This window comes from Chiloscyllium plagiosum, chromosome 31 (assembly GCF_004010195.1).
Source record: "Chiloscyllium plagiosum isolate BGI_BamShark_2017 chromosome 31, ASM401019v2, whole genome shotgun sequence".
Taxonomy (NCBI): Eukaryota; Metazoa; Chordata; class Chondrichthyes; order Orectolobiformes; family Hemiscylliidae; genus Chiloscyllium; species Chiloscyllium plagiosum.
Genome location: NC_057740.1, coordinates 43,129,685 through 43,182,684, shown reverse-complemented (window position 1 = coordinate 43,182,684; position 53,000 = coordinate 43,129,685). Strand labels below are relative to the sequence as shown.

Genomic DNA, 53,000 nt, shown 5'->3' with positions numbered 1-53,000 from the left:
GGGGTCAGGATGAGAGGTGTTTCATGTCATCCCATTGAGGGCATGGGGCCTTTGTGATAACTGGCGCGGTCACCGGAACGTCAGGACCGTGACGGAGGGAGGGCCGGTGTCAGGCCTCCGTTGGGCGGGCAGTGGTTAACGTGGGGCGGGGTCATATAGGTAGCGTCGCCCTGGCTGAGAGTTTTGAAGCGGAAGGTTCATGGCGTGAGAATGGCGCCTGTCATTTTGGGAGAGTGTCCGGGCCAAGCGATTGTGGGGCGGGGTCCGAGTGGTAGGGGGCGGGGCCCGAGTGGTAGGGGGCGGGGTCAGGGTTGACCCAGCCGTTGCTGGGAGACGGAGATCCCTGTCCCCTCCCCCACTCCGATACAGCATCTGCATCTCCCCTTCCCTTTCTTCCCCTCCCCCTTCCCCAGTTGGACTGCATTTGCTGGGCAGAGGAGTGGCAGGTGGTGTTTAATTGAGATAAATGTGAGGTCCTGCATTTTGAAAGGCAAATCAGGGCAGGACCTATACACTTTAATGGTTCGGATGTGGGGAGCTGCTAAACAGAGAGACCTTCAAGTGTGGGTTCATAGTTCCTTCAGATTGGAGTCACAGGTAGTCAGGGTCGTGAAGAAGGCATTTGATATGCTTACTTTTATTGGTCAGTGAATTGAATGAAGCAGTTCGGAGATCATGTTGCGGTATCCAGGACATTGGTTGGGCCACTTGTGGGATGCCGTGCTCTGGTTCTGTTCCCTGGGATGCACACCTAGACGAACATCAACTGCGCCTGGAAGATAATCAGTTTGGTAAAAGATGCTCTTTGGTTTGCCTGAAATTTGCTGGTCTTCCAATTGAAGGAGTTAACCCTAATTGAGTGTTGCAGACTGGCACATTCCAAGGTCCAGGACCATGTGCTGAGGGAGGCACTGAAGCTTGGGGCAGCTGCTGCCAAGGTGCGATGAGGAAAAACCACCATTTAAGGTCCCTCACCAAAGAATAAGGGGGGGGGGGGGCATTCAGTAATTGGGCCCCGCTATCACCTCAGCTATAGGTCAAGAGGTTGCCTGTAAACAGAGTATGGTGAACATCGAAGACTTAATTTGTCATGTGTAAGTTAAAAGAGAATAGATCTGAGTGGCTTCATTAACTGTCCATGTACCAGAGATTTACTTATTCTATGTATAAGGTATATTTTTGAAAGAAAAAAAGGTCAGGCCACTTTTAGAGTAGTGCATTCAATTCCCTCACTTCTCCCCACCCTTTTCTTTTACCCTTTCTGTTCTATTGCCCTCCTTCCCTTTCACCCCTTTCTCTTCCTTTCCCCTTCCACCATTCTGTCTTTGTTCCCCATCCCCTGCCCCCTTCTCCCCCCCAATCAACCTCTTCCCATTTCCTCCTGCTCTCTGTCTCCCTAGGTGTATCTAGATTTCCAAAAGGCTTTCGACAAGGTGCCACATATGAGGTTGCTGCATAAGCTAAGGATGCATGGTGTTAGAGGTAGAGCATTAGAGTGGATAGAGGATTGGTTGACTGACAGGAAGCAAAGAGTGGGGATAAATGAGTGCTATTCTGGCTAACAATCAATGATGAGTGGTGTGCCTCGGAGATCTGTGTTGGGATCACAATTATTTACAATTTATAAAGATGATTTCAGTCGGGGACTATGTATACGGTGTCAAAATTTACTGAAGACACTAAGATGAGTGGCAGAGCAAAGTGTGCAGAGGACTGTGAAACTTTGCAGAGGAGCATAGATACATTGAGTAAGTGGGCAAAGGTCTGGCAGATGGAATACAATGTTAGTAAATGTGAAGTCATACATTTTGGTAGGAGTAACAGGAAAATAGACTATTACTTGAATGGTAAAAAGTTGCAGCATGTTGATTTGCAGAAAGACCTGGGTGTCCTTGTGCATGAATTGCAGAAGGTTGGTCTACAGGTACAAGTAATTAGGAAGCAAATGGAATTTTGTCCTTCGTTGCTTAAAGGAGTTGAGTTTAAAAGCAGAGAGGAGAAAGTGAGGTCTGCAGATGCTGGAGATCAGAGCTGAAAATGTGTTGCTGGAAAAGAGCAGCAGGTCAGGCAGCATCCAAGGAACAGGAGAATCGACGTTTCAGGCATAAGCCCTTCTTCAGGAATGTAACATTACCTCTCTGCTTTAAAAGCAGAGAGGTAATGTTACAGCTGTACAAGGTGCTGGTGAGGCCACATTTGGAGTAGTGTGTGCAGATTTGGTCTCCTTACTTAAGAAAGGATGTACAGGTACTGGAGGGGGTGCAGAGGAGGTTCACTAGGATTGATTCCAGAATTGAGGGGGTTGGATTATGAGGAGAGACTGAGTAGATTGGGATTATATTCTTTGGAATTTAGAAGAATGAGGGAGGATCTTATAGAAATATATAAAATTATGAAGGGAATCGATAAAATATAAATAGATGTTTCCACTGGTGGGTGAAACTAGGACAAGAGGGCATGGCCTCAAGATTAGAGGAAGCAGGTTTAGAATTGAACTGAGAAGGAACTTCTTCACCCAGAGGGTTGTTAATCTATGGAATTCTTTGCCCAGGGAAATAGTTGACACTACTTCAGAAATCATTTTTAAAGCTAAGGTTGATACTTTTTTTGAAAAATAAAGGAATTAAAGGATATGGTGAAAATTCCCTGGAGCATTGGAGGCTGAGGGGTGACCTTATAGAGGTTTACAAAATTATGAGGGGTATGGATAGGATAAATAAGCAAAACCTTTTCCCTGGGGTCGGGGAGTCCAGAACTAGAGGGCATAGAGGGGAAAGATATAAAAGCGATCTAAGGGGCAACGTTTTCACGCAGAGGGTGGTACATGTATGGAATGAGCTGCCAGAGGATGTGGTGGAGGCTGGTACAATTGCAACATTTAAGAGGCATTTGGATGGGTATATGAATAGGAAGGGTTTGGAGGGATATGGGTCGGGTGCTGGCAGGTGGGAGTAGATTGGGTTGGGATATCTGGTCGGCATGGCCGGTTGGACCGAAGGGTCTGTTTCCATGCTGTACATCTCTATGACTCTATAAGTGGAGCTGAGTCCATAAAAAGAACAGCCATGACCTTATTGAGTGGTAGAGCAGGCTCGAAGGGCTGAATGGCCTACTCCTGCTCCTAGTTCTTATGTTCATCCTCCCATCTCTCATCTCCCCTTCCCTTCCTTCCTCCTCCACCACCCTCGCTCTTTCTCCCCCCCCCTTATTCCCTCTGTCTTGTTGGTGTTGTGCCTGGACCCAGGCCTCTCCCCCTTCTGCTGCTGGTATTGACATTTTTAAAAAATCTTTCTGTTTGCACTATTCCACAATTCTGCTTCTGCAAGGGGCCTGCCTATTCCATCCGAAGCTAGCTTGGATTGTATACCCACTGATGAAATTAATGACCAGGATGAAAGGACAGAGATATGGTTGCAAAGTTTGCTGACACAAAGATACTAAGGAAAGTAAGTTGTGAAGAGGACACCAGGTTGCAAACAGATCGGGATATGTTAAAGTGATAGGATAAAGATCTGGCAAATGGTAAATATTGTGTGGAAAATGTGAAATTGTCAATTTTGAGAAGAATTTAAGAAAAACATATCTAAATAGTTCGAGATTGCAAAGCTGTGCAATTTGGAGGGAGGCAAATTCAGAGATGATTTTGGACTAATACCTAGAATGGGAGTGGGGTGGATGTCTTATTTGGAAACGTTGTACAGGTTTGCCTGGTATCTGCTGGAATTCAGAAGATTAAAAGATAATTTGAGTGAAACATATGAGATAATGAAGGGTCTTGACAGGGTAGGTGAGGAGATATTGCCTCTTATGGGAGAATCTAGAAGTAAAGGTTACTGTTAGATACACAGTAAGTAACTCTTACCCTGCTGAATAAATATTGTCTCTGTACAGTTATACAGTGCGTGAGCCGTACCCTGCTGAATAATTACACGGTGAGTGATCATCCTTGTGCTGATGTTTGACAATTTAAGATCTGAGTTTTGATTATGAAAGAAACAGATGTCAGGATAATTTGATGATGCACTTTATTTGTTTGTTCAGAGAAAGACTTTACAATTCTTTCAACTTTTAAAAGGCTTATATAGGACTGGATTATTAACAGGTTATCAGTCAAAATTAGAATCTCGCAGTCTGATGCTAAGTGTTGATATGATATGTTCTGCTCCATATAAATATTGTAGATACTGTATGCATGAAATACGGTTAGTATAATCAAATACACTACCCAGAGATCGTACATATTGTGTACATATGTCACATAAACCTCTCTGCTGCTGTCTAAAGTACACATTCTGCCTCCATGTATACTGCATACATGTCATGTACACAATTGCTGATGTGCTATGTATAGTCTATGTACTGTACTCAATGTGTGTCCTGATTATAAATTGCAGAATTTAATGAATCTCTAATATGTTAACAAAGTTCAGTTTATTTTATACAAATATCAAAGTCCTCTAGTGATTCAATAATAATTATTAATTCTAATTATTTATCCAAGGAATAAATACCATATAATTTCTGATCTAAACAATCTTGAGAGTTTTAACACAAAGTTTGATGATTGGTGTGTAGCCTGACTGAGTGCTCATTGGTCCAGGGTCTGATTGGGATGTAGTTTCCAGGTGACTGTGTTTTATTTAGATCCCATATGAATTTATGGCTGAAGGAGGGTGCCACTTTTTATGAAGGCCAGACATAATTGTTGTTCCAGTGTAGTTGGGAGTTGCACCTGGGGACTCAATGCAATTCCCATGTAGCAGACTCTGAAGTAATTGCCCTGGAAATGGAATATTCCGCTGGGCAATTCCCCTATGCGGGTACTGTTTGAAAGTATCCATTTAAATTGGAGAGATTAGAGAATTCCAATGAAAATATGTAAATAGTTCTCAGAGTAGTTAGACTTTTAAACATATAATGTAACTCCTAACAATTTAGTTGCCATCATACTTACCTCTTCAGACCACTTACAGTCCCAGTCTCTGACCTGATACTCCACCCTGCTTTGAATCTGACTTACTCGGGACCTGAACAGCCCCTGTCAGACCAGATTTCTCCCACCCATCCCAACCCACCCTAAAACACTGCATCACTCACTTGGGCCACTTGCCACCTTGTATTCTAGCCCCAAGCACCCTACCCCATACCCCCTCCAACACTCTCTCCTCACTTTTATCATTTGACAGACGCTGTCAAAATGGCTGTCTCTGATGCTGGATCTTTAAGAACATGGTTGCTGGCTGCTGTGAAAATGGAGCATGGTTTGCATTTCCCTGACAGTTCTGCACTATGGGAGAAATGTCAGAATGGAACTTCGGCTCCTAATTTGTGAGGGAGCCCTCAGCCTGTCAGAAATATGGAGTTCTTGTTTCTCATTAAAAAAATGGACGAAGTGGCAACTTGTGTTTTATAGAATTGGGTTTATAGAATCGGGGATCAAGTGGGTGAGAAGATTGGGGTTTGAGGATAAGCTTTGGTTTGTTTTGGAATTATTTCTACATTTTAAGAAAAACCTAATTCTTAGTGTTCAACTTGAGAGTCTTTGGCTTGGAAAATGAAAGAAGTTCATCATTTCAGACTGCCAATCATTTAAAAAATTTGGTAAATATGAGGGGATTAGCAAAGTGAACATTTTTCCTTTGCCACTGGAAGCAACAAATGCAAATGGTTCCCAGGAGCATTGAGTTCCAGGTGAACCAATACTGACTCTAATACCAGTGACAGGCAGGATACAGTTCACTCTGATAGCTCATGCAGAGTTCCAACATAGCATCATAGGAAGACTGGAACATGGAGATAAAATAGAGAGAGAGAGAGAGATGTTAAACATGTTGGTGAGTCACTATTCAACCAGTATTACAGTTCTAATCTAAATTGCACAGCAGTGGTCACTGGCCAGTGATCAGGAGCAGGGCCACTACCTAATTTCCCTTCTCTCTCTAACCTAAAATTCACTGAGTATTGATAAGGAGCAGGAATGCTGGGTGACATTTACCACTCAAACTGTAACCTCATATCTACTTGACGTGACTCAATAAACTTGGTGAAACATGGAAGAAGATCAAGATTAACTTTACAGGTTAAGGTTTATTTAAGAAATAAAGACCAGGTTGATGTAGTCACTTGCAGAAATCAGACACTTAATTAAATCTATTTTCGTGGTCAGATCAGCAATCCATTTCATCTGATCCCTGACAATCACTGTTTGGGATTCTGAGCTCCAAGTTCTAATCCTCCATAAAAGCAAACTTCACTCTGACAGAACTGCACAGCACAATGAGCTACATTAATTAAAATGTACAGCTCAGTAATCAAACTTGAACACACATCTAATGCTACATAAATCTATGTTCTCCACCACTTACTAACTATACTAGTCTGCTGCCACCTATAAACAAGGTTACAGAACCTTTGGGGATTAATTCATAAACCTTAGCACACACATCATAAACAACTGTGTGAATCATTAAAAACACAGTACATACAAATGACACTGACAACCAGTAATCAGAGATATTTGACCCTAGGACATTGAAAAGATCCTTGATAAAATACCACATCATGGGCTTGTTAACAAAATTGTAGCCCATGGCTTTAAAGAAATACTGGCAGCACGGACAAGAAACTGGCTAAAAGTCAGAAAGTAGATGGTTGTAGTGAGTGGGTGTTTCTCAGAGTGGAGGCATGTTGTTTTCTTATTCATTCACAGGACATAGGCTCAGTATACTCTGGTGTTCCCCAGGGATAGGTGTTGGGATCACTGCTCTTTTTGATGTGTACTCATGGCTTGCACTTGGGAATACAGAGTATAATTTCAAATTTTGCAGATAATACAAAACGTAATTGCAGTGAAAAATGAAGCGGCTAATACTAGAGTTCACAAGGACACAGACTATCAGGCAATGCAATATACTGTAGTGCAGAAAAATGTGATATGTTACATTTTGGTGGGAAGAATAATGAAAGGCAAAATAAACTAAATTATACAATTTTAAAAGGGCTGCAGAAACAGAGAGAGACCTAGAAGTGTGTATTTAAATCTTTAAAGCAGAGTACAATGACAAAGTAAGGGATCCTGTGCTATATTTAAAAAGACAAAGTACAAGGATAAGGAAGTTATGCTGAACCTCTATAAATCACTGACTAAGCCCCAGCTGAAGTAACGTGTCTCATATTGAACACCCTACTTCAAGAAGGATGTCATAGAGCAGATGTAGAAGTGATTTACTGAAATGGTACCAGGGATAAGGGGCTTCAGTGAATGTGAGAGACCCAAAGAAGCTGACATTGTTCTCTTTACAACAGAGAACAGTAAGAGAAGTTTTAGTTAAAGTGTTCAACATTTTAAAGAGTATTGAAAGAGTAAATTGATCAAATTCAATCAATAAACCTGGAATAGTGAGCCATTCTCAGTGATGGTGATCATGAAGCTCTCATTGCTTATTATAAATCCATAATGTCTTTTAGGGAAGGAAACCTTCCACCATTAAATGATCTGGTTTACATGTGACTTCAGACCCACAACAATGTGGTTGACTCCTAACTGTCCTCAGAAATGATCGAGAGACATAAAACAGTTCAAATGAAACTTGGAATAGGCAACAAATGCTGCTGCTATCATGCTTGCCTGTGATGCCTACATCCCATTAAAGAACAAAGGAAACAAATAAGGATGAACTGTTTAGTGGCAGGTGAATCAGTTACCAGTGACACAGTTTGAAGGCTTAAAAATAAAAAGTACTGAAGAAACTCAGCAAGTCTGGCAGCAACTGTAGAGAGAGAAACAGTAAATGACCTGTTATTTTTTATATAGCATTGGGATGAATCAATAAAATACATGGTAGCCATTTAAGTAATATCAGACATTCCTGTTTCATTCCTCCAATTAATGTATCAATCTGTCTGGTTTACTATTTAACGAAAGCTTGACAGTTAACTGTCAGTCATCTTTAGAAAGCCTGGAAACATACAAAATAGGAACAGTAGTAGGTCATTTGGCCTATCAAACCCAGTCCAGTCATTCAGTATAGTCATGGCTGATCCTCCATCTTATTGTAGTCTCCTAGTCTCTCGTTATGCCATTTGATACCTTTAGTGTCTAGAAATCTAGCTTTTTAAAAAAATATATTCAGTGACTTCATCACCACAGCTTTGTGTTAGAGAATTCCACAGGTTCACCACCCTTTCAGTCAAGAAATTTCTTCACATCTCAATTGAAATGGCATATCCTGTATCCTGAGACCATGACCCCTTATTTGAGAACTCCCCTCCCAAACCAGGGGAGGGGGGGGCAACACGTCCAGTCATGTCAGAATTTTCTGTGTTTCAATTAGAGTGCCTCTACACTCCAGTGAATAAAGCTGGTTGCACTCTCTCTTTATATGATGAACTGCCACTGTATATCCTTACTTTGGTAGAGACTAAAACAGCATAAAATACTACCGGTGTGGTCTCACCAAAACCTGGTACAGCTGCAATAAGACTTACTTCTTTACTCTCATCCCCTTGCAATGAAAACCAGCCTTCTTAACTACTTACTACGCCTACATTCTTGCTTTCAGTGATTTGTGTACAAGGACACCCAGGTCCCTTTGTACATCAATATATCCCAATCTATCACCATTTATATGATCTTCTGACATTCAGTATTTCCTCCCAAAGTGGATAACTTCATACTTATCCACATTAACCTGCAGCTGGCATATATTTGCCCACTCACTCAACTTATGTATATTACTTGTAAGCCTTCTATTTTCCTCAAAAAGCAGTGGAAGCACTTTTGAACGTTTTAAGGCAGGGTAGTTGGATCCTTGATGAGCAGTGGGGTGAACAATTATTGGGGCTCATGGGAATGTGGAGTAACCAGAGCGCCCATGATAATATTGAATGTCGGAGCAGGTTTGTGGGACCAACTGATCTGCTTTTAATCCCATTTCTTATGTTTGACACATTTATTGGCTGTAATATGGAGAACTTTTTAAAAATCAACAAATAATTTCTTCAGCATTTTTTCTACACATCCAACCTTCAATGCTTCTATATAGTGGGTGAATGGGGATTGAGGTGCCATGGCCTGGCATAGGATCATGGGTTGTTTGAGGTATCATAACTAGGCAATAAGCAGCATGTAGGGCCATGGGGGCCTGAGCTAATAGACGAAATACATGAAGACGAAGAGCTGGTGAGGGAACATGAAGGCTTTTCTGTTATTCTGGTGACTGAGAGACAGCTCCTTTTAAAGATCTGGCAGGCCCTTTGGCTGCCCCTGAACTTTCTCCAGGAGCACCCTGCCTGACTGCAGCCATCATCTGCTCTACAGCAATGAGGAATCCATTGTTACAGATACTTTCAATTTCCCAACACCCACAACCCAATTTGAGATTGAAATTCTGACCCAAGGTGTAGTGTCAAATGTGTGACAGGGATGGGGGATATATCAGAGTGTTCCAACAAAGGGTGTGGGGTACATCAGAGTGTTACAATGAGGGATGTAGGTCTTGCTGACTGGTTTATTTTATCAAGTTCATATTGTGTCATCTTGAACAAAGTGTCTTCTGAGAATGAAATTGGGCCACTTGCTCACTTACTGAATGGCCAGTAAGCTCATTCAGTTATAGATGTGAAAGGAGATTTGAATAAACAGAAGAAGCATTTCAGGGTAATTGATATAAGCAAAACAGCCATTGAGGAATTAGTTGATTGGAAGCCAAGAGTGAACCACGGCATGGATAAGCTGCAGCTTTGGATTTGCACCTTCTGAACCTGGCGGTGAAATGCTGATTTACAGAAATACCTGAGAGGTCAGTGCTATTGCTGCTCAGATCCTGTGACCTCATCTGAGTTGGTGAAACAGAAGTGAATGTAAAGTAGTATGATGGGAATGGGGATCAGTGATTGATGATATTGAGGAGATTGCTGAGATTGAGGAACAACGGATATCAAAGTGAAACAATTGATGCGCTGCTCTCAGGCTAGTCATACATTTCAAGACTTCTCCTCCTTCTCGGCAATTTTAGCTAAACCATGTCGCAAATCGTTCAATTCATAAAGCTTGACGTCAAGGATATCCAGCAGCTTTCGTGCATCGCACTGAATCCTCTCTCGATCATTCACACAGTCAACCAGTGTCTGCTCCACATCCTGTAGCTGCTGCTCCAGATCAGCATTCCGGCTCTCAACTTCCTGAGAAAAACCGTCAAACATTCAGTGAGATTCAGTAAGATGCTGCTCTGTCCAGGCACACAGCCTGGTCTACTTGCTGATTATAGAGCTCTTGTAGGAAGTGAACTGGACAACGCATCAAACACACAACCCAACCTCCACTTCTGACTGTACCTGCAGTCTGAGCAGGGCTTCCTCCCGGTCACTTTCTAAATCGGTTACATCAGACTTCTGGCTTCTCAGCATCTGGATCTCCTGTGAGAATCAAAATAATCAAGCACAAAGAGTTTTTAACACTGGGGAGATCATGTTACCAAGGGGGAGGGCAGACTTTTCTGGGTCCAAGAGACAGATGGAGCCAGGGGTGGGCCCTTTGCTGCACAGAGAACACAATGTCACGGGACAAGGAAACTGGACTCTGATACCAGACTCCGATGTTCAATAAATCTCTTTGGATTCTTGCTAGATCATGTTTCTCTCCTTTGCTCAGCTCAGGACTCAAAACATGCAGATAGCCTGAACTCATCACAGACAAATGGCATGTTTACACACACCAAGGGACAAAGCATGGCTTCCAAAATGAGACAAAGTGTATAGAACTCAAACCAACCTTTTGTTTCAACTGCTGCAGGCTAGTGTTTATGATCTGTACAGTTCAATTCAGAGACATGAGATCATTACCCTTAATGTTTCAGAGGGGTGAGACCATTAGACCATAAAATATAGGAGTGGAATTAGATCAATTAGCCCATTGGGTCAGCTTAGCCATTCGATCACAGCTGATATATTTCTTAACTCCATTCTGCCTTCTCCCATAACCTTCGATCCCCTTACTAATTAAGGGCCAACCTATCTCTGTCTTAAATACAGTCAATGACTTGGCCTCCACAGCCCTCTGTGGCAATGAGTTCCACAGAGTCACTACCCTTTGGCTGAAGAAATTCCTCATCATCTCAGTCACTGCAGCCTCACAGCGCCAGGGACCCAAGTTCAAATCCCGCCTCGGGTGACTGTGTGGAGTTTGCATGTTCTCCCCGTATCTGCTTGGGTTTCCTCCAGGTGCTCCGGTTTCCCCTCTCAGTCCAAAGATGTGCAGGTCAGGTGAATTGGCCATGCTAAATTGCCCATAGTGTTAGGTGCTTCAGTAAATGTAGGATAGGGGAATGGGTCTGGGTGGGTTAATCTTCAGAGGGTCGGTGTGGACTTGTAGGGCCAAAGGGCCTGTTTCCATACTGTAGGGAAACTAATCTTAAAAAAAATAAATTCTAAAGGGTTGTCCCTTCACTTTGTGGTTTCTATCTCTCCTCCTACTAGAAATGCCTTTCCACATCCACTCTATCCAGGCCCTCGGAATTCTGTTAATTTCAATGAGACTGCCTCTCATCTTTCTGAACTCCGTTCAGTACAGATCCAGAGTCCTCAACTGCTTCTCATCTGATAAGTCCATAATCCATGGTATCATTCTTTATACCTCCTCTGAATCCCCTCTAACACCAGCATATCGTTCCTTAGCTGTGGTGCCCAAAACTGCTCACAATAATCCAAATGTGGTCTGAACTGCTTCAGCAGTATATCTCTGTCTTATGTTCTAGCCCATCTTGAATTTCAAACATTGCATTTGCCTTGTTGCCAACTCGCTTGCATGTCAATCTTAAGAGAATCCTGAATCTGAACTCCCAAGTCCCTCGGTGCTGCAGATTTCTGAAGCCTTTTCCCATTTTGAAAACAATTTGCATCTCTAGTCATTCTACCAAAGTGCGTAATCACACACATCCATATTATATTACCACTTCTTTGCCCCTCTCCTATCTTGTCTGAGTCCTTCTGCAGCCTTCTCACTTCCTCAATACTACATGTCCCTCCACCTAAGTTTGTGCCATCTGCAGACTTAGCAACAATGCCCTTATAGTTCCTTTGTGCAGATTGTTAACTTATAATGTGAATAGTTGTGGTCCCAACATGGACTCCTGTGGAGATTATTGCCCTGAGTGTTTCAGTGATGTCAGAGAGGTGAGATTACCTCCTCCTTTTCCTTTAACAGCGTCTCGAGCTCTTCCACTGATTGGCTGAGGTCCGTATTTCGAGTTGCAACTGTTACAACTGCCTCACCTTGTGATTCGAGCTCAATAACCTGCAATTGGTGTGTGGATAGGAGAGAGGGTGGGAAAGGGGTAGGAGAGGAGGAAGGAGAGAAGTGGTGAGGTGTAGTGGATGGGACAGGATTAAGAGTGAAGGGTAGAAAAATGAGAAAGGTATAGGGGTGGAGAAAGGTGTATGTGGGGTAAGAGGCAGAGGATAGAAAGGGTTGGAGATGGCAAGGTGAGGGAGAGAAAACAATGAGAAATTATTAGCTACCAGCAGAAAAGCACTTCTTTCACTTTGGGGGAATTTGTGGGGATGCACACTCTCACACAAAAGTTTATGGGTGAATTTGTATTTGCAGAATTATATTTGCAGATATATTCTATTTTGCTCAAAAAATGCACAACCTGCAGACAGTCAATATATATAATAATTTGTAAATTCCACTTTGGAAATAGAACCAGTCTGACTCAAGATTGGGATACAGACAGACTCTAACCTCACACCTTTAATGCATTGTCTGAGCGAGATGTCATCTTTTGTTATAAAACCTTAACTTATCTCAAGAAGGTGTGATGTGCTACTGAGACTTTATAAAGACTTTATAAAAGAAGGTGACTTCAATGAAGTTCTGGGATTTACAAATTAATGAACTGAAGTCTGCAACCCATTCTAAAAGATAGAAAACTGAACAACAATCCAGGTTTGTTCAAATATCATTTCAGTTGCATGACGCTGTAATCTTTTGCTATAAGTTCTGTCTTATGATCTTATAGTCCACAACCACCTGATGAAGGGGCAGCACTCCAAAAGCCAGTACTTCCAAACTGTAACCAGGTTTGTGATTTTTTTTGGGGGTGGGGGGGGTGGGGGGTTGCTTGCTAAAGTCAGAGTCCTAGGATCCTCTAGCTTTGGATTTTAGTGTCCACCTCGTATTAACAGCAGCAAAGGATGTCACTAACTCAGTAACATTTTTCTTCGGCTTGTGAGAGATCATCTGGCTCCAGTTATGCAAAGAGATGTCAGGGGCCAGGCACCGAGCTGGCATGGAATGGATAAATCCAGGGGACAAGAGTGCTGTTCCATTACCCCTGTCCACCGAGCCAGAGGCGTTCCTGCAGTAAGACTCTCACCCGGTCTCGCAGTTTTTCTGTCTCTTCTTTATAAGCTGACAGCTGTTTTTTCCATTGCTCAACAGTGACATTTGACTCATGCAGTGCCTGAACCAGCTTCGCGTTGCTCTCCTGCAGTGCAAACAGCTCCAACTCCCACTGTGACTCCCCAATAGAGCTGGAGATGGAGAGAGGGACAGAGTATCAGTAACATCAGAATGGTGAGATTATTGATGGGAGGAGGTGGGAGGGATGTGAGATTCAATACAAAGAGTGATCTGCAGAATACAGTTCGCACCTGACCCTCTAGAAGTTATTTTAACCTCTCCCTCAAGCCAGCAAACAGCCCAAGATCAATAACCATTTCGCAGACAAATCAGACAACTCTAAAATCAGCATTCCCACCCCAACCAGGACATTGGCAGTTCTGTACCAGTTAGGTGCTTATTTGACCAGCACAGACTCAATGGATGGAAAGGCCTTTTTCTGTGGTGTAGACCTGTATAGTAACTGGAGTACCAGACATAATTTGGTCACCTTACTCAAGGAGAAACATAACTGCATTAGAAACAATTCAAATGTTTGTCTTATAAAGAAAGGTTGAGCAGTTTAGGTTTATATTCTTGGAGTTTAGAAGAATGAGTGAAGTGATTTTATTAAAACATAAGATTCTGGTGGGGCTGGGCAGGAGAGATGCTAAGAGTATGTTTCCATCATGAGGAAATTAGGAATTAGATGACAAGAGTTTCAAAATACATAGAAATGTAGACAATAAGAGGAACAAGCCAATTGCGCCCAATTAGCTTGCTCTGCCATTCAGTATGATCATGGCTGATCATCCCACTCAGTCCCCTATTCCTGCTTTCACCCCATGCCCTTTGAATCCTTTAGCCTTAGGAATTATATCTAATTCCTTCTTGAAAACATTCAATGTTTTGGGCTCAACCTGTTTTGGGTCAGCTATTGTTCCTAATATATAAATGGTTTGGAAGAGAATTACCAGGGGATATAGAACCCCGACAGTGCAGAAAGAGGCCATTTGATCCATCGAACCTGCACCGACCTTGCATACTACCCAGACCCAGCTCCCCACCCTAATCTCATAATCTTGTTTTTATCATGGCTAATCCACCTAATCTGCACATCGTTGGAGTGTGGGGGGGATCCGGAGCACCCAGTGGAAACACATGCAGACTCATGGAGAACGTGCAAGCTCCACGCAAACTGGAATCAAACATTGGCACTGTGAGGCAGAAGTACTAACCACTGTGCTGCCACAGGTTTAAGATAGAAGGGGATAAGTTTTAAAGAAGATGTGAGGGGCAAGTTTTTATTCCACAGAGGGTGGTGACTGCCTGGAATGTACAGCCAGAGGAGGTGGTGGAAGTGGATATGATAGCAACGTTGAAGAGCCATTCTTGACAGATACATGAATAGGCAGGGAATAGAGGGATTATGGACCACAAGGCAACATGAGGTTTTCAGTTTAGAAAGGCATCATGTGTTGGTGCAGTCTTGGTGGGCCGAAAGGCCTATACCTGTGCTCTACTGTTCTTTGCCCAAATCACACTGAAGTAACTCTGCACTGTTCACTCTCTCACCCAGCTTTATATTAGCCTGCAAACTTGGAAATATTATATTTAGTTATCTAATCTAAATCATTATATTGTGAATAACTGGGATCCAAATACTGATCCCTGCGGTACAATACTAGTAACTGGCTGCCACACGGAAAAAGATCACTTTATTGCTACTTATGTTTCCTGTCTGCCAACCAGTTCTCTAACCCTGTCAAGTACACCATCCCCAATCCCACGAACTTTAATGTATAACATGACTGCTCAGTGGTTAGCACTGCTGCCTCACAGCACCAAGGACCCAGGTTATATCCAGCCTCAGGCAACTGCGGAGTTTGTACATTCTCCCAGTGTCTGCATGGGTTTCTGCCGGGTGCTCTGGTTTCCTCCCATAGTCCAAAGGTGTGTAGGTTAGGTGGACTGTTCATGATAAATTGCCTGTACTGATCAGGGATTGGCCACTAGAAATATGGGATTACAAGGTTAGGGTGGGGGCTGGAGTCTGCGTTTGGAGGGTCAGTACAAACTCTGAGCTGAATGGTCTCTTTCTGTACTGTAACGATTCTATTCTACTCTAATTTTACATGTTAGTCTGTTATGTGGGACCTTACCAAAAGCCTTGTGAAAGTTCAAGTAAACCACAGCTGCTAGCTCCTTAATTAACTTTATTAGTGACATCCTCAAAAGATTTCAGTACATTCATCAAAAACATAATTTCTGTTTTGTAAGTCCAAGCTGACACTATCCAATCTTGCTGCTGTTTTTCAAGTGGTCTGGTATTAAATCTTCAACATTGGACTCTACTACCAATGATAGGCTAACCGGACAATAATTTCCTGCTTCTCCTTACCTCCTTTTTTACCATTCCATTAAGTCTAAAATCTTGAAAGGTGAACACCAACACATCCACTATTTTGACAGCCACTTCCTTATGTACTTTGGAATGTAGATTATTGGGTCGTGGGGATTTATCGATCTTTAATCCCATCAGTTTACCCAACCCTATTTCACTATGAATACTGATTTCCTCCCTGTCCCTACACACCTGGTGTTCCCCAATATTTTTGAAACATTATTTGTGTCCTTCTTGTGAACACAGAAGCAAAATATGTATTTAATTGGTTTGCCTTCCCTTTGCTCCCCATTATAATTTTCTTTGTTAATGATTGTAAGGGACCTATATTTGTCAAATAAGGGAACAGCTTGTTTAAACAGGATAAGACTTGAGATGAGCAGGAATTTCTTCTTTCAGCGGATTGTTAATATATGGAATTCTCTCCCCCAGAGAAAAGCGGAAGCTGAGTCATTAAATATATTGCCTGTCAAGTTTGAGAGATTTTTCATTAAAAAGGCAGGGAGTCAATGATGGTGGGAGGCCACAGTCCGATTGGCCATGATTTTATTGAATGGTGGCTCATGAGGTCGATTTTTCCCCTTCAAGCTGGACCCCATCCTGACCTGGAACCATATTGTTGCTGTTCCTTCACAATCACTGGGTAAAACTGCTGGAAGTCTTTTGCTAACACTACTGTGGGTGTTCCTATTCCCCAAGGACTGCAGTGGTTCAGGGAGGTGGCTTATAGCTGGGCATTAAAGGCTGGCCCTGCCTATGATGCCCTCATCCTATGAATGAATTTTTTAAAAATTGAGCTATCATAGAGCTGAACAACACAGAAACAGACCTTTCAGTCAAATTTGTCCATGCCGACCAGATATCCTAAATTAATCTAGTTCTGTTTGCAGGACTTAGCCTATATCCCTCTTAAACCCTTCCTCTTCATGCACCCATCCAGATGCCTTTTAAATGTTGTAATTGTATCAGTCTCCACCAATTCCTCTGGCATGAGTCATTGCAATCAGAATTGGGATACCAAATTGAATGTCTCTCCTAAATCATTAGAGTCATAGAGTCTTAGAGATGTACAGCATGGAAACCGACCCTTCGGTCCAACCCGTCCATGCCGACCAGATATCCCAACCCAATCTAGTCCCACCTGCCAGCAAATGGTCCACATCCCTCTAAATCCTTCCTATTCATATACCCATCCAGATGTCTTTTAAATGTTGCAATTGTACCAGCCTCCACCACTTCCTCTGGCAACTCATTCCATACACACAGATAACAGCTTAACCAGCTTCAGGTAGAAATGGAACCTGGGCCCCTCTTGCATAGGCAGCCTTAGTGCCATGATATTAGATAAAGCATATTCATAATCAGCATCTCCCATTTCCTGAGTATTACAATGAGTGTTAGGCGACAGGAAAATTTAAAATATTTCAGAGTGATCCAGCACTTCCTGACAGTACTGACATAATTGAGGAGAGGTTGTTACCATTTCCTGTCTGTATGTCAACTGACAGTATGTGTGGTTACACATGATTGGGAACACAGACTAAGATGACAGATACTTACCCCTGGGCGAAGAGTGTCTTAAGACGAGCACTATCCAGCATCACTTCCCCATCACAGCTCTCTGAGTGGTACAGTTTTGGACCACTGCTCCCATTCGCACTGCCTGGTTGCAATGGAGGTGAATGAAGATCTCCTGACAATTCCTAAAGCAGAGCGGACATTTAACAAATCGATCCTCACCACCATAGACAAATACTAAAATAGGACAAGAGACATGGGAGACCAATCATAACACTCATCAACATTCCAAGAATATAGGAATCTCGACTCGAGAACATATGCTGATGTATAAACCATGGGAGCAACAGGAAATATTTTAGGAGAATGAGCATAAGACAGAGTCAAGAGATAAACAAGTGAGAGAGAAAGAATTAGGAAGAGGATAAAGAGACAGAAGGCAAGACAGAAAACAAGAATAGGGGTATGGGTAGAGGGGGGAGCGAGGGAGGGAGGGGGAGAGAGAGAGAGAGACACACACACACAAGGTTCGAGCCACAGAGAGAGAAATTCTTAAAGAAATTTAGAAGAGATACAAAGAAAATGCATAGAGAAAGAGAGACAGTCAGTAATAAACTAAACATCACAGTTTCAGGATAAACTGCCAGATGAGGAGAGGTGTCTTTAGTAACATGGTTGTGTGTGTTTGGATTTCTCTACCACAGGGGTTTGTAGATGTTAAGTTGTTGAATATATTCAAGACAGAGGTCATCCATTGATATCATATGGGTTGAATTGGCTGAAGACTGGTATGTGAAATACTGGGGACCACTGGAGGAGGCAGAGATTGACCATCCACTCAATTCTGGCTGAAGATTGTTGCAAATGCTTCAGCCTTATCTTTTGAACCGATGTGCTGGGCTCTTCCCTCATCGAGGATGGGGATATTTGTGGAGGCTCTTCTTCCAGTGAGTTGTTTGATTGAGGTTGTAGGTTTGCTCGCTGAGCTGGCAGGTTTGTTTTCAGACGTTTCATCACCATGCTAGCTAACATCATCAGGGAACCTCCGGTGAAGCGCTGGTGTTCTGTCCCGCTTTCTGTTTATGTGTCTTGGTTTGTTAAGGTGGGTGATATCATTTCTGTTTTTTTTCCTCAAAGGTTGGTAAATGGGGTCCAAAACAATGTGTTTATTGATGGAGTTCTGGTTTGAATGACAGGCCTCTAGGAATTCCCATGTGTGTCTCTGTTTGGTCTGTCCTGAGATGGATGTGTTGACCCAGTCAAAGTGGTGTTTTTTTTTCTGTATGTAAGGATACTAGTGATAGTGAGTCATGTCCTTTGGTGGCTAGTTGGTGTTCGTGTAATTTGGTGGCAGTTTTCTGCCTGTCTGTCCGATGTGGTGTTTGTTACAGTCCTTGCAGGGTATTTTGTAAATGAACTGAAATAGCTCCTGATGAACCTAAAGGACCCTATACCAACAATCAGCAAAACTAATGTCATTTACAAAATACTCTAGAGGGACTGTAACAAACACTACATTGGACAGACGGACAGGAAGCTAGCCACCAGGATACACAACAGCAACTCGCCACCAAAAGACATGACCCACTATCACTAGCATCCAGAAAAAAGGCACCAGTTTGACTGGGACAACACATCCATCCTAGGACAGGCTGCACAGAGACACGCGTGGGAATTCCTAGAGGCCTGACATTCAAACCGGAATTCCATCAATACGCACATCAATTTGGACTCCATTTACCAACTGCTGAGAAAAGAACTGGAAATGATATCACCCACCTTAACAGACCAAGAGACACCAGCAGAAAGTGGGACAGAACACCAGCGCTTCACTGGAAGCTGACTGATGATGTTACCTAACATGGTGACAAAACATCTGAAAACAAACCTTACCACTCAGCGAGCAAAGTTACAACCTGAACCTCATCCTGAGCTACAAATCAGCTCAAACATTGATTGTTCGTCACCATTCACAACTGGATGAGGCAGCATAGCCAATCTTACATCTGATCTGTTAGTTGTGGGATCACTTAGTCCTGTCTATCACTTGCTGCTTATGCCGTTTGGCATACGAGTAGTCCTGTTTTGTAGCTTCACCAGGTGGACATCTCATTTTTGTTTTCAGTAAGCCTGGTGCTGCTCCTGGCATGCCCTCCTGCATTCTCCATTGAAGCAGGTTTGATCCGTTGGCTCAATGGCAATGGTAGAGCTAGTGATATGCCAGGCTTTGAGGCTGCATTGGAATGTGATGCTAGTGCTGACGGTCCATAGTACCCCATGGATGCCCAGGCTTGGGTTGTCAGAGGTCTGTCTCATTTATTGATATTGCCACACAACTTGATGTAGAACATAGAACATTACAGCACAGTACAATCCCTTCAGCCCGCAATATTGTGCTGACCTGTGGAACCAATCTGAAGCCTATCTGACCCACACTATTCCATTCTCGTCCATATGTCTATCCAATGACCATTTTAATGCCCTTAAAGTTGGCAAGTCTGCTACTGTTGCAGGCAGTGCATTCCACACCCCTACTATTCTCTGAGAAAATAAACTATCTCTGACATCTATCTATATCTATCACCACTCAATTTAAAGCTGTGTCCCCTCATGCTAGCCATCACCATCAGAGGAAAAAGGCTCTCACTGATTATCTTATGCATCTTGATTAAGTCACCTCTCAACCTTCTCTCTAAAGAAAACAGTCTCAGGTCCCTCAGCCTTTCCTCATAAGACCCTCCCTCCATACCAGGCAACATCTTAGTAAGTCTCCTCTGAATCCTTTTCAAAGCTTCCACATCCTTCCTAAAATGCATTGACCAGAACTGTATGCAACACTCCAAATGTGGCCGCACCAGAGTTTTGTACAGCTGTCGTATGATCTCATGGTTCTGAAATTCAGTCTCTCTACCAGTAAATGCTGATACACCACATGCCTTCTTAACCCTATCAACCTGGATGGCAACTTTCAAGGATCTGTGTACCTGGACACTGAGACCTCTCTGCTCATCTATACTGCCAAGAATCTTATCATTAGCCCAGTACTCTGCATTCCTTTTACTCCTTCCAAAGTGAATCACCTCACACTTTTCCGCATTAAACTCCATTTGCCACCTCTCAGCTCAGCTCAGCTCTGCAGCTTATCTATCTCTCTGTAACCTACAACATCTTTCATCATTATCCACAACTCTACCGATCTTAGTGTCATCTGCAAATTTACGAACCCATACTTCTAGGCCTCATCCAGATCATTTATATAAATGACAAACAGCAGTGATCCCAAAACAGATCCTTCCAGTACCCTCTAGTAACTGAACTCCAGGATGAATATTTCCCATCAACCACCACCCTCTGTCTTCTTTCAGCAAACCAATTTCTGATCCAAACTCTAAATCACACTCAATCCCAGCCTCCGTATTTTGTACAATAGCCTACCGTGTGGAACCTTATCAAACGCCTTACTGGAATCCATATACATCACATCAACCGCTTTACCCTCATCCACCTGTTGGTCACCTTCTCAAAGATCTCAATAAGGTTAGTGAGGCACGACCTACCCTTCACAAAACCGTGTTGACTATCCCTAATCAACGTATTCCTCTCTGGATGATCTTCTCCTGCTGAACACTCTCTGCTCATTCCTGAAGAAGGGCCTGTGCCCGAAACGTCGAATCTCCTGTTCCCTGGATGCTGCCTGACCTGCTGTGCTGTTCCAGCAATAAAGTTTCAACTTTGATCTCCAGCATCTGCAGACCTCACTTTCTCCTCTCTGGATGATTAAAAATCCTATCTCTTAGAACCCTTGCCAACACTTTACCCACAACCGAAGTAAGGCTCACAGGTCTATAATTTCCAGGGTTGTCCCAACTCCCCTTCTTGAACAAGGGAATAACATTTGCTATCCTCCAGTCTTCTGGCACTATTCCTGTAGACAATGACGACATAAAGAGCAAAACCAAAGGCTCAGCAATCTCCTCCCGGGCTTCCCAGAGAATCTGAGGATAAATCCCATTCCACCCAGGGGACTTATTTATTTTTACACTTTCCAGAATTGCTAACACCTCCATCTTATACACCCTTACCCCATCCAGTCTAGTAGCCTGTATCTCAGTTTTCTCCTCGACCACATTGTCATTTTCCAATGAGAATACTGACGAAAGTTATTCATTTTGCACTTCCCCTATCTCCTCTGACTTCACGCACAACTTCCCACTACTATGCTTGATTGGCCCTAATCTTACTCTAGTTATTCTTTTATTCCTGATCTAGCTATAGAAAGCCTTAGGATCTTCCTTGATCCTATCCGCCAATGACTTTCCCTGTCTCCTCCTGGCTCTTCTTAGCTCTCTCTTTAGGTCTTTCCTTGCTAACTTATAACTCTCAAGCACCCTAACTGAGCCATCACATATCATCTAAACATAAGCCTCCTTCTTCCTCTTGACAAGAGATTCAACTTCCTTCGTAAACCATGGCTCCTGTGCTTGACAACTTCCTCCCTGCCTGACAGGTACATACTTTTCAAGGATCATGTGGAGCTAGTCCTTGAATAAGCTCCACATTTCAATTGTGCCCATCCCCTGCAGTTTCCTTCCCCATCCTATGCGTCCTAAATCTTGCCTAATCACATTGTAATTGCCTTTCTCCCAGCTATAACTCTTGCCCAGTGATATATACCCATCCCTTTCTATTACTAAAGCAAACATAACCAAATTGTGGTCACCATCATGAAAGTGCTCACCTATCTCCAAATCTAACACCTGGCTGAGTTCATTCGCCAGTACCAAATGTAAAGTGGCCTAGCCCCTTGTTGGCCTGTCTACATACTGTGTCAGGAAACCCTCCTGCACACATTGAACAAAAACTGACCCATCTAAAGTACTTGAATTATAGTATTCCCAGTCAATATCTGGATAGTTAACATCCCCCATAACAACTACCCTGTCACTCTCGCTCATATTGAGGATCATCTTTGTTATCCTTTCCTCTACATCTCTGGAACTATTCAGAAGCCTATAGAAAACTCCCAACAGGGTGACCTCTCCTTTCCTGTTTCTAATCTCAGCCCATACTACCTCAGTTGGCAAGTCCACAAACGTCCTTTCTGCAACCGTAATACTGAACTTGACTAATAATGCCACACCTCCCCTTCTTTTACCATTTTCTGTTTTTATTGAAACATCTAAATCCTGGAACCTGCAATAACCATTCATGCCCCTGCTCTACCCATGTCTCCGAAATGGCCACAACATCGAAATCCCAGATACCAACCCATGCTGTAAGCTCACTCACCTTATTCCAGATGCTCCTGGTGTTGAAGTTGACACACTTCAGACCACCTTCCCGCTGCCGGTGAACTCTTGCGATCTTTAAATCTTATAATCTTATTTCTGATCTCACTACTCTCAACCTCCCATATACTTGAACTACAATTTCAGTTCCCATTCGAAGAGCATTAGCAAATTTCCCCCCCCCCCCCCCCCTGGATATTGGTACCCCTCTGGTTCAGGTGAAGACCATCCTGATTGTAGAGATCTCACCTTCCACAGAAAGAGTTCCAATTATCCAGGAATCCAAAGCCCTCCCTCCTGCACCATCCTGTAGCCACATGTTCAACTCCTCTCTCTCCCTAATTCCTCACCTCGCTAGCATGTGGCACGGTAACAAACCAGAGATAGCAGCTCTGTTTGTTCTAACTCTAAGCTTCCATCTGAATTTCTGCCTTAAATCCCCATCCCTCTTCCTACCTATGTTGTTGGTGCCTATGTGGACCATGACTTGGGGCTTCCCCTCCCTCCAAGGATCCTGAAAACATGATCAGGGACATCACGAACCCTGGCACCTGGGAGGCAACACACCAATCATGAGTCTGTCTCTGGTACCCAACAGAACCTCCTGTCTGTCCCCTAACTATGGAATCCCCAGTGACTAATGCTCTGCTCCTCTTCCCCCTTCCCTCTGAGCAACAGGGACAGACTCTGTGCCAGAGATCTGTGCCCCATTGCTTACCCCTGGTAAGTCATTCTCTCCCCTCTCTCTCTCTCTTTCCCCCCCCCCCCCCCGCGCCACCTCAAACAGTATCCAAAACACTACACTTGTTATTGAAGGGAATGGCCACAGGGATCCTTGTACTACCTGTCAGTTCCCTTTCTGACCCCTGACAGTAACCCATCTACCTTCTTCACGTGGCTGTGGAATAACTACCTCCCTGTAACTCCTCTCAATAACCCCCTCTGCCTCCCTGTGAGGTGGTATCAATGGGTTTTAGATGGACACTGCAGTGGTCACTCTTACTAATTCTGTTATGGACACATCTGTAGCCCACAGACTGGTAAGGTTGAGGTCAAGTGTGTCTTTCCCTCCTGTTGGTTCCTTCACCACCTGCCACAGATCCAGTCTAGCAGCTATGGCCTTTAGGACTTGACAGATTGAGTAGTGCTACTACCAAGCCACTGTTGGTGATTGATAGTGAATCCACCACCACCAGGGGCAGGCAATAAGTGCTGGCCCAGCCAGTGATACCCATGTCCCATGAATGAATGTAAAGTGAGTGATCAAGAGATTAAGACATTGTGGGTGTATATTATAGATAGTTTTCATGACTGTGAGAAAGAGTATGATCATACTCAAGTAAGGGAGAGAACATTGAGTCAGAGAGTCTGAACTCATTAAGAGTGCAAAAGAATGCAGGATAGTTAGAGATGGACACGTGCATTAGATCTGAGATAAAGTGAAGTAGTGTGAGACGGTGAAAATGTATTGAGAGAGTGTAAATGTCTGGATGCTAAGCGTGTGTGCGCGTGTGAGTGAGAGAGAGAGACAGAGAGAGAGAGAAACTGTAAGAGAGTGTGAGGACGTTATTTGACTTTACAAAGTAAGACAGATGGGTTGTACTCAGTCAGACCTGGATATATTTCAGTAGCAGTACTTCCTTTCCTGAGCCAACACCATTTCATTCACGCTGAGAGATCAGTGAGCACAACTGCTGTGCAGTGACAGGGAAAAGCAGAGTCAGAAAGGGACTAAGAGACAGAGACAAGGAGGTGGGGAAATTGCGGGTGTTGGAGTGGGCTAGAGGGCAGTCACTTTGGGCTCCATATTACATCAGGAAATATTCTGATAAATATTTTTCTTTGTGTCGATGTTGTATTGCAAAGTTGCACCAAGTCCCTTTGGAATAGGTTTTACCCAGGAGATGGCTGGGCTCCGATGCTACAGCTGCTGGTTCCTCACTCCGGATTCCCTAATCCTGATCGCTGGTCTGATTGGTGAGGATTATTCCAGGGAGGATTATCTGATACTCTTCAGAGCTCTACATTACAATGATCACATAATCTGATAGGGAAACATAATGGGACACAGACTCCTGCAGGGAGCTATTATTTGCCACACATTCTTCCCTGTCCAATCTTTCATGACCTCATTAATAAATCAAAAAGAACTAGCCACAGGAAGAAAAAAAGAGCAGTTTCCGAGACCCTGATCTTAATTCATTTAATGGTGTCAGTAACATATTTACGCTGGTATGTTTACTGAAAACAGCATAGAGTGAGCTCTACTCTGAATCTAACCCCATGCTGTCCCTGTCCTGGGAGTGTTTGATGGGGACAGTGAGAAAGAGCCTTACCCTCTGTTTAAAAGTGTGGAGAAAGCTCACTTTTTATTTTCAAAGAGTAGAGGCAAGTTTACTTAGAGTTTTATTCTGTATCAAAACACATTCTGTCCATGTTCTGGGAGTGCTTTATGGGGCAAGAGTCTTTTATGGGAGAGAGCTTCCCACTGTATCTAAATAACTAATCCCAATGTTCTGAATCTGCTGGCTCAGGATTCTGGTAGATGTGATTGCATTTTATTTTACTCCGTGTCTAGGGTAAAAGATCAGATTATTTTTGGGTCTTGTCCTATATAGCTGACTCAAGTGAGATGAATGAATTGTGGGACTGAGGTTTATTGCAGCAGCTGATCCACGTGAATGAGTCTGTGACCCACTAAATCTCCAGCTTGACTGTGCTTAAATTCTTTTTCATTGTTTTTAAGACACAGAATGAGGAGCAACAAGGATTAGGGAATCCCAATCCAGCCAGATCCCAAAGATCTCAGTGCCTGACCAGCAGCAATCCTAGTCTGAGTTTGGTCACTGTCACTTGATCGTTCTTGCAGTGAGATTCAGTTGGGTATTCCTGGTCAGAGTAGTTCAGTCCCATTCCTCAGTCAGTTTCCCTCTATCTGTCTAACCCTGTGCTTCTCACCTAGGTCCCCCTTGTCACCCCATCCCTACCTCACAACTCTACCACTTGGTCACTCTTGGCTCTCCCAGCGTCCTCTTTTTGTTGGTCAAATTCTTTCTATCGGTAAGTCATTTTACTCAGCCGGTCACTCCCAGTGCAGCTCTGTATTCTCTCAATGAGAAATGAATGCAAAATGTAGCCAGATATGTACTGCTGAGGCTGCATAGGCTCTGGTTAGATTGCATTTGGAACATTACAAGTTCCATATCTAAGGAAGGATGTATTGGCATTGGAGGGTGTCCAGTGGAGGATTACAAGAATGATTCTGGGCTGAAGGACTTGTCATATGAGGGTTGAGGATATGACAAGGGTCATTTGAGGATGGGTTGAGGGCTCTGAGTCTAAAATCAATGAAGGGTGAGGGGGAATTTGATTGAAACTTACAGGATACTGAGAAGCCTGGATGGAGTGGATGTGGAGAGGTTTCCATTTGAAGGAGTGACTAGGACCCAAGGGCACAGCCTCAGAGTGAAGAGACGACTCTTCAGACTTGACATGAAGAGGAAATTTTTCAGCCAGAGGGCAATTACTCTGTGGAACCCATTGCCGCAGAAAGCTGTGGAGGCCAAGTTATTGAGTGTAGTTAAGACAGAAATAGATGAGTTCTTGATTAATAAGGGGATCAAGGGTCACAGGGAGAAGATTTGAGAATAGGGTTAAGACCTATGGTGGAACAGTCTTGATGGGCTGAATGGTCTAATTCTGCTCCTATATCTCATGGCCGCCTTTTGCTGCTGAAACTCGTTTGATTAGAAATCACCAACAGACGCAGCAGTATTGAATTTGACAGGAGGGACATTAACTCTGTCCTAGAAAATAGGTAATAAATTCCACAGATTCACCACGCTCTGGCTGAAGCAATTCCATCTCATCTCAGTTCAAAAGGGTTGTCCCTTTACTCGGGTTGTTCCCTCAGGTCCTATTCTGTCCAATTAGTGAAAACATCTTCTCCACATTCACTCGGTCTAGGCCCCTCTGTATTCTGTACGCTTCAGTGAGACTCCCCACTCACCCTTCTAAACTTCGAGTATGGATCCACAGTGCTAAGCCGCTCCTTATATGATGGGCCCTTCAGCCTAGGCATCTGATGGGGCAAGGGCTTGGTGTTTTGGAGGACAGGTGGGTAGGACCTAAGGTAGTTTGCCCCCGATGCGCACAGTGCGCTCCATGAAGGATGTCCAGCCTGCCTTTTAATTGCTGATGTTTCGAAAACAGCCTGCCCATGTCCAACCCCATTATTCAGGTCAATTGGTTTGGCAACAAGTTCAATTGCCTGTTATTTATTAAAATAAGTGGATAGACTGCCAATTTTTCCACCTGCCCTGCACCTTATTATGGAGAAGACTGGTGCGGCTGGGAAAGCACAGACTGGACACAATGCACTCTTTTTGGTAGAGGTTTTAGAGACACAGAGTGGGATTTATGGTGTAATTTTTATGCGATGATGGTACTAAAACTCTCCTCGGTTTCCCGGTTGATTGTCGTTACCTGTGGGGCTGCAATGTCCAGTGCAGGGTTTGTTAACTCAGTTTTATCCTGGGATTTCTCTCTTGTTAATCGTGCAGCTTCTTTAACCTCTTGAAACCTTTCTGCAAACTTTAACAGAACAGAAACATCAGAAATCTCTTCATTCCACAGACGCTTGGCTTTAATCTTCTGATTCCACTGCCTCACTCTGTGCACCACCAACAATATCATTTTAAACAGTAACTCAGTAGCTCTGAGACATCCTGGAGTTGTGAAAGTGGTGAGACAAATATAAGATTTTCATTGACATTGCAACTTATTGTATAATCTGCAACTCCTTTTTCTGTTCCAATCCTTGAAGCCGTGGAATGTTTGATGTCCCCAATAATCAGCAGTGTTAGAATTGTTATACCACATCACGTCACTCATTTCACACCAAACTTAGTTTTACTGCCATCTCTTTAGCCTGTCTCCTAAGCTCTGACTGTGCAGACCTCTTCCTGATCTGTTGATCTGTTCTTATTTCGCACCAAGCCATGGCACTTTGCCCACAGTCTTTCTAATTTCTGGATCCTTTGCATGCCTTATATCGTGCACACATTCGGTGGTCATCTATCTCTCTGATCTCATCCTGTTCTGACCTGCTGCCCCTCTTATATGTGATAGAGATAAACAGCAAGGAAACAGACCCTTTGGTCCACTCAGCCATGCTGATCAGATATCCTAAATTAATGTAGTCTAACTTGCCAGCATTTGGTCCATATCCCTCTAAACCTTCCTATTCATATACCATCCAAATGCCTTCTCAATGTTGTAATTGTACAGCCTCCACCACTTCCTCTGGCAGCTCATTTCTTACATGCACCACCCTCTGTATATAAAAAAAATTGCCTCTTCGGTCCTTATTAAATCTTTCCCATCTCACCTTAAATCTATGCCCTCTAGCTTTGGACTCCCTGACCCTGGGGAAAAGACCTTAACTATTCACCCTATTCATGCCACTCATGATTTTATGAACTTCTATAAGTCACCCCTCAGCCTCTGACACTTCAGTGAAAATAGCCCCAGATTATTCAGCCTCTCATAATAAATCAATTCCCCCAACCCTGGCAACATCCTTGTAAATCTTTTCTGAACCCTTTCACGTTTCACAACATCCTTCTTAGAGCAGGAAATCCAGAATTGAATGCAAAATTCCAATTGTGGCCTAACCAAGGTCCTGTACAGCCACAACACAACCTCCCAATACTATACTCAATGCACTGACCAATAAAGGCAAGCATACCAAACACCTTCTTCACTATCCTAACTACCAGTGACTCCACTTTCAAGGAACAATGAATCTGCACTCCAAGGTCTGCTTGTTCAGCACCACTCCCTAAGGCCCCACCATTAATTGTATAAGTCCTGCCCAATATGTCTTTCAAAAATGCAGCACATCAGTTATCTCCCAACCCTTGGTCTAGGATGCTTTGCTTCATTACAACACTGTTGAATATAAGTTGCTGCTGTTCTCACTCCTTGTGGGGAATCAAGTTCCTGGCTCTTTACTCTGATTACTCGGTTGCGATAATCACAGAAGGTACCTGTGAAAGTTGCTGCTCTGAGTTGAAGCCTAGACCATAAACGGTGTTGGCACGGCTATCAGCCCATTGGCCAAATTTTTGCGAGGTTTTGGTGAATGACATATTTGGGGTGATGGTGCTGTTGATAATTGCCTGAAATCAAAAGAATTCATTAAATTAGGATTACAGTAAATTAATTCCAGACTAATTCTGATCATCTTCCCGAGATTCAGTTGGGCAGAAAAAAATGGTGAATTTGATGATGGTGCTGATGAGGACTGACCTGAGAGAGGGGACGAATAACTGTGGAAGTGGAGTGATTTGATTGTGGACGGCGAGTGTTAGACTGCCATAGAAAGCTACAGCAGAGAGAAAATATCTTCAGCTTATCAAGACTGCACTAGTGAAAATCCTGCACCTCTTCTCATCCCATTTTCTTGTACTTGGCCTATTGCCTTGTTTGCCTTGGCATTGTAAGTGCACATCTGACCAGACCGTTTATACTGTCCTGAAATCTAAAGCTATACTCCTCCCTAATTAGACTCTTTCAATTTTTTTAATCATCTGTGACTTACTGATCAACCCTCCCACCTTCGATTCTAAATCATTTACATGTACCGCAAACAACAAGGGCCCCAACGCTGATCCCTGTGGGATCCCACTGGACACAGGTTTTCAGTCACAAAAACACAGTCAACTAGCGCCCTTTGCTTCTTGCTACTCAGCCAATTCTGGATCCAATTTGCCAATTTTCCTTCATGGGATCCCATGAGCTCTTCCTCTCACCATCAGTCTCCCACATAGGACCTCATCAGCCTTGCTGAAGTTCAAGTAGGCTATGTCAAAAGCATTGTTCTTATCTATACATCTGGTCACCTCTTCAAAAAATTCAATCAAGTTGGTCAGACATGACCTGCCTTGAATAAAACCATGCTAACTTCTTGATTAATCCCTGTCTCTCCGATTGTAGATTAATTCTGTCCCTCAGACAGTAATGTAAGACATAACAGGAGAACCAGGTCATGCGGTCCATCGAGTCTGCTCTGCAATTCAGTCATGGCTGACATGTTTCTCATGTGAGACTGCAGATGCTGGAGATCAGAGTCGAGAGTGTGGTGCTGGAAAAGCCGGTCAGGCAGCATTCGAGGAGCAGGAGAATCAAAGTTTCGGGCAAAAGCCCTTCATCAGGATTGAGGCTTGTGAGCCAAGGGGGTGGAGAGATAAATGGGAAAGGGGGGTGGGGCTAGGAGCAAGGTAGCTGAGAGTGCAATAGGTAGATGGAGGGATTGGGGTTAATGGTGATAGGTTGGAGAGGAGGGTGGAACAGATAGGCGGGAAGGATGATGGACAGGTAGGACAGTTCAAGAGGGTGGTGCCGAGTTGGAAGGTTGGAACTGGAATAAGATGGGGGGGAGGGAAAATGTGGAAACTGGTGAAATCCACATTGATCCCATGTGGTTGGAGGGTTCCAAGGTGGAAGATGAGGTGTACTTCCTCCAGGCGCTGGGTGGTTAGCAGTTTGGACTCCCCTATCCTAGGGAAAAGACTTTTGCTATTCACCCTATCTATGCCCCCGACACCTGCACCAACCAGCCCCACTGCCCTGTGGCCAAATGCTTCAACTCCCTCCCGCTCCGCCAAGGACATGCAACGTCTTCCATTGCCACACCTACACCCGACGCCTGGACAAAGAACGTCACATTTTCCGCCCTGCAACCCTCCAACCACACGGCATCAAATGTGGATTTCACCAGTTTCCTCATCTCCCTTTCCCCCTCCCACCACCATCCCATTTCCAAACTTCCAACTCGGCACTGCCCTCTTGAACTGTCCTACCTGTCCATCTTCCTTCCCGCCTATCTGCTCCACCCTCCTCTCCAACCTATCACCATTAACCCCACCCCCTCCATCTACTTATCACACACTCAGCTACCTTGCTCCCAGACCCACCCACTCCCATTTATCTCTCCACCCCCTCGGCTCACAAGCCTCATTCCTGATGAAGGGTTTATGCCCAAAACGTCGATTTTCCTGCTCATCGAATGCTGCCTGACCTGCTGTACTTTTCCAGCACCACACTCTCGACACTGACATGATTCTCAATCTCATTCTCTTGCCTTCTCCCCTTAACTCTTAATTCCCCTACTAATCAAGAACCTCTCTATTTCTGTCTGAAATACACTCAATGACTTTGCCATAAAAAGCTGTGGAGGCCATTAGTTCCACAGATTCACCATCCTCCAGCTAATGAAATTCCTCCTCATCTCAGTTCTAAAAGGAAATTCCTGACTCCAGCGATTCCTGAAAGCTCACTATCAATGTCATGACAATCTCCTCAGTTGTCTTCTTCAGAGCTCTGGTGTGTAGTCCATCTAGTCTGGGTGATTTATCCACCTTCAGACCTTTCAGTTTCCCCAGCACCTCCTTAGTGATGGTCACTACACTCACTTCTGCCTTCTGACTCTCAAAGTTCTGATAAACTGCTAATATCTTTGCTGTGAAAATTGATGCAAAGTATCTATTCAGTCCCTCCACCATTTCTTCATTCCCCATTACTACTTCTCCAGCCTCAGTTTCCAGCAGTACAATGCCCACTCTTGCCTCTCTGTTACCTTCTAGATAGCTTAAAAACAAGTTTTCAATCTTATTTTATACTTCTAGCTAGTTTACTCTCATATTTCATTTTCTCCCCCATTTTTTAATTATCCTGTGGTTTTTAAAGGCTTCCCACTAATTTTATACCATCCCTGACTTCCTTTGTCAGCAATAGTTGCCTCATCCTCTCCTTCAATTGTTTCTTCACCCTTGGGATGAATCTCTACTGTGCCTCCTGAATTATCTCCACAGATACCTGCTATTGCTGTTCCTCTGTCTTCCCTGCTAGGCTCCCCTTCCAAATCAACTGTGGCCATCTCCTCCCTCGTGACTTCACAGTTACCTTTACTCAATTTGTGATACCATTATAAGTGATTCCAGCTTCTCCCTCTCAAACTGCAGAATGGATTCTATCATACTATGGTCACTGCTCCCTAGGGGTTCCTTCACATCAAGCTCCTTAATCCAGTCCTGCCTCATTACATATCACCAAATCCAGAAGTCTGATTCCCTAGTGGGCTATACCACCATTTGCTCTAAAACAAAACCATCTTCTAGACATTCCACAAATTCCTTTATTTGAGATCTGCTACCAATCTGATTTAGAGTGGTGCTGAAAAAGCACGGCAGGTCAGACAGCATCTGAGGAGCAGAAAAATCGACGTTTCAGGCAAAAGCCTTTCATCAGGATTCCTGCTCAAAACATCAATCTTCCTGCTCCTCGGATGCTGCCTGACCTGCTGTGCTTTTCCAGCACCACTCTAATATTGACTCTAATCTTCAGTATCTGCAGTTCTCACTTTCGCCTACCAATTTGATTTTCCCAGTCCACCATTACTTCCAATAGTTTCCCACTGCTGAGGTTAATTGAATGGCTCTCTTGCAATCATCTGGCATTTCTCCTGTGGCCAAAGAGGAAGTGAAAATTAATGCCAATGCCCCTGTCATTTCTTCCCTTGTCTCACTGAACAGCCTGGGACACATTTCATCCAGGTCTGGAGATTTATATAGTTTTAAGCCTACTAAACCATTCAGAATCTCCATTCTTTAATTAATTTCTTTAATTATATCACAGTGCTTCTTCCTGATTTCTGAACCAACATTGTCCCTCTCACTGGTGAACAGTGATACAAAGTATTCATTTCAAATCCAACTGACGATCTCCAGCTCCATGCCCTAACTACCATTGTTGACCTAATGGATCCTATCTACTCTGTCCACAGTTCCCATTTTACTCTTAATATACATCTAAAAGAAATTGGGATTTTTCTTTAGTTTACAAGCCATTATCCTTTCATGTCATTTTTTTTTTTGCTCTCCTAATTTCCTTTGTATGTTCTTCCTTACATATTCTATACTCTGTTTAGTCTTCTGCTGTTTTGAATACTTGGTATCTGCCATAAGCTTCCCCTTTTTCTCTTTTATCAAATCCTGATATCCAGGTTTTGCTGGATTTGTTAGTGTCATTATTTATCTTTATTGGAACATGCTTGCCCTGTAATCTCCCTGTTTCCTTCCTGAATGTGTCCAACTAATCTGACCCAGATTTACATACAGGTGTGGATTGGCAGTGATCGCAGTGCGGACAGGGAGCAATGATGATGGAGACTGGAGTGACTGTACTGTTTACAGGGATGTGGTGTGGGTACAAGGATCCAGAAGAGTTTTACTGCCATTATCTGGGGTGACTTCAGTTCCTGGGTCCGCTCAGCCCTTGATACCTTAGTTCCACCGACACTAATGATCCGATAAACGTTGCGTGTACTGTCGTAGAAGAAGGAGACGGTAACAGCATGCTTGCTAGCTGGAATCCAGTTTCGTTTGGTTGCTGGGTCGATCTGGAAAACATGGGCCCGTGCACTGAAAATCGGCTGCTCCCTACAACAAGAAACCAAGATTCAAACACTGACTGTAAAATCCGAAAGTTACCGTCACCGAAAACAACCCATCTCCAAAACTCCTCAACGTTAAAATGATCCCGAGAACTCTCACACTTTTAGACACTACCATTTGGATCCAGATCTCTCTCACTCTCGTTGGGATATAGGAATCTTCTATAATTAACTACCCATTTCCGACTGAGAGTAGAGATAGTGATTTTAAAACATCACTGGGGATTAATATTGATTTTCCTCTGTTTGGGCTCAATTTAAACAGTAGCAGTTTCAAAAGAAAAATGCTGGATTCAACCTTAAGCAAGACATTAAACTCAAGCTCCTGTCCACCCTCTCAGGTGGTTGAAAAATAATTCCACAGGACTATTTTGAAGAGGAATAGGTCAGTTTATCTTGGTGTGGTCTGGAGAATCCCTCACCAACATTAAAGGCAGACACTGTATATTTGGGAGTCCAAGTCATTGAAGACTCTGGATCAAGTGGTGGAAAATGGTTTAGAATAGTTTGATGGGTCTTTTTGACAAGCACTGACTCAATGGGCCAAAGGGGCTTTTTCTATATTGGAGACCTCTATTACTGTAGGGCCTGTTCCTTATCTTGCTGCATGAGATGCACATAGCTGTAATGTCCCCTACATTTCCACAGTGACTACAACTCAAATAAAAAAGTATTATGCCCTGAAGGCATGAAAGGTGCTAAATGAATGCAAATCTATCCCTGATCCAAGTGGTCTGTTTATCCTATGTAGATGAGGGGAATTGGAAAAAGTTCAGTGATTCAACAAACAAGTAAGCACTTTAACCAACAAACTAATCAATGATCTGAACATGCAGCAGAGAATGGTGATAGAGCAAACTGAGTATTGGTATTGAACCAGCGACCCTGGAAAACACATGAGAGAGAGAGAGAAATAAGCTCCAAGTTTTCACCAAATACATCCTCCGCATGGAAAAAGGAGCAAGTTCACCAAGACCGGCACAACCAAACACCAAGACCAGAGAGAACACCCATGTACTGTACACTCACACTCACAAAGACAAAATTCTCTTTGCTCACTTCCCTGGTGCCTCTGACGCAGTTGCTTTGATAGATGGTACTGATTCCAAGTGAAATCTGCTGCTCATTCATTGGCTTTAAAATACTGCCTCTGCTCATCACAAAACCCCTAAATTTTTCCCAAATCCCTAAAAAGAAAACTCGCAACTTTTAACCAGAGAACCTTACCAGGCAGTACTGCTATTAAATTGGTGATGCTATTCATGGTAGAGCAGGTCTTTGTTCCGAGTTATCTAGACTGTACTTAAACTGGGAGCAAAAGTCCCTGAATCCCCATACAAGTAAAAATGGGCTGAAGTATCAATAACTCCCACCACATTCCATCAAATCCCATCATCTCTGGGGAGCATTGGTGAACAGGGGTGGCCAGTGAAGACCATAAGACTAGAAGGTAATAGGAGCAAAATTAGGCTATTAGGCCCATTTAGTCTGTTCCATCATTCGATTACGGCTGATATGTTTCTCAATTCCATCCTCCTTCCTTCTCTCATGGCTCTTGATCCCCCTACTAATCAAGAACCTAATCTATCTCTGTCTTAAATACTGACTTGGCCTCCACTGCCTTCTGCAGCATTGGATTGCAATGATTCACCACCCTCTGGCTGAAGAAATTCCCTCATCTCGGTTATAAAGGGTTGTCCCTTCACTCTGAGGCTGTGCCCTCAGGTCCTAGTCTTTTTTTTTTAAGATTAGATTAGATTACTTACAGTGTGGAAACAGGCCCTTCGGCCCAACTAGTCCACACCGACCTGCCGAAGCGCACCCACCCAGACCCATTTCCCTATGTTTACTCCTGTACCTAACACTACGGGCAATTTAGCATGGCCAATTCACCTAACCTGCACATTTTTGGACTGTGGGAGGAAACTGGAGCACCCGGAGGAAACCCACACAGACACGGTGAGAACGTGCTAACTTCACACAGTCTTTTCTACTAGAAGAAACATCTTCTCTATGTCCACTCGTTACAGGCCTCTCAGTAACCGGTAAGTTGCAATCAGATCCACCCTCATCTTTCTAAACTCCATCGAATACAGACCCAGAGTCCTCGTATGACAAGCCTTTCATTCTCAGGATCATTCTTCTCAACCTCTCCGAGATTCGCTCTAATGTTAGTGTATCTTGTTCAAAAAGGGAAGGAGGCAAAAAGGGGGTATTGTAACTATAGGTCATTAGCCTCACATCTGTTGTTGGAAAAGTATTGGTATCACTTATTAAGAAAGTAATAGCAGAATATTTGAAAAATCATCAAGCAATCAACATGGATTCATGAAAGGGTTAGGCCACTTTTGGAATATTGTGTACAACTCTGGTCTCCTTCCTATTGGAAGGATATTGTGAAACCTGAAAGGGTTCAGAAAAGATTTACAAGGATGTTGCCAGGGTTGGAGGATTTGAGCTATAGGGATAGGTTGAATAGGCTAAGGCCGTTTTCCCTGGAGCATCGAAGGCTGAGGGGTGACCTTATAGAGGTTTATAAAATCATGAGGGGCATAGATAGGATAAACAGACAATGTCTTTTACCTGGGGTAGGGGAATCCAGAACTAGAGGGCATAGGTTTAGGGTGAGAGGGGAAAGATATAAAAGAGACCTAAGGGGCAACGTTTTCACACAGAGGGTGGTGCGTGTATGGAATGAGCTGCCAGATGAAGTGGTGGAGGCTGGTACAATTGCAACATTTAAGAGGCATTTGGATGGGTATATGAATAGGAAGGGTTTGGAGGGATATGGGCTGGGTGCTGGCAGGTGGGACTAGATTGGGTTGGGATATCTGGTCGGCATGGACAGGTCAGACCGAAGGGCCTGTTTCTGTACTGTACATTTCTTTGACTATCTGACATCAAAGGGACAATGCAGACTTTGGAGTAAAGTATTCAAAGTCCAGGATGTCAAACCCAGCAACGGGTTCATGGCCGACACAGCAGTCATGGTGCCCATCTTACTGTGTACATGCCAAATATAGACCAGGTATAGCATACCCCTCAAACCTCTGGAGTGTTACCACCTGCACTGTCTTCGCAAAATCCTGCAAATCCACTGCCAGGGAAGGTATAACCAACATAAGTGTCCTCTCCCAGGCCAATATTTCCAGCTCTGATGTGCAGACCACGTTATCTCCATGCCTGACACAAGACTCCCTCAACGAGTGCTCTATCTGAACTCTGCAATGCTAAGTGATCACTACAAAGGCAGAAGAAATGCTACAAGGACACCCTGAATACTTATCTAAACAATGCAACATCCCATGTGGAAATCGCTTGCTCCCTAGAGTGCACAAATTAGGGAAGAAGCAGCCAGGAAGACACCAACCATTTTGAACACCATTGTGTGAAGTAGAGGCAGACCAAGAACAAGTATGGAAACAGAGCATCCTACTTTCCCACCTCCTCAGACACCATCTGTCCCTCCTGAGGCACAGTTTGTGACTCCAGGATTGGACTATTCAACTACCTGGAGTGGAAGCAGGTCATCCTTGACCCTGAGGGATTGCCAAAGAAGAAACATGGGAAATCCAACTGAGACTCTTGTGGGGATTTGACAAGGTTAAAAGTCTGGGAGCACTGGTGATTAGTCACAGTTACTGCACTCTCTGAATTGGTTGGAAATATTTTTAATCACCCTGTTCAGAGATGTTCTGACACTCCTCTGCACAGAAGGGATTTCTTTTATTCATTTATGGGATGATGGCATCACTGGCTAAGCCAGCATTTATTGCCCATCCCTAAATAGCCGGAGAGCAGTTAAGAATCTGGAGTGGATCTGGAGTCGATAGATAGATTACCTACAGTGTGGAAACAGGCCCTTTGGCCCAACAAGTCCACACCGACCCTCTGAAGACCAACCCACCCAGACCCATTCCCCTACATCTAACACTATGGGCAATTTAGCTAACCTGCACATCTTTGGAATGTGGGAGGAAATTGGAGCACCCAGAGGAAACCCACGCAAACACGGGGAGAATGTGCAAACTCCACACAGACAGTTGCCTGAAGCGGGAAGGATGAGGGGGATGAGCGGGAAACTTACAGACTACTAACAGGCTTGAATAGCTATTTCCACTAGCAAGAGATACTCGGACCTGAGGGCACAGACTCGGAGTGAAGCGTCAATCCTTTAGAACCGAGATGAGGAGGAATTTCTTCAACCAGAAGGTGGTGCCACACAGGACTTTGGAGGCTAAGCGTTGAGTGTATTTAAGACAGAGATAAGTAGATTCTTGATTGGTAAGGACATCGAGGATCATAGGCAGTTTCCTTCCCTAAAGGACATGAGTGAACCAGGTGGATTTTTCCGATAATTGATAACGGATTCATGGTCATCATCAACTCTTAATTCCAGATTTTTATTGAATTCAAATTCCACTGTCTACCGTGGCAGAATTCAAACCCAGGTCCCTGAAACATGAGTCAATCGATTATCACCTCCCCTGGACCTGGGCTTCTTAGCCCAAGGTGGGGACACTACTATTGTGCCACAAGACCCTTCTGAACTGGTCAAACTATTATTGCAGTGTCTTCTACGATCACTGATCAATGAATCCAGTAATATACACCACTCCCGAGGGCATTTATAGCACATAATATCCGTATCTCTGAGCCAGGGGGTCTGGGTTCAACTCCCCCTCCCATAATACCCACACATCCTCTCTCTCAATGGCCCCCTCTCACTCCTTTATTCTGACCAAAATTACTACTCACTAGCCCCACAATTAACACTCACTCTTCCCACAATCACCCCCAAATTACTCCGACAATTTTACTTCATATCTTGGCAGTTACCTGTCCCCTCATCCTCCCAACCATCACTACTCACTCTCTCACCTGTCCCCCCCCAACCACCAGTACTCAGTCAACCCCCATTATCCCTCACTCCACTCATAATCAATCCTCTTATTCCCCCCCAATCACCCCTTTTACTTCCTAATACAATTATACTCCCTCACTCCACCCTGAGCACTCCTCCTCCCCCTACAATTACATCTCATTGCCTCCAATAATTATCCCTTACCTCCAACAATTGGCACTCACTCCTCAACCCCACAATTGCCCCTTGCTCCTTCTCCCAGTTGCCCCTCCCTCCTCCAACCTCCCACAACTGCTGCTCACTCCTCCCCATAACTGGCCTTCCAACTGCACCCCCTCCCACCCAAAGTCTGTATCTGAGATTTCTCAAAGCTGCAATTATGAAAATCAAAGCTGAATTGAAAAGCTCAGCTGTTGTCCTGGTTTCTAATCCCCAATTGGGCTGAGTGTCTTGTGACATTCAAAAGTCACATGTCTAAGAATCTGTGTTACACAGAAATATTATCTATGTCAGTGACGGAGAGTAGCTTTGAAGATACAGGTCAATGGATCACAGCCTGAAAGACAGATGGAGTGAGATAGAGAGAAAATGAGAGAGAGAAGTTGCAAGAGAATAGGACAAAGGAAGAGGCCATGATAAGAAGAGTGGGTGAGAGACGCACATTCAGACAGAAAAGAAACACACTGTCGAGAAGACAGAAAGATAAAAGCAAGAAACAGAATGGGAGGAGTGGATCAAGAGTCTGCCATTTCTGACAGAGTGAGGCCTGAGGTTACAGATTATAGTATCGCTTATTGTATGCAGACAATTCCACAAATTCAATGGAGCTTGTGGCTGCTGTTTGCAGTCCCTGCACTGCTTCCTGTAGTATGTTCAGACCTAAAAGGTCCACAACTTCTGTTCCCTCTAAAAACATATACCTCTACAACTGAGCATGATGGAGACACTTACTGCATCAATAGGTCAGAGAGCGAGGGGAAATCAACCAGGCTTCCTGCTCCTGATCACTGACTCCCTCTCTCCAGGAGCCACTGGTCAGAAGCAGGAAACCTGGTTGATATTATTTTCTCAAATGCAGGGGTGAATTTATTACTCTCTTCTTCTTTGACAGTTCCTCAGTATCGAGGCTAACTTGCATTGACTCCAGAAAGGGGTGGGCAGAGTTATGCGCTGGCAGAATAGTTTAATCTTGGAGCCACAGACTCTGCCATAGGACGGGCAGGTGGTTTTCAGGAGATGGGAGAGTGGAAGCTCTGGATTTTGCTCGCTGGTTCCACGGCCTTTGTTTGGCCTGCACGTGCTCCACTTGGTGATACTTGAAATTATTCAGAGAATCCCCACTGTGCAGATAGAGGCCAGTCAGCCCATCGACCCTCCAAATAGCATTCCTCAGGACCCCCATCTAATCCACATAACCCGTCATTTACCATGGCTAATCCATCTAGCCTGCACATCCCTGGACACTATGGGGTAATTCAGCATGGCAAATCCACCTAAATGTCACATCTTTGGACTGTGGAAAGAAATTGGAACACCAGGAGGAAACCCACGCAGACACGGGGAGAATGTGCAAACGCCACACAGTTGCCCAAGGCTGGAATCGAATCCGGGTCCCTGGCGCTGTGAGGCAGCAGTGCTAACCACTGAGAAACCATGTTGGAAATGGTTGGCATGTTCGCAAATGCTTCTTTCCTATTTGTGCGTTCTAGGATAATCAATTCACACGTCGATGGGATATTGCATTTGTTTAGGGAGGGTTTCAGGGTGGAGAAAGTGAGGACTGCAGATGCTGGAGATCAGAGCTGAAAATGTGTTGCTGGAAAAGTGCAGCAGGTCAGGCAGCATCCAAGGAGCAGGAGAATCGACTTTTCGGGCATGAGCCCTTCTTCAGAAATGAGGAAGATGTGCCAAGCAGGCTAAGATAAAAGGTAGGGAGGAGGGACTTGGGGGAGGGGCGTTGGGAATGCGATAGATGGAAGGAGGTTAAGGTGAGGGTGATAGGCCGGAGAGGTCGGGAAGAAGATTGCAGGTCAAGAAGGCGGTGCTGAGTCCGAGGGTTGGGACTGAGATAAGGTGGGGGGAGGGGAAATGAGGAAGGCCAAAGGGCGGCTGGGTTGTTTGGTGCGGGTGTCCCAGAGGGGTTCTCTGAAATGTTCCGCCAGTAAGCGGCCTGTCTCCGCAATGTAGAGGAGGCCACATCAGGTGCAGTGGATACAGTAAATGTTGTGTATTGAGGTGCAGGTGAATTTGTGACGGATATGGGAGGATCCCCTGGGGCCTTGGAGGGAAGAGAGGGGGAGTTTTGGGCGCAAGGGGCATTTCTTGCGGTTGCAGGGGAAGGTGCTGGGAGTGGAGTTTGAGTTCGTGGGGGTTGTGAAACTGACAAGGGAGTCGCGGACGGAGTCCTCCCATGGGAGGGGAGGGAAATATATCCTTGGTGGTGGGGTCTGTTTGGAGGTGGCAGCAATGATGAAGGATGATACGATGTATATGGAGGTTGGTGGGGTGGTAGGTGAGGACCAGTGGGGTTCTGTCCTTGTGGTGATTGGAAGGGCGGTGTTCAAGGGCGGAGGAGCGGGAAGTGGAGGAGATGCGGTGGAGAGCATCGTCGACCACGTCGGGGAGGAAATTGCGGTCTTTGAAGAAGGAGGCCATCTGGGTTGTACGTTTTTGGAACTGGTCCTCCTGGGAGCAGATGCGGCAGAGGCGAAGGAATTGGGAATATGGTATGGCGCTTTTACAGGGGGCAGGGTGGGAGGAGGTGTAATCTAGATAGCTGTGGGAGTTGGTCGGTTTATAGTAAATGTCCGTGTTAAGGATTTCAGGATGGCCAAGCAGTGTTTCTTCTGCCCTCCTAATGATCACTAACCAATGCGGATCTCAGAGTAAAGCACTTCTGTCAGGCTTACATACAATGTGGCCTAACCTTCACAGCTGGTCGTGCATGACCAGTACCATAATAATGTGAGAAGACACTAATGTTGGTATGCTTTTTCTGCCAATGGATTTTTAGGATTTTGTGAAGGCAGTACTGGTAATAACTCTCCAGAGACCTGAGGGGTCTGTTCTACATGGTCCGTGTTTCTGGTATCTACAGGAAGGTAGGGGCCGAGGCTGCTCTGTACACTGTGAGCCTGTTGCTGGGTTTACACACAGGAAGTTTGAACACACTGTTCCTCAGGCATCTGAAGGCTACACTGATGCATTGGATCAATGTTGGATTTCATCAACAATGTCAGTTCCCACTGAGAGGCTGCTCTTGTAGTATGGCAAATGATCCACATTGTCCAGGAGCTTGCTGTGGGTTTTGATGGTTAGGGGACAGTGTTGTGTGGCAGCAGCGGATTGGTGGAGAACCTCTATTTTCCAGATGTTTAGCCTGAGTCCCATTCTCTTATAAGCTTCAGTGAATGCGTTGACAATAGTTTGTAGTTGGACCTCAGTGTGCACGGACCCTGGTGATGTCTGGGTACTACAGCTCCATGACAGACATTGGGATTGTCTTGGTTCGGACCTAGAGGCAAAGGTTGGACAGTTTCCCGCTTGTCCTGTCCTCTTGTTACTGTCTGTCTAAGATCAACAAATTCAGTGTTCATTACTAAAAGTCCGAACTGCTGTTATGTGGGCTCCTAACGTCTTTAACGCCAAACTGCCAATGTTCCCCAGGACAAGCCATGTGTCATGGATTGAATCAATTAAAAGCTTTCTTAGCCTTTTCTGCTGTGCAGTCTAAAATGCCCTGTTTACTCTGTGCCAAATTTCTTCTACTGCTCTGCTTCCAGCAAAGTGCCCGATCATATTGCTATTTACAGGCAGTATACTATCCTAGTAGCAATTCTGGACGATAGTTGTCATTTGCCCCATTTGTCTCTCTCTCTCTCTCTCTCTCTCTCTCTCTCTCGATATCTACTACCCCACAGAACCTTAAACTGCTCCCATACAATCGTCTCACCGTCACAGAACCCAGCCTCAGTGACACTCCCCAACAAGCCTACTTCCTGTAGCAACCTGTACCTACAGCCACTGAGTTCCTTACAGCCCAGGCAATTATTCTGCCATTTGACATCACGGCAGCTCTCCTCAGAGCAATACAGTTAACCCCACTCCATCTTTGTGACCCTGCAAGTGCTCAAGCACTCATCCAGTTTCCTGTTGAAGTCATTGTCTCTGCTTTCATCCCTCTCTTGGCAGTGAGCTCCAACTCATTACCACCTGCTCCTTAAAAAGGTTCATCCTCACATTCACTAGCCCCATCACGTCTGCCAGCAGTCACTCCTCTAGCTTCCCACAGCGTTCTAGGGTATACTGGATCAGGTCCTGGGACTTATTCATTTTTATGTGTTTCAAGACATCCAGCACTTCCTCCTCTGTAATATGGACATTTTTCAGGATGTCACCATCTATTTCCCTACATTCTATATCTTCCATGTCTTTTCCCACAGTAAATACTGATGCAAAATACTTGTTTAGTATTTCCCCCATCTCCTGCGGCTCCACTCAAAGGCCGCCTTGCTGATCTTTGAGGGGTGAAAATATGTTGCTGGAAAAGCTCAGCAGGTCAGGCAGCATCCAAGGAGCAGGAGAATCGACGTTTCGGGCATGAGGGCTCATGCCCGAAACGTCGATTCTCCTGCTCCTTGGATGCTGCCTGACCTGCTGAGCTTTTCCAGCAACATATTTTCAGCTCTGATCTCCAGCATCTGCAGTCCTCACTTTCTCCTGATCTTTGAAGGGCCCTATTCTCTCCCATTTAGACTTTGTCGCAAAAAAAGCATCCAATTAAAAGCAAGACCTCTTTTTGCATTTCACACATTGCACATACAATAAACTGGATTATTATAGCATCATTTGTGATAAAATTAAATTCAAATCTACTTTATAATGAGTCAAAATTGGATGCTGGCACAGAGAAAGAGTAATAGGAGGACTAACTAAAAGCCTCGTAGATGTTTTTAAGAGGTGACTTAAAGGAGGTGAAAGATTGGGCGATGGAGAGGTTTTGTGAGGGAATTCCAAAGCCTAGGGCCCAGCAAGCTAAAGAGAAAATTGTCCATGGTGGAGATAGTTACAATTGGAAAGTGTACTGGATGCTAGAAATAAACAGAGATCCTGGCTACAGAATCAGGGAAGGGAGAGGGCTGAAGAACTTTGGATGCAAACATGAGAATTTTATATGGGAAGAACCTGCTGGGTTAGGAGCCTAGACATTGTAGCTGAACATGGGGTGAAGGCATTACAAGATGTGATTAACTTGATCAACAGAATTATCTTGAAAAAGTCTGAACCCATTTGAGGTGCTTAAATCCAGTGACGTGGAAAACGGGTTATCAGCCTTACTCTCTATCCAATCCTGTGCTGTCCCTCTCTTGAAAGTGTTTGATGTGGATTGTGTGGAATTATTTTAATTTTAAAAGAGTAGAGAAAGCTTTACCCCGTACCTAACCCTATAGTGTCCCTGTCCTGGGAGTGTTTCACGGGGACAATGTTGAGAAAGCTTTACTTTCAATTTAAAAGACAGAGAAAGTTTTGTTTTGTATTCTTCACTGTGTTGTACTTGTCCTTGGGGAACTGTTTGATGGGTAGTGTAGACCTAGCTTTACTCTGTATCTAACGCCATGCTGTCCCTGATCTTAGAATAGATAGAATCCCTACAGTGTGGAAACAGGCCATTCAGCCCAACAAGTCCAAACCAACTGTCCAATGAGTCTCCCACCCAGACAAACCCCCCTACTCTGTCCCTGGAATCCTGCTTTTCCTATGGCCAATCCACCTAACCTACACATCTTTGGACTATGCAGCCAGAGGAAACCCACGCAGATACAGGGAGAACATGCAAACTCCACACAGACAGTCACCTGAGGCTAGAATTGAACCTAGGTCCCTGGTGCTGTGAGGCTGCAGTGCTAACCACTGAGCCACTGTACGGCCCAACAACTCCACACCCACTTACCAAAGAGCATCCCACCTAGACTCACCTCCCTACCCTACAACTCTGCATTTTCCAGGCTAACTCACCTAACCTATACATCCCACCTGCACACCTTTGGACTGTGGGAGGAAACCAGAGCACACAGAGGAAACCCACACTGACATAGGAAGAACATGCAAATTTCACAGTCACCCAAGACCGGAATTGAACCCAGGTCCCTGGCACTGAGAGGCTGCAGTGCTAACCACTGAGCTACCATGCCACCCTGATCTGCAAGTGCTTGATGAGGACAGTAAAGGGGGAACTTTACCTGGTTTCATAGAGTAGACTTTATTTTGATACTAATCCCACGTCCTGGGATGTTTGATGGGAACAGTGTGAGAGAGCTTTAATTTCAGTTTGAAAAGTAGTAGTTTTACTAACCCTGTGGGTGTGTGATATGGACACTGTGGAATAGATTCAGTCAGACAGCACACAAAAGGCCCTTCAGTCCATCAGGTCTGCACCAACATAACTACCACTAATGGTGTGCGAATCCTAGTTTCCTGCACGTGTTCCATATCTTTGCATGTTATGATATCTGAAGCACTTATCCAAGTATTTTTTAAAGGTACTAAGTTTTCTTGCCTCCTTACTTTCCCAGACAGTGCATTCCAGATTCCTACTACCAGCTGAGTGGCAAGATTTTTTCCAAAAACCCTTCTGAATCTCCTAACACTTATCCTAAAACTATGTCTCCTTGTGATTGACCCCTCCACTAAGGGCTACAGTTACTCTCTATTCACCCTCTGAACCCCTCATAATCGTATATACCTCATTCATGACCCCCCTCAGTGTTCTCTGCTTGAAAGAAAACAATCAAAGCTTATTTAGTCTCTCCTTATAGCTCAATTTCTCCAACCAAGGCAACATCCTAGTGAACCTCCTCTTTCCTCCCTGCATCATATCCTTCCTGTAGTGAGTGATCAGAACTGCATACAGTTGTGGCCTGACTAGTGCTCTGTCTAACTCCAACATTACCTCCCTGCTCTTAAACTCTTCGCCATTTTCTGATGAAAGCAAGTGTCCCATTTGCCTTCTTAACTATCCTATTCACCTGCTCTGCTGACTTCAGGGGTCTGTGAATAATTATCCCGTGCTCTTTCTGTTTCTCTAAGCTGCCCAGTGTCCTGCCATTCATTAAATACTCCCTCATCTTGTTTCTTCTTCCAAAATACATCACCTCACACCTATCAGGGTTAAATACCATTGCCCATCTGACCAACACACCTTTATCTTCCTGTAACCTACAACCATCTTCGCTATTAACCACATGACCAAATCTTGGTGTCATCTGCAAATTTGCTTAACATTCTCCCCTCATTTTCATCTACATCATTGATGTATATAACAAACAATAAGGGTCCCAGTGTTGATCTTTGTGGTATATCACTGGATACCAGTCTCCAGTTATTCGAACAGCTTTCTACCACTACTGTTGTGTCCTATTGCTAAGGCAGTTTCTGATCAATCTCGCCAAGTTTCCCTCAATTCCATGCAGTTTAACCTTTGCAATCAGTCTCTCATATGGAACCTTGTCAAAAGCTTTGTTAAAATCCATATAAACTACATCGACTGAGCTTCCCTCATCCACACTCTTGATCACATTTTCAAAAACATTCTAACAAATTTGTTAGGCATGACCTCCCTCTGACAAAGTCACACTATCTCTGATTAACCCATACTATTCCAAGTGGGTATTAATTCACTTCTTCAGAATTTTCTCCATTACTTTCCCCACCACAGAGGTCCGTAATTTCCTGGTTCATCTCTAGCAGCCTTCTTGAAAAGTGGAACCACATTAGCTATCCTCCAGCACTTCACCTATGACCAGAGAGAAATTAAACATTTGTGTCAGAACCTCTGCAACTTCCTGCTTCACCTCCCATGGCAGCCTGGGTTGCAATTCATCTGGTCTAGGGGATTTGACCATTCTTAAGCCTGACAGAATCTCCAATACTTCCACATTTCCTATGTCAAACTCTACAAGCTCCCTACAGGCCCTTTCCTTGAATTCCACACCTATGTTCTCCGTTTCCAGAGTGAAGACCGAAGAGAAGTATTCATTTAACACCCTTCTAATATCCTGCAGCTACACACATAAGTTGCCCCCTTGGTCTCTAATGGGCTGTACACTTCCCCTGGTCAACCTCTTCCCTTAAAGTATTCATAAAATATCTTAGGTTTCTGCCTAATGCTGTTTGCGAGTCCTTTCTCATGTCACCTTTTCGTTCTTCTATTTGCTTTCCTAAGTTCCCTCCTGCACTTCCTGTTCCTCTGGGGCTACAGCTGAATTACTCCCTTTGGACTTGCTAAAGGCCCTACTCATCTTCTTATTTCAGTCCTGAATTGTGCTAGACACGCAGGGTTCTCTGAACTTATTGTTCCTACATTTCCATCTAAAAGAGTAAATGTTGGACCTGTACTGTCCTCAGTTCCTTATTGAATGCTCCCACTATTGCTCTGCTTTAGACTTACCCACAAGGAGCTTTTCCCAGTTTAGTGGGAGAAAGTGAGGACTGCAGATGCTGGAGATCAGAGTTGAGAGTGTAGTGCTGGAAAAGCACAGCAGGTCAGGCAGCATCCGAGGAGCAGGGGAATCGACGTTTTGGGCATAAGCTGCATTCCTGATGAAGAGCTTATGCTCACAATGTTGACTCTCCTGCTCCTCGGATGCTGCCTGACCTGCTGTGTTTTGTCAGCACCACTCTCTCGACCCCAGATTACTGCGGCCAGATCCTGCTTTATTTTAATGAAATCTGCCTTCTCCCAAACCTGTCCTGAGAGTATTTGTGGGCACAGTGTACAAGGAGCTTTAATTTCAGTTTAAAAGAATGGAGGGAGATTTACTCCCAGTCTAACCCTCTGTTGTCCCAGTCCTGTGTGTATTCGATGTGGACAGTATGGAGGGAGTTTTGATTTCAGTTTAAAAGAATATAGGCAGCTTTAATTTCAGTTTAACAGAGCAGAGAGCACTTTACTTAATCTAACCCCATGCTGTCCCTGTGCTGGGAGTGTTCAATGGGGACAGTGTAGACAGAGCCTTATTCGGCATCTGCGAGACATGTCTGATAGCTGTGAATTCAATTGCAATTGTCACAATGGTTCAATAATCAATTCATGTTCTATTTTCACAACAGAATGTGAGATGATTCAGAGGGATTTTATTGGATTGCTACCTCAAATGAATGGGTTTTCTTATGAGGAGAGGGAGGGGTGACATGATTTAATTTGATTTATTGTTGCATGTACCAAGACAAATGTGGAGTGTTGTTTTGTGTGCTAACCTGACAAATCATACCTTCCATAAGTACATCAGGGTAATAGAACAGAATGCAGAATATAGTGTCACAGCTACAGAGAAGGTGCAGAGAATGGTCAACTCTAATATACGAGAGGTCCATTCAGCTGTCTAATAACAGTAGGGAAGAAGCTGTTCTTGAATCTGTTGGTCCGTGTATTTAAGCTTTTGTATCTTCTGCCTGATGAAAGAGGCTGTAAGAGAGTATAGCTGGGGTGGGGGGATCTTTGATGATGTTGGCTGCTTTCCTGAGGCAGCGGGAAGGGTAGATGGAGTCAATGGATGAGAGGCTGATTTTCGTGACGGGCTGTGCTGCTTTCATAGCTCTCTTGTAATTTCTTGTGATCTTGGACACAGCAGTTGCCATAGCAAGCTGAGATGCATCCAGGTAAGATGTTTTCTATGGTGCATCTATAAAAATTGGTAAGAGTCTTTGTGGACCTGCCAAATTTCCTTATTGACATGGTGGATGTGGAAAGGATGTTTCCTCTGTGGATAAGTCCCAAAGCTTTGTTGAGTGGGGGAGGAAACACTGTCGGGATGATTTTTTTTCTTTCGGAGAGCTTGTGCAGCCTTGGAACTCTCTGCATGTGAAGACAATGGGGGTGGGGTCATTGAATCTTTTTAAGGCAGTGAAAGATTGAATCTCCTGCCTATCAAGAAACTAGGTTATTGTGGGTCGATGAGAATGTGCAATTCAAAACACAAACAGATCAGCCATGGTCTTATTGAATGGTAGAGCGGGCTTGGGCTGAATGGCCCACACCAGCTCCTAATTTGTTTGTTTGTGTGTGATGGAGGAGGAGCAACCGCTGGAATCACATCTGAGAACACCAACATGGAGGGAAACCAACATTAGCCATTTGCATCCCTCTCACAGATGATCCCAGTCAGAACATTTAATTACTAAGTTATTTTAAACTTTAATGATCAGTCAGGCATCATAACGCAAACCATGGAGCTCCAGAACTGAACTGGGACATGGGTTTGAGTGTGTGTACAGAGTAAAGTCTGAGTAATCAGACAAGTTACTCCCCTCGCTCAGTCTTTGGAGACTTTAATTCAAGTTAGATCCACAAATGGATGAGCAAAATAAGAAAATATTAATTAATTTGGGCAAGAGAATAATTCAAAAGTCTCATGAGATTAGAGGGGGATGGGCGATGAGAAGAGTCTCAGTAAAAGCAATTAAAACCCTTCACTAAGCATCTCTGAAATACGGTTAGATCATTTCGAACAGTAGCCCTCTGTGAGATGTTCTAGTTTTGGTTAGTCAAGGTTATCAGAGATAGGACTGGAATTTAGAACATAAAAAATCCAGGATTTGACTGCTAGTGCAGTACTGAGGGATGACAAAACTGTCTAAGGTTCAGTGCTGAGGGAGTGCTGTACTGTTGGAGGGTCGGTGCTGAGGGAGTGCTGCACTGTTGCAGGGTCAGTGCTGAGGGAGTGCCGCACAGATGGAGGATCAGTGCTGAGGGAGTGCTGCACTGTCGGAGGGTCAGTGCTGAGGGAGCGCCGTGCTGTTGGAGGGTCAGTGCTGAGGGAGTGCTGCACTGTTGCAGGGTCAGTTCTGAGGGAGCATCAAATTGTAAGAGATGCTGCTTTTCTGAGACATTAAACCAATAGCCCATTTACCCACGTGAGAAAAGTCCTATGGCACTCTTTGGAAAAAACAGCAGGAGAATTCTACATGGCAAATAACTACTTGTAAATCAACATTACAAAGACAGATCAGGTCATTGTCACATCATATCCCTCCAGTCTTCTGTCTCTGGGCCTCACTACCCTGCTTCATCACTCCCCGCATTTTATCCTGCCTCGTCCTGTTAAATTTTATGTAATTTTTTGAGATCCCCTCTCATTCATTTAAGCTTTATTAAAATAAAAACAGAAGTTTGCTGGAAAAGCTCAGCAGGTGTGGCAGCATCTGTGAAGCAAGATCAGAGTTAACATTTTCTTAGAAAAGCTAACTCTGCTTTCACTCCACAGATGTTGCCAGACCTGTTGAGATTCCCGTTGGCTTTCTGGGTTAATAGTCTAGCAATAATAGCACTAGAACATCACCTTGCATGATATCTCTTCTCCTGCACTCAAATCCTCTCGCTAAGAAGGCCAACATCCCATTTGCCTTTCTCAACGCCTGCTGGCCCTGCATGCTTACTTTCTGCAACTGGTGTAAAAGGAGACCCAGGTCTTGTTGCACCTTCCCCTTTCCCAAACTATCACAATTCAGTTAATAATCTTCCTTCCTGTTTTTGCTACATCACATTAATTCATATTATATTACATCTGCCATGCATTTGCTAACTCACTCAACTTGTCCAAATCACATTGAAGCATCTCTGCATCCTCCTCACCCAGCTTTGTGTCTGCAAACTTGGGGATATTAAATTTAGTTCCCTCATCTAGACCATTAATATAGATTGGGAATCGCTAGGGACTAAGCACTGATCCCGGAAGTACTCCAATACTCACTGCCTACCACTCAGAACAAGAGCTGTTTCTTCCTCGTCTTTCTTTCTTGTCTGCCATTGTCAAAAGCCTTCAGGAAAGTCCAAGTAAATCCCATCCACTGGGTTCCCTTATCATCTCAATGAATTACATCTTGAAACACTCAGGTACAAGGTGCTAGCATGGATAGAGGCTTCGCTGTCTGGCAGAAAGCAGAGAATGGGGATAAAAGGGTCCTTCTCAGGATGGCAGCTGGTGACAAATGGTGTTCTACAAGGGTCAGTGTCAGGATCACAACTTTTCACTTTGTATATTAAAGATCAGAATAAAGGAACTGAGGACATTCTGGCTAAGTTTGCAGATTATATAAAATAGGTGGAGGGACAGGTAGCATTGAGGTGGTGAAGAGGCTGCCGAAGGATTTGGACAAGTTGGGAGAGTGGGCAAAGAAGTGGCAGATGGAGTACAACGTGGGAAATGCACTTTGGTCGGAAGAATAGAGGCATGGACTATTTTCTAAATGGAGAGAAAATTCAGAAGTCTGAATTGCAAAGAGACTTGAGAATTCTAGTGTAGGATTCTCTCAAGGTTGAGTCAGTAGTTAGGAAGGCAAATGCAATGTCGGCATTTATTTTGAGAGGACTTGAATAGAAAAGCAGGGATGTACTTCTGAGGGTCTGTAAGGCTCTGGTCAGACCACATTTGGAATATCCTGTTCAGTTTTGGGCCCCATATCTCAGGAAGGATGTACTGACCCTGGACTGTGTTTAGAAGAGATTCACGAGAATGGTCCCAGGAATGAAAAGCTTAACATATAAGCAATGTTTGAGGACTCTGGGTCTATACTCGATGGCATTTAGAAGAATGAAGGTGGATCTAATTGAAACATACAGAATACTGAATGGCCTGGACAGAGTAGATTTTTGTGAAGATGTTTCCATTGGTAGGAGTGACTAGGACCCGAGAGCACAACCTTAGACTAAAAAGAAGACCTTTTAGAATGGAGATAAGGAAAAACATCTTTAGCCAGAGAGTGGTGAATCTATGGAATTCATTGTCACAGAAGGCTGTGGAGGCCAGGTCAGTGAGTATATTTAAAACGGAGATAGATAGGTTCTTGAGTATCAAGGGGATCATGGGTTACAGGGAGAAAGTGGGAGAATGGGGTATGAGAAACCTATCAGCCATTATTGAATGGGAGAGCAGACTCAATGGGCTGAATGGCCTAATTTCTGCCCCTATGTCTTATGGCCTTTTATTTGTCAAGTATGGTGAATCCATACTGATTCTGTTGAATCCTGCCACTGTTTTCCAAGCGCTCTGCTATTAAATCTTTTATCATAGATTCTAGCATTTTCTCCATTATTAAAATCAGACTTACCTGTTTTCTCTTTAATTCTGTTTTATAAATAGTGGGGTTACATTGGCTTGCCTCTAATCCGTAGGTACTGTTCTAGAGCCTAGAATCCTGGAAGATGACTATTAATGCATCAATATTTCTATGGTCACTTCTTTAAGTACTCGGAGATGTAAACTGTTACATCCTGGGGATTTGTCCACCTTTAGTCCTATCAACTTCATCAACAACATTTCCCTACAAATACTGATTTCTTTCAGTTCCTCTGTCACAAGACCACGCATTCCCCAAGATGCTTGGAACATTACAGAAGAACCTCGATTATCTGGCAAGATCATAATGTCCCAATGCTCGGCTAAACTATGTTATCCGGCATTCGATTAACTGGAATTCGATTAACTGAGCAAAATACTCCCCGCCTGTGTCCTTCGGATAATCTAGGTTTCTCTATATTTGTGTCCTTGTTTGTGAAGACGGAACCGAAACATGTGTTTAATTAGTCTACCATCTCTTTCTTCCTATTATACTATCCCATTTCTGATTGTAAAGGACATAAGTTTGGTTTCACGGATCTTTTACTCTTCTCACCCCTACAGAAACTTTTACAATCTGTCTGTATGTTTCATGCAAGCTTACTCATATTCTATCTTGTCCCTCTTAATCAATATCTTTATCCCACTTTGCTGCAACCTACAACAGCTGCTAATCTGCAGGCGTGCTTCTGTTTTTTGCCACTTCCTCGATCTAATGCTATCCCTAACTTCCCTTGTTAGCCACTGCTGAGCCACCTTTCTCATTTTTTTGTGATAGACAGAAATGAACTGTCTGTTGCAGTTGCTCCGTGCACTTGTTCAAAGTTTGCTATTGCTTATCGTTCCTTTAAGTTTTCCAATTTATTGTAGCCAACATGCACCTCATACCATTGTAGTTCCCTCTATTTAGATTCAAGACCTCAACCTCAGAATCAACTATACCACTCTCCACCCTATCATATTACAGTCAGTCGTCCCCTAGGGGTCTTGCACAACAAGGTTATTCCTTTCTCATTACACAATCCACAGTCTAGAATGGCCTGTACTCAACCTCAATATCTTGATCCAGAAAACCAGCTCGTACACAGTCCAGTAATTCCAACTTTATTGGTATTCTTGCTGATTTCACCTGCCCAATTTATTTGCAGATTAAAGTTGTCCATAATCACAGTTGTACCTTTATGGCTCGATGTCTCATTTCTTCCCGAACATTATCACTGTAATTTGGGTAAACAATTGTTTTCTACCCCTTGGTAGAGAGAGTCTTATTGGGCAGCACTTCAGCCAATGATACCATTGCTGGAGGAGAACTTTTTGTTCCAATTTCTCTGGATTCTTGGAGATTATGCTTAAACTGGAAGCAAAAACCTCTGGACTCATCTTCTCTCCCTCTATCTCCTTTTTTTATTTCTCTCTCAATCTCTCTATCTCTGCCTCTCTCTCTTTCTACTTGTCTCACTTTCTCTCTCCCTTTTTTTCCGTAAGAAATAGGAATAGGAGTTAACCATTCAGCCCCTCACGCTTACTCTGCCATTCAGAGGGATCATGGCTAATCCAGCATTCATCCCATCCACTCCCTTGTCTTTTCCCAGTAATCCTCAATTCTGCTCCTGATCAAGAACCTGTCCATGTCAAATTTAAATATACATAAAGACTCTGTCCCCACAGTTTTCTGTGGCAAGGAGTTCCAAATCTTCAAAGAGAAGTCTTAAGTTGGCACCCCTTTATTCTGAGACTATGCCCTCTGATCTTCAACATGTTGGACATGATCTATATGACTTCAGTATGGCATTTGAAAAGGTTCCTCATGGTAGACTGGTTACCATGGTTAGATCACATGGAATATAGGGAAAACTAGCCATTCGGATACAGAACTGGTTTGAAGGGAGAAGACCAGAGGATGGTGGTGGAAGGTTA

At 43.9% G+C, this 53,000-nt stretch overlaps 1 protein-coding gene across 1 annotated transcript; it reads right to left on the bottom strand.

The window, feature by feature from the left end:
• Positions 1-4,008: 4,008 nt before the first annotated feature.
• On the bottom strand, positions 4,009-33,110 carry LOC122565064 (homer protein homolog 3-like; the record flags this gene model as incomplete). The annotated part of the gene is made up of 8 exons (XM_043720694.1): positions 4,009-10,182; positions 10,336-10,416; positions 12,182-12,292; positions 13,377-13,533; positions 17,346-17,488; positions 27,077-27,184; positions 28,642-28,773; positions 32,937-33,110. Coding segments are annotated over 8 exons (1,104 nt in total), but the record flags the coding sequence as incomplete, so codon positions are not given.
• Between the last annotated feature and the right edge of the window lie 19,890 nt (positions 33,111-53,000).